Raw genomic sequence first — 53,884 nt, 5'->3', positions numbered from 1 at the left:
GCCCCCTCCCAGTCCCGACCTCCTCTGAGCTGGCCCAGCCCCTCCCCGTGCCAACCCCGCCCCTCTCCCATGCCGGCCCCTCCCCCTGCCAGCCCTGCCCCCCTCTCCGCTGGCCCAGCCCCTCCCCGTGCCAACCCCGCCCCCTCCCAGCCCCTCTCCCATGCCGGCCCCTCCCCCTGCCAGCCCTGACGCCCTCTGAGCTGGCCCAGCGCCTCCCGCGAGCCGAGGGGGCCGGCAGGGGGCGGGCGAGCCGGGGCCGGGGCCGGAGCAGGGGCTGGGCGAGCCGGGGGCGGGGCCGGAGCAGGGGCCGGGCGAGCCGGGGGCGGGCTGGGCCGGAGCAGGGGCCGGGCGAGCCAGGGGCCGGAGCAGGGGCTGGGCGAGCCGGGGGCGGGCCGGGCCGGGCCGGAGCGTGCGGGGCCGGCGGCGGGGCCAGGCGGCGGCATGGGGCCCTGGCTGCGCGCGGCCGGGCTGGTGCTGGGCTCCACGCTGCTCTTCAAGGCGCTGCAGCGGGGGCTGCGCCGCCTGCCCCTGCCCGCCCACGTGCGCCGGGACCCGACCCGCGCCTGGCGCTGGCGGAACCTGCTCGTCTCCTTCGTGCACTCGGTGGTGACGGGGCTCTGGGCCGTGCTGTGGTGAGTGAGCCCCGGGCGTGGGGTGCCCCCCCCCCCCCCCCGGCGCGCGGGGCTCCCCTCCCGCCCCCCCCCGGCGCGCGGGGCCCCGGGCGTGGGGGGCCTCCCCTCCTACCCCCCCCGGCGCGCGGGGCTCCCCTCCCCCCCCCCGGGCGCGCGGGGCCCCGGGCGTGGGGTGCCCCCCCCCTCCTCCTCCTCCTGCCCCCGGCGCGCGGGGCCCCGGGCAGCTCAGCCTGGCCTCCCCCGCCCGCCAAGGCCTCCCCTTTGCTCCCCATTAGACGTGTTTGCCCAGAGCCCTGCCGGCCCCCGGGAGCCTGGCAGGCGGGTGCTGATCAGCGCTGAGCCTGCAGCACGTGCACCCGGCCCCGGGCTCCTCCCTGCAGCTAGTGGTCCCGGGGCCTCTGGAGAGCCGGGCTGGGTACCAGGAGCCCACGGGCTGGGTACCAGGAGCCCACGGGCTGGGGCTGCTGCTGTGCCGGGGTTAGGCTGGGGTGCCCCCAAAGGCCTGAGGCCCGACTGTGCTGCACACTGTATATGGGACATGGGGGTCCGTTCGGTGCTGAGCACCCCCCTTCCCCGCGGTGGCCTATCAGAGCCGCCTCCTCCCTGCCCCAGAGGAGAGCAGCGGGCAAGCAGGACAACCAGCGCATAGCACCCTGCACCAAACCGCGGAGGGGGCCAGGAGAGCAGGGGACATTCCTGGTCTGCAGGGCGTCCCTGAGGCCCCTGAGGTGCACACCTGGCAAGGGGCGCTCTGTTGCTAAGGAGACCTCCACCCAGTGTATCCGCCTAGCAGAGGGGGGAAGGGCGGAGCTGATCATGTGCCAAGTCTCAAAGCCTGGTCCCAGGGACTCCAGGCCCTTCCAAGCGAGGCTTGGAGCGTTCACTGATTCCCTGCAGCATGAGCAATGAGCCACTAAGCACAGGAGAAAGAACAAAGGCCCCAGCTGACTCTGACTGTATCCAGTGTTGTGGACATGTTCTAAATCGGGCAATTACTGATCACAACCTAGGCCTGTTCCTGGGCTCTGGGAAGGTGATGGGGCCTGGGACACGCAGCCCTGGAAGGAGCCGAATGGCTGACTGAGGGCCCAGCTGTTTCTCTTTGCTTCTGCTACTGGGGGAGTTACTCTGGGTGAGAAGCGGTAACTCGGGAAGAGGAACTGTGCCCAGGCCCCTCCGCACCATGATACTTGGGAGGTGAGGAGGGCTGCTATGATCAGACTATACGAAACCACACACCCCTCTGCATGTCTCTCCCCTCCCCAGCGTATGGCAGGTTCCTGAGATGCTGGTGGACATTGAAAACACCTCGTCCACTTCAGGATACCTGCTTCTCTGCTTCTCTGCAGGTAGGGTTTCTGCCCCTTCCTCCCCCAGCGCAGGGGTCTGGTGTGCTGCATTTCCGCTAGAGGTGCTGAAATTGGAGCTGGAAGAGCCTTCCCCAGATTGCTGCCCCAGCCAGCTCCAGGCAGGATTGATTCAGCAGCATCCCCTCCGGGGCTTTGTGCAGCCCACTCTGGAACGTCCCAAGTGCGGGGTCGTCTCCTGTGTCCCGGGGGAGAGTATGTTACCGCCCAGTACCTCTCCCCGAAGTTCTCTCGAAGCCGGGTGGCCGTGCAGCAGCCTAGTGAGCGCTGTGCAGGGGCTCAGGGCTGCAGTGGGCGGAGAGGCCCCTCCCCCAGCCCCAGACCTGCCACTGCCAGCCCCTCCCCTCGGTGCTAAAAACCTTTCATGGTGTTCAGCCTTAAGCTCACCTGTGCTTTAATTCCATCCTGTTGTTCCTGTAACACGCCCTGGTCCTGCCCACAACAGTGCCCCTCCTTAAGCGTTGGTGTCTTCAGAGCCACAGGGCTGTCTAGCCTGTTCCCCCACAGATTTGAATCTGTGGCTCGGCTCAGCAGCCGTTTCTCCAGTTCCCGGTCGCGTCGCTTGCTCTTTGCTGCGCTGCCTGGAGCTTTTCAGTACCTCGGTGGTGCCCAGCCACAGCGAGCCCTGTGCACGGGGCGCTCGCCTCCCTGCTCCATGACACGAGGCTGCAGCGCCTACTGTGCGGCACGGTCATTGAGCCGTTCCAGACGGAGCTACTCCTGCTCCCAGCGTCCTGTTCCAGACCGTTTTCCCCGTGTGCCCAACCTCGCTGACAGGCTCATTCTTGTTTCCTTTCCACCCTGCTTGCTGCTGCTGTGCGCAAACTAGTCTTGGTGATAACGCATGCAGTTGGAGAGGCATGAATCTGCCTTCCTGAGAGTGTCCATCAGGACACCAGCTGTTCCTCCCAACGTTCGTTACCAATGGCGGCGGCGGGGGGGGACGGTTTAATGCAGCCCCATCTCACTAGCCTTGGCACTGGGTCACACCTGAAAGGTCTCGATGAAGGCTCTGTTATAGACGCACAGGGGGTGATTGTAACTCCCCCCACACCAGGACTGACGGACTGTGCTCTCTGCCTCTCTTCCATAGGCTACTTCATCCACGACACACTCGACATCATTCTGAGCCACCAGTCCCGAGCATCCTGGGAGTACCTGGTTCACCATGCCATGGCAAGTACAGGCCCATGCAATGAGCCCGGCTGGCACATACAGCACTGAGCGAGACCAGCTGAGTTGACTCTCCTCTTTCCAGATACACCCACAGCTGAGTGAAACTGACCAGTGACCCTGGGGAGGCAGGACAGGTGCCCCACAGGAGGCTAGGGCTGGGAGTCCCTGAGGTTGGGGATGTCTGACCTGTGCTGGCCTTGTTGCCTGTTAGCTGAGCAGATCATGGCCCAGGGCTGAAGGTCAGGTGCATGGAGCTACACAGGCTTTGTGAGGCCAGCTTCGGAACGGCTCCCTGCCCGAGTTTCACCTGCAGCTTTCCTCAGCAGGGTGGGCATGCAGAAGCCAGCACCTGCCAAATGGGGCAGTCAGCCAGGTCATGGGTGATTTCCTGGGGAGTAAAGCAGGAGGTGGAGAAAAGAGCCCAAGGGACCTGCCCAGCTCCCGTGCACAGAAAGATTGGTTAGTACATCCTGGCTGGGACACCGGCTGGGTTAGACTAACCTTGTGAGAGTGGGGTGGCCACGCAACTGTGGCCAGAGCCCCGGGAAGCTGAACCAATCTGCTCACTCCTGAGAGATGGCTCCCCACTACCCAGGGCCCTGCAGGCTGAGCTGGAGGGGCTCCCCCCCCCCTCCCCCTTTACTGCCTGCCCTCTAATCTCCTTCCTCTGGAGTGAGCCTGGTATCCGGCACTCAGCTCCATGCCTGGGCTTGGCAGGAGGATGGAGGGGAAGTCAGCTGGCCTCACTCCTGTGTCTGGGTCCCCCCTGCCAGGCAATCTCAGCCTTCTTCTCCGGGATCTTCCTGGACCGCTTCGTGGCAGCGGGGATGCTGTCGCTCTTCGTGGAGGTGAGCAACATCTTCCTGACCATCCGCATGCTGCTGAAGCTGAGCAACATGCCAGCTCCCACCCTCTACAGGGTCAACAAGTATGTCAACCTGGTGATGTATTTCCTCTTCCGCCTGGTGCCTCAGACCTACCTGACCTGGTACTTTGTGTGCTACGTGGAGGTGCGGGGTCAGGGAGCCTTCCTGATAGTCAACCTCTTCCTGCTGGATGCCATGATCCTGACGTACTTCTCTCGTCTGCTGCGCTCCGACTTCTTCCCAGACTCCTGCAGGCGGCGCGCCGGGAAGGATGCGGACGGGGAGAAGTTCTTAGTGGACTGAGTGAAGGGGCATCGTCTGTGGGGTTCTGCAAACCCCCCCTGCAGTGGAGGGCTTGGACATGGGGCGCTTTGCACCTCCTCAGCTCTGCACCACACGTGCCTTACAGCTGAGCTCAACCGGCAAAGGGCTCTGCAGTCACTTAACAAAGCCTGTGCTTTGTCACAGGATGGCCTGACCTGCCCCCTGCAAAAACCCAACCCCCCTCCCCCCCCCCCCCCCCCCCCCCCCCGCCATGCTGCTCCCAGGGTCAGGTCAATGCCAATGGGGCAGGGGTCACAGCAGGCAAATCAGGAGGGGAAGGGTGGAGCTGGTTGGGAAAGAGGGTTTATCTTCCATGTTGTGATGGGATGTTACATGCATTAAATACGTGTCTGTTTCCAAGCTTCTGCAGCACATCTGGGCCGTTCTTTCCCGGGGCAGAGCATGCAGTGACCTGGGGAAGGAAGCAGCTTCTTTCAGAGGCTGATGGGGAGGCGTCTTCGAGGCAGAGACAGCCAATGGCAGGTCCGGCACTGAAAACAGTGCAATGGCCCATGCACGTAGGCAGGGTTTCAGCTGGGATTGTACCCAGGGCTGCTAGCCCATCCCGCTGCTTGGGCAGCCACAGCTACACTGCTGCTTGCAGCATGCTAGCTGGATCAGTCTGCCCCCACCGGAGATCACACGTGCAGCTCAGTGTCACATACCCTGTGGCTGCAGATGGGGCAGGAGGGAGGGAGCTGGCCAGTGGCTGCAGAGGCAGGTGGGATGGGGACGGGCGGGGAGCTTTTCTGGAAGTGGAAGAGGGGAGGAGTAAGGTGGTCAAGGGGCAGGTGAGGGAAATGGCTGCTCGGTGGTGAATTTTGCTGGAAAAGATTTGTCAGGATTCTGGGCAGAGCAGGAGGGGCCGAGGGCTTGAGAAGGGACAGTGGGGGCTGGGGTGGGAGAGATGCAGCGTTCTATCAGTGAGCCAGGGGAGGGGGCCAAGCTCCAGGTGAAGCCAGAAGGGAGGAAGTCAGCAGGATTCCAGGGGTGGAGGCGGTTAGAAGAGTGGGCAGAGCATTTGCCAATGAAGGCGGCAGAGAAAGGGAAGACGTGGACTGACAGGAGCAAAGGGGCAGAGGAGAGGGGTAAAACATAGTCTTTAATGTCACCCAGTTGCTGCTTTGGCCAGAGCTGGTGTTGGGGCAATCTAGGAATAGGCCAGACAGGGACGATCAAGGCTCTGGAATGCAAGAACTCTGCTGAAGAGGGGACCCGGCAGGGCACAGAGCTCTCACTGGTCCTAGGTGATGGTCTCTTCAAAAGCCTTAATTCCTGGTTTGGTATGAAGCAGGGGTAACTGGCTCTTCCTGTGGAGAACCCAGTCAGAACAAAGGCTAGCCCAGCAACCAGAGCAGCCATGCACCAAGCTGCAGAGCTGAGAAATTGGCCTGGCAGCTCCATTCATGCTATTGTGACTACACCCAAAGCAATGAGGCAGGTGCCCTAGGCTGGGCTCCATGGCTTACCTAAAAATAATCCAGTGACCCCTTAGTGTTCTTGGGTCAGGGGTGGGGTGTGTGCAGCTGACCCCTTTCCAGTGGTCTAATCCAGGGGTGGTGAGCCTGGGACCTGCCTTTATCCAGAGGCCTCGTGCACAGTTGGGTACATTCCCTCGTCTTACCTGTGTCCATCCAGGACAGGTGCATGCTGCTGTGTCTTGCTTTGCAGCTGGCTGCTGCTGCAGCAGCTTTAACACAGGGCAGGGTAGGAGCTGTGTATAGTGGTCAGGTGTCATGCTGGTGGGCAGGGGGTAAGAACTTGGCTGGAGAGAGCCAGGGCTGCTTGCAGACAGGCTGCTGGGGTCTGTCCAGTACCAATGCTAACTGAGTGAATGGCCTTGGACGTGCAGCTTGTGTGAAAGGCCATCGCTCTGGGAGTTCCTGTGCAGTATTTGGGAGGCAAACTGGTGCTGGCACGTGCAGAAAGAGTCTGTGCGCTTGGCTCCCAGAATAAAGCTTTGGCCTGGTCGCTCAGCGTGTTGCTGTGCAAACAGGGACGGAGGGGGTCCCAAGGGCAGCCCCAAGGCGAGCAGCCCTGCTGGAAATGAAGCTTGGATTCTCCCATCAGCTCCCTGGGCCTTTAGCTAGAGGGTCTCTGTTATCCTCCATGACCCCTGCACTCAAGGCCAAGGTTAACCAGGGGGGTCAGCAATCAAGCTGCAGGGAGCTCGCTGCTCTGCCAGAGTGGCCCTGGCCCATGGGCTGAATAGGGCACTGGGCTCTGGATGATTCCATGAAAGGGCAGCTGCCTCCCCTCTGCCCCAAAGGCATGGCAGTTTCTACGCTGCTGTCGGAAAAGGCATGGCCCCGTCTACATACCTGCTTCTCCTTCGGGAGGGCCCTCCTTGGGTTACAGAAACTTTGCTCAAATGAAGGCCCCCGGCTGACTGTTTCAAGCTTCTTCCTGGGAGACAGGAGAGGCTGGTGCAGCTCAGCTGCTGTGCCTCGTGGAAAAGGTGAAGATGGAGGAAGCCAGCCTGGCTCTCCTGTTCCGCACTTCTCCCCACGGCACCACCCCTCGCTCTCCTCCCTGTGCTGGCCAGCAGTCAAACACACAGCTTGGAAGTCAATAGCAGGAAACTTTTTGGTCACATGCCCTTCTCTGCCCATTGGACTGGGTATAATGAATGAGAGGTCATGTCGAACCTCGCCCTTGTCGCCATCACTGTGCTGTGTGCACAGAGGCAGGGTTCTCAAACTCCATAGCTAAGAGATGGCTCCCGACCAGTCTCTGCCTCAAGAGCCTGAGCCAGTGTTTGCTCAGTGGCTCCTGGTTCTTCCTATACAGTCTGCACTCACCTGGGCTAGTGCAATACAGCAGCCGCCTTGCCCAGCAGGCCCAGCCCTGGGGCGTTAGCAGCAGCAATCATTAACCTCTTCCATGAGACTGAAGAGTTAAAAACCCAGTCATAGTGGAAGTGCCTGCTTGAGGCGAGCAGAAGGGCCAGCAGCTCATCCCAACCACCTCACCCGGCCCACAACAGTCTAGCAGCACTCAGCCCTAAAGGAAAACACAGAGCGAGTCACATGCCTTCTGGCCCAGCTTCCTTAAAACCAGAGTATTCACACCAGCCCTCCTGGCAGAGAATGAGACTTGGGGCATGAAGCAGACTCTGGCTGGCCAGTAGGGCCATTTGTCTTGGCCACCCTTGGAGAGCGGACCTGGTGCTCCAGCTCTAGGAACTCAGTACAGGTGAGTCGGCAAGGCTAGCCACAGGGCTCCCTGTGCATTGGGCTGGATTCTCAAAGCACCCACAGCCTTGGGGAGCTGTCATGACCAGAAGAAAATCTACAACCAAGAAGCTTATGATCCGAGCTCTCCTTCCCAATGCCCAGCTAACACTCCTCTGCCTTAGCTTCCTGTCCGGCCCACATGGAACGCTCTCCCTGGAGTCTGGCACCTGCCTCCCTCATCTCACTGTACCCACCAGAGCTGTGCTATGTTCACTCCTCACCCCAAAAGCTAAGTCCTTTCCCCCCCACTGGTGTATGGCTAGTTCTGCAGAGGGATTCCCAGACGCAGCATGGAGGCAGCCAAGGTGTGTCAGTGCAGAGCCATGCACATACAGCTGGTTTTGAAGCTTCTCCATTGTGCAGAACTTTCCCCCATAGGTCCAGTCAGTCCTCTGTAGAGGGGAATGTTCTGTCTTTCTCACAGCAGAACATGCCTTGCGTAGAACTGTGTTCTCCCCTAGAAATGTCAAATCATTCCTGCCTAAAAAGGGATTAACCATTTCCATACAGTGGTGCTGGAACTAGGGGTGCCACTGCACCCCCTGGCTTGTAGTAAGAACCAACACCAAATAGATGGTTTCCACTGCACCCCGTTTCCATATAACCAACACCACACACCCACACGTCTCTTTGGGGACAACTAAAGTCAAAGGATGTCATTTGCTGAGCCTCAGCCAGAGGCACATTGGGGTGAATTACCCTGAAAATCCCATTCTACTGCCTGAGGCTCACAGCCATCCCCATGCATGAAACCTCCCCTGAAGTGGCAAATCTGCTGAGCCTTAAGTGACAGATCAAAATAGGTTTCACACCACATAAGGCCCTTGGCCCAAAAAAGCCCCCCAACCTTTCCCAAAGGTCCTTTGAGCACGTCTATCCACCCAGCACCTTTTGCGTCAGCATGCACACACACACCATTGCCTAGCTGAAGTGCAGGAGACTCCACAGAGGAATGCAAACCTCCCCATACCCAGCCCTCCAGGGCAGGAAGTGAAGAGCAGCATTCAGCTGCAGAGGGCACTTCACAAGGCAGAATATAATTACTCACATTGGTTTGGCCAAGCCCTTCACAACTGGGGGGCTTGTTAGGCAAGAATATTTCTAGAGTCATCTCTGTTCTTTGCATCCACGTCCTGCCTACCACAGGTAAGCACTCCACATTCTTACCTATTCTTCAAACACTTTGAAGAGCTGGTTTCAACGAAAGATTTTTGTTGATGGCAATCCCTCATTTCCAGTTAGCAACTGCAGCTAGTTTTAAGGCTGCCCTGATTAGCACCTTGAACCTAATTAAGGCCTTCAATGCTAGCACAACACAAAGTGCATTTCAGGGGAGCTAAGACCAGTATTGCAGCAGGGATAATGCACTTCATGCCAGACAAAACCAAATGAACCTTATTTTTAAAGGGCTGGTAATCAAAGGGCATTGTAGCACTCAATACTAAAGTGTTCATGAATCTATCACCGAGTATTTGGAAAGAGCCAACTCAGGCTGGGAGTAGGAATGAAGAAGGGAGGGTGGCCTTAAGATGAAAACATCACATCTGGGACCCACAAGTCTCTGAGCTCTGGTCCTCAGGCACCTGGCTCAAAGGTGGGGTTAAGTTACAACTCTTATAGGCATGTGATGAGATAAACAGGGTTAGATTGTTAGATGCTCACATAATATAGTGATGGCCACACAAACAGCTGGTAGACCATCTGTTTGCCCTGTATTTACAAGTCTCTGTCCTTCAGCCACTGTCAGAGGACAAGCCTTGGCTCTAGTTTGTATGCAATGGCCCCTGTGCAGTAACGCCAATTGGTAGCAGTTCCTCTCTAATACTGAATGTAGAAACTTGGTTCCCCTCATGGCTCCAATCCCCACAGGACATGAGCAGCTGGAATCTCCCAGGAACATCCTTCAATTGACTATTTTTACCACTAGAATACACATGCGTTTGACAGATGAGAAGCCATTATCTAGCTAAGCTAGATAGGGTGAAGGCACTTGTGATCAACCAGATGAACTGAACATGAGAACTTCTCTAAAGGTCTCATTTGAAATCAGTGAAGTGGCTGTACAATGGCAACAGCTGGCAAAAAAATGAAACCAACTTGCAAAAGGATGAAGCCATGATACACAACTTTTTATTCTGTGAAAGGCTCTGCACAGAGCACTTTGAACAGGGTCTGACTACCCCAGGCTTAAACTGAGAACAGCAGCAGCAGAAACCATTGGTGTTTAAACTCCATGTAATTAAAGCAGCATAAAAGTGTTGGACTAGTAGCCAGGGTAAGACAAGAGCAGCGCATTGAACACAACATACTAGTCATTTAAGTCTCCTGCAATGAGAATAATGAGCTGAGGTGGAGTTTTCACTGTGAATGTACCTCTTCCTGTGCTTCAACACCACCAAATTCCTGTAGACTAGAGCTCCGGGGAAGTCTGCCATGCTGCAGCCTAAAGGCAGGTGTTTAGGACAGCATTTCAGTCTCACCTCTGGAATGGCATTTCGAGGGAATTTAATTCTTCCACTTCAGTAATCTTGCATGACACTCAGCTATTGCCTCCATGCAGTATGTACATATGCCTCAAGCCACTGAAATTGTGCTAAGTGCCCCGAAAGTCCCCCAGGTTCCTCGGCTCCGAGAGATCACTCGGTCACAAAACACAAGAGCCCACAAGTGGTTTTACAAAGTTTATTATCTCATCTGCCCAGCTCTTGGTGGATGCACTTTAGATTATTCCAATCTGAAAGGGAACAAAAGGAATGATGTTATAGCCTGTACCCTGACCACATGAAGATGGAGATTCCAAGATGTACAACAGTGGCAACAGATCCATCTCCCCCAGAAAGCTCTAGTCCTACGCAAACATCTTTTCTGCTCCCCGAGGCTTCCAGTCTGCCCTAGCTCAACAAAGCAAACACAATATTCCTGCAGCACCTAATCTTACCTACAACAAAAATGAGTAGATGAGTATTTACCACAGAACAGCCTGGCACAATAAGATGTGCACCAGTCCTATTAAAATGCCTGTTACATCCACTTCTGACCATCCTAAGACTAAATTTGGGGCAGGCCCCGAGGCTGGTTTGAGGCACCATGCTCCTATTCCGCTGTAGAACTAACTGCTCTTCCCCCAGCCCAGAAACAAAATTTCTACCCTGTTCTAGCAAGTGCCTGAAGTATCTGTATAACTTGCGGTGTTTTGGCATGTTCTACACAACAGCTGGCCAGTTATTGGACAGCTTAAGTTGGGTCAGAGAAACTCTTTTAGACTAGCTCAAAGAGATTTATTCCCCCCGTTAAGAGACTGTAAGCAAGATGTATAGAGCAAGTTAAATCCCAAAGTACTTCCCAGACCATCTACATATGATCACTGACCCCTGCTGCAATACAGCCCCTCTCCTTGAAGGAGAGGAACAAACAGACATTCTTTGCCAGAAACCTCTCTGCAGCATTAAGGAAGTGAGGAATTACTCTTCAAGCTGGAAGTGGTGGGTTAAGTTAGGGTGGCAGAATGTTGGGCTGTGACCATGACCAACACCTCCATTCTTAAGAGTGCCACTGAACGTTTCATAATCACAAGTGGTCAACAAGGTCTGACACCTCAGCTAAGAGATAGCGATGAGCTTGTAAAGCTTATGAATTTGCTTCAGAGCCATTTGTTCTTAGTTGCTGATCAATATCCCAGAGTCCCTGCAGGAGTACATTTCTGATGTAAGCCAATGATAACATTACTGATTATGATACTTCTTCCCCTTCATGTCTTATATGAGGTCAAGGTCAAGAGCCACTTTAGTAAAAAGCCTTTAGGACATCTCATAAGTCTAAAAACTCTAGCCCAGTGACACTTGGCTACTAAGAATTTGTGAGAAATTCAATTTCACATGGAGTGCAGGGCTTTCATTTCTTGCAGGAATTACTGCCCTACTTCAGCACAGCACCCTTCCCAGAACAGCCGCCCTGATCTCAGCTGTATGTCAAAACAGGGTCCAGCTGGGGCAGAGTGGAGAGGGCAGATGAAAGTGAGAAAATTCAAGAGTCTCCATTCTCACCTTGTTGGCTACATCCAACGCATCATAGTCTGGAGCAAGACGGACATAAGCCTTCTTCTCACCATCGGGCCTACAATGAAGCACGAGGTATTAGTACCCACAACTCCCTATTTATTTTCCAGTTGCGTAGTATCACATTGTGCATCAGTGGTTCCTTTGAGAACATCACTGTACTCAGTTGAAGTAGTTTTCCATCATTTGCACAAAGAAATCCCCTTTGCTGCTCCCAGAAGAGCTGCTCAGATCAACTGGCTGGTACTTCAGTACTGCAGGTTACTCCTTTAAGCCAGTAATTACAATTTACATTCCACCATGACATGCTCAGATTCAAAGCCAAGATTGTACAACAAAATCATGACAGATCTTGAACTCTGCAACTCACACACATATTGTAACCTACCAACCAAGAAACTCAGCTATAAATGTCTTTCTATACAGCATTGAGGAAGCATATGAATCAATCAGAAAACTGTATCATTAGAACCTTTCCCCCTGCCACACACAGCTAGTCTTCTGGGTTCCAATTCCACATACCTGCTAGCCTCATTCAAGCCAGGTACATTTTCTATTAAGCTTTTTAATCAATTATCTGCTTAAACACCATCCAGGGCACTTCGAAACACTTACACCTACAAGTGCTCCATTTCCCTCCCACTTAACCCAGTGTCACTTACCGGATCAATGTGTTCACCTTGGCCACATCAATATCATACAGCTTCTTGACAGCCTGTTTGATCTGATGTTTGTTGGCCTTGACATCTACAATGAAGACCAGGGTGTTGTTATCCTCTATCTTCTTCATGGCGGACTCTGTGGTCAGAGGGAACTTGATAATGGCATAGTGGTCAAGCCTGAGTGTGAGAAGCATTTGAGTTACATAACACTGGAAGCAGTGAGGTACGCTAGAGAAAGCTCCTTCACACAGCAGATTGTCACTATAGCTCTAGGAACCTTCAGGGTACATCAGTCACTAGTAAGATTGTAATCACAAGCTCTCAGGCTTTGGTCGCATGGAATCATCATTTGCACCCCAAACACCCATTACAAAAGCTAAGTAACTAAGACAGCTGCCAAGACGTTATTTCAGTTTCCAGAACACAGTCTTCCATTCACTGAGGCCAGATCTACACTCGAAATCTGTTTGAAATGTTGCTTCAAGATGTAATTTTCTGCAACATCTTTACACCAGCAAAAGCCCTAGCGTAGATGCAGTTATACCAGTTAAAAAAGTGCTTTTGTCAGCATAGCTTAACTCACTTTTTTCCCCACTATAAACAGCATCTGCAATAGGAGGGGTTGCTGGTTCTGCAACAAATCAACCTTTTCCAGTGTAGGCTTGACCTAAAACTACTAGCTTGTATTTTACTTCTGATTCTCCAGTATAAACGTTCACTTGTTAAATGTAAGTATTTTTAAAAGAAAAACTTGATAAGATTATGACTTAAAGCAAGCTGGCTTTAGATCAAGAAACTCAAGTCTGATGGAGATGGGGGGAAGGTGTCCAGACCTTTGACTGGATATACTGAAACAGATTTTAAAGGAAATGGACCACACAGACGTACTTGTTCCTCCGAGGAGCACTCTTCCTAGGATATTTGGGCTGTCTCCGTAATCGTAAAGTTTTGGGCCTTCTGAAGGTGGGAGATGTCCTGATTTTCTTCTTCTTGTGACTGTGGACTCCTTTCAAGACAGCCTTTTTAGCTTTCAGAGCCTTGGATTTTGCCTCTGTCTTAGCGGGGACAGCTACAAAGAAAAGACTGGTTAGAAGAAGCTGGCAGCAGCAGCAGGTCTGTTGGCCTCGACAACAAGGGACTCCACGCTCCCTCCATACCCCACAGGTCCTGAAGATACATTCTGCACGTTGGCAGCCTACGAGGCTGCCCCCTCAGGGTTGGGAACACTTGCCTCGGAACCCTTTCGAGCGCCTAAGAGTGGAAATGAGACCCCCCTCGATCCAGGAGCTCTGATTCACTGAGCGATCAAAACTGCACTAAACCGCATGGCCAGCTAGCCACGATAAAGCCATCCCGCGGTCTGAAGGGAGAGCGTACGCTAACTGAAGAGCTGGAAAGAGAGGCGAAAAGGCCACCCTGGGAATGACAAGACGGAGGTGGGGGGACCCCCGGAGGGGTGGGGGGGACCCCCCCATTCTGGATTTCAGCTTCACCCATTCTGGATTTCAGCTTCACCGGAGTTTTCAAAAGTGCCTCATTCGCACCTCAGATCTGAACGGCTCCCTCACGCCACCCGCCCGGCCCCGGGCCCTGGTACCGGCCCCGGGCCCTGGTACCGGCCCCGGGCCCTGGTACCGGCCCCGGGCCCTGGTACCGGCCCCGGGCCCTGGTACCGGCCCCGGGCCCTGGTACCGGCCCCGGGCCCTGGTACCGGCCCCGGGCCCTGGTACCGGCCCCGGGCCCTGGTACCGGCCCCGGGCCCTGGTACCGGCCCCGCCCGGCGGGGAGCGCGCGTGGGCTCTGCCAGAGGCCGCTCAGCCTCGCCACGTGGGGTGCCCGGGCCGCCCCCACCCCCCTCCCCGGCCTCGGCCCACGCCGCACCCCCGCCGGAGCGGGGCCCGGGACCGGCCAGGCCGCCAAGGGACCCCCCGGGGGGCCGCAGCTGGCCTACCCCGCTACCAGGCCTAGCCGGGGGGTCCCCGCCCTGCGCCCGGCCCCGCGGGTCCCCGGCCCGCCGCACGTGGGGCGCAGGCCCCGCAACGGGGAGCGGGCCCAGCCTGCAGCCCTCGCCCCTCTCCCACTCGGCCGGCCTCCTCCCCGCGCCCCCCAGCGCGGCGGCCGCGGGCTCCCTCACACGCACCCTCCTTCTTCGCCTTCGGCGCCATCTTGGGAGAAGGGAAGCGAAAGGGGCCTGCTGGGCCGCCTCACACGGGCTTATAGGGCCAACTCTCACGAGAGCAGGCACAAGCAACGCGAGATCGCGCACGGCATGCCGGGAGTGGTAGTTCTCGTTCCAGACAGCTGGACGGAAGGTGCGTAGGCACGAGAGCATGCGCAGAAAAGTACCTGTGGGTGGTGCATATTGGGAGTTGTAGTTTTTTATTACCTCAGAATTTGTAATTTTGTATTAATTTTATTAATTAGTAGTAGGGCTGTCGATTAATCACAGCTAACTCATGCGATTAACTCCAAAAAATTAATCTCGATCAAAGAAATTAATCGCAATGAATCGCACTGTTAAACAATAGAATACCAATTGAAATTTATTAAATATTTTGGATGTTTTCTACATTTTCAAATATATTGATTTCTACTGCAACACAGAATACAAAGTATACAGTGATCCCTTTATATTATTTTTATTACAAATATTTGCACTGTAAAAATGATAAACAAAAGAAATAGTTTTCAGAGTAGCATCCGTGTTAGTCTGTATCAGCAAAAAGAACGAGGAGTACTTGTGGCATCTTAGAGACTAACAAATTTATGAGGGCAGAAGCTTTCATGGGCTAGAACCCACTCATACTAGTACTGTAGCGTAACTTGCAAATGTAGATTTTTTCTGTTACATAACTGCACTCCAAAACAAAACAATGTACAACTTTTGTGCCTACAAGCCCACTCAGTCCTAGTTCTTGTTCAGCCAATCGCTAAAACAAACAAGTTTGCTTACATTTACAGGAGATAATGCTGCCTGCTTCTTATTTACAGTGTCACCTGAAAGTGAGAACAGGCGTTCGCATGGCACTTTTATACGGAGCATTGCAAAGTATTTACATGCCAGATATGCTAAACATTCGTATGCTCCTTCATACTTTGGCCACCATTCCAGAGGACATGCTTTCATGCTGATGATGCTCATTAAAAAAATAATCCATTAATTAAATTTGTGACTGAACTCCTTGGGGGAGAATTGTATGTCTCCTGTTCTGTTTTACCCGCATTCTGCATATATTTCATGTTATAGCCATCTCAGATGATGACCGAGTATGTTGTTCATTTTAAGAACACTTTCACTGCAGATTTCACAAAATGCAAAGAAGGTACCAATGTGAGATTTCTAAAAATAGCTACAGCACTCGACCCAAGGTTTAAGAATCTGAAGTGCCTTCCAAAATCTGAGAGGGATGAGGTGTGGAGCTCGCTTTCAGAAGTCTTAAAAGAGCAACACTCTGATGCGGAAACTACATAACCCAAACCACCAAAAAAAAGAAAATCAACCTTCCGCTGGTGACATCTGACTCAGATCATGAAAACGAGCATGTGTCAGTCTACATTGCTTTGGATGGTTATCAAGCAGAACCTGTCATCGGCATGGATGCATGTCCCCTGGAATGGTGGTTGAAGCATGAAGAGACATATGAATCTTTACCACATCTGACACGTAAATATCTTGCAACGCCAGCCACGACAGTGCCATGCGAATGCCTGTTCTCACTTTCAGGTGACATTGTAAACAAGAAGTGGGTACCAGTATCTCCTTCAAATTGTAATCCAACTTGTTTGTCTTTAGTGATTGGCTGAACAAGAAGTAGGACTGAGTGGACTTGTAGGCGCTAAAGTTTTACATTGTTTTATATTTGAATGCAGTTATTTTTTGTACATAATTCTATATTTGTAAGTTCAACTTTCATGATAAAGAGATTGCACAGTACTTGTATGAGGTGAATTGAAAAATACTATTTCTTTTGTTTTTTACAGTTCAAATATTTGTAATAAAAATAAATATAAAGTGAGCACTATACAGTTTGTATTCTGTGTTGTAATTGAAATCAATACATTTGAAAATGTAGAAAACATCCAAAAATATTTAAATAAATGGTATTCTATTATTGTTTAACAGCAAGATTAATCATGATTAAGTTTTTTAATCGCTTGACAGCCCTAAGTAATAGTTTAATATTTTTGATCTTATTAAAAACCTTCCATCCAGGAGTCCCAAAACACGTTACAAATGAATGGTACATGGGGTAGTGACAGTTCTAATCACATATTGAAATTCAGTACCTCTAATAATAATGAGAAGTGTTAATATAAATATTTTTTAAATATAACAAGACACAAGCTAACATTGCTTCAGAGAGAGTGAACAGAACATGGCAATTTATTGAGTGATTCATCCCCTGTCATCCAAGGGATGAATCACTCAATAAAGGAGGAGAGGCTGAGGGAACTGGGTTTATTTAGTCTGCAGAAGAGAAAAGTGAGGGGGGATTTGATAGAAGCCTTCAACTACCTGAAGGGGGGTTCCAAAGAGGATGGAGCTCAGCTGTTCTCAGTGGTGGCAGATGACAGGACAAGGAGTAATGGGGGAGGTTGTCAAGTTGCAGTGGGGGAGGTCTAGGTTGGATATTAGGAAACACTATTTCACTAGGAGGGTGGTGAAGCACTGGAATGGGTTACCTAGGGTGGTTGAATCTCCTTCCTTAGAGGTTTTTAAGGCCCAACTTGACAAAGCCCTGGCTGGGATGATTTAGTTGGGGTTGGTCCTGCTTTGAGCAGGGGGTTGGACTAGATGATCTCCTGAGGTCTCTTCCAACCCTAATCTTCTATGATTCTATGATCCAGCACTTCTAGCAGGCAAGGTTTAGGGACACCCAGAGCATGGGGTTGTATCCCTGATCATCTTGGCTAACAGCCATTGATGGACCTATCCTCCATGAACTTATCTAATTCTTCTTTGAACCCTGTTATACTTTTGGCCTTCACAATATCACCTGGCAACAAGCTTAACAGGTTGATAGTGCATTGTGTGAAGAAGTACTTCCTTTTGTTTGTGCTAAACCAACTGTCTATTAATTGCATTGGGTGACCCCTGCTTGTGTGTTATATTAAGGGGTAAATAGCACTTCCCTACTCACTTTCTCTGCACCAGTCATGATGTATAGACCTCTGCCACATCCCCCTCCATTGTCTGTTTCCAAGCTGAACATTCCCCGTTTTTAAAATCTCTCCTTGTACAGAAGCTGTTCCATGCCCCTAATAATTTTTATGCTTTCTCTGTAATTTTTCCAATTCTAATATATCCCTCCTCATATGGAAGCTTTTCCATACCCCTAACCATTTTTGTACCCCTTCTCTGTACCTTTTCAAATTCTAAGATATCTTTTTTTTTTTTTTTTAGAGGGAGTGACCAGCAGTGCAGACAATATTCGTGGTGTGGACGTACCGTGGATGGATTTATACAGTGGCATTATGATATCTTCTGTCTTATCATTTACCCCTTTCCTAATGGTTCCTAATATTCTGTTAACTTTTTTGACTACTGCTGCACATTGAACAAATGTTTTCAGAGAACAATCCACAATTTGACTCCAAGATCTCTTTCCTGAGTGGTAACAGCTAATTTAGACCCCAGCATTGTATATGTATAGTTGGGATGATGTTTTTCAATGTGCGTTACTTTACACTTATCAACACTGAATTTCATTTGCTGTTTTGTTGCCCAGTTTTGTGAGGTCCATTAGTAACTTTTTGCAGTCAGTTTTGAACTTAACTATCTTGAGTAATTTTATATTGCCTGCAAACTTTGCCACCTCATTGTTCACTCCCTTTTCCAGATCATTTATGGATATGTTGAACAGCAGTGGTCCCAGTATAGAACCTTGGGGGTTCCCCCATTTACCTCCCTTCACTGTGAAAACTGATAGTTTATTCCTACCCTTTGTTTCCCATCTTTTAGACAGTTACTGATCCATGAGAGGACCTGCCCTCTTATCCCATGAGAGCTTACTTCACTTAAGAGCCTTTGGTGAGGAACCTTGTCAAAGGCTTTTGGAAAGTCCAAGTGCACTATATCCACTGGCTCACCCTTCTCCACACTTTTCACACCCTCAAAGAATTTGAATAGATTGGTGAGGCACGATTTCCCATTACAATGATGAGGCACGATAGGCCCGTTATGCGTGAACAAAGGCCACTGCCCAATAGAACACTGATGTTTATCCCTCTTCTACCACTACAGAGCAAACCTCAGGCTGCTGGACTGTTAATGCAGCATTTTTCACCAAAAGCCAAGAATAATCCTCTCACCCATTTCCTGGCAGAATCAATCCCACGCAGGCATTCCCTCAACTCCTGCTACTGCCTGAAAAGCAGGAAGCTGTCCTGCCTTCTTAGCAGGAAAGAGGATCCACGGAGGAGCGGCCCTTTCCTAGGGCCATGGTGGGCTTTACACTCTGAAAGCCATCCGTGCAGGTGCAAATAGCATCCTGTGAGACACAAAGGATAATAGGATGGAAACAAGGAGAGCGGGAGGCATTTTGTTTGCTCCGCGGAGGCTGATGGAGAGAGGCGAGGACATGTCCTGGGTGCAGCGTGATGTTTACAGAGGGGGACGATGCAATCGGAGCTCTTTCTTTGCTCTTTTTTGCCAGGACAGTTTAACTCTGCCAGGGTGAAATTCACCCGTGTGTGGAGAGCCAGCACCAGGGCGACACTGGGCTCAAAGCCACGGTTCCACCGCCAGCCAGGTGTTCGAGAGTGCGCATGACTGGGACCAGATCTGTAAAAGAGTGCAGCGTGGGACACAGATGTCCCAGAGCTCACCAATGCGCCGGGCTCTTCCAGAAAACCCAGACACTCCTTTAGGGGCCTGGCTGGAAAGCGAACTGAGCCCACTAGCCAGATGCCAGGGATGGACAGGGCTTGCGGCTGAGCACAGGCCTGGATGGCTGCTGCCCCTGGAGAGCAGCATTGGCTCTGTGCTTCCCAAGCCACCGGCCCCCCACCAGCCTGGGAGCCTTTCCCATCCCAGGCGGGCTGTGTGGGGCACCACGCTCCTCCCCTTCCAGGGCTGCCTGGGGGGCGGGATAGCTCAGTGGTTTGAGCACTGGCCTGCTAACCCCAGGGTTATGAGTTCAATCCTTGAAGGGGCCATTTGGGGATCTGGGGCAAAAATTGGGGATTGGGCAGGGGGTTGGACTAGATGATCTCCTGAGGGCGCTTCCAACCCTGATATTCTATGATTCCTCGCTGGGCCGGGCCTGGGCTGGCGCCCCCCGACCCAGCCTCCCCCCAGCTCTGGCCTGCCCTGCTCCGTCCCGCCTGTTCTGCAGGTCGCGGAGAGCCGGACCGGGCGGCTCGCCGGCCACGCCGGGCGGAGAACAGACGGGACTGGCGCACCGGGACGCGGGAGGGGAGCGGTGGGGCCGGATGCTCTGCGGGGGGCTCTGCCTGCCCCTGCCCCCGCCCCCGGCTCCGCTGGAGCCTCAGCCTGTGAGTCATTAACCAGGAGCAGCTGTCCTGGGCAGGAGCCCAGCCGCCTCCCAGCCCCGCCGGAGCCCCCCATGCGGAAGGTACGGAGGGGCCGGGGCGCCCCCGCCGCAACACGAGCTAGAGCCAGAAATCTGCAAGTGGGGACCGGGCGGGAGGAGCCAGCCCACGGCATCCCGGGGGGACAGGGAGAGGGGGGCTGCCCAGGCGCGGGGAGAGGGGACATCCCGGGGGGCGGCCGGGCCGCGGGGGGCTGCCCGGGCCCGGTGGGGGGAAGAGGGGGCGGCCCGGGCGCGGCGGGGTATCTGCGTAGGGCCCGGGGGGCATTTTGTCCACGTTGGCCGGGGGTCTCTCCCCGGCCCCTCTCCCATCTCGGAGTGCGGAGCCCGGCCCGGCTCCTGCCGGCGCAGCCCCTGGAATTTCCGGGGATCAGGTTACCGTCCCCTCCCCCGAAATGCAGCTCATCGCCCGAGCCGCCCCCCGAGCTCCCCGCAGCCCGAAGGCGCCGCTGGTGCGGGTGAGTGTGGGCAGGGGCGTCGGGAGGGCTTCCTGGGCCGGGTGTCCCCCCCGCGAGAGCCCCTTGGGGAGCCTTGCCAGATGCATCCCTCCCACTCCCATGGCAGGGCCCCAGGAGTCCCCTAGTTACTGCAGGGTCGCTGAGTCCCTGCAGGCTCCGGCCCCTGAGGCCCCTTCCCCAGCTGGGTGGCCTGCAGGACCCCCTGTGGTAGTCAGTGTAGACTAGACAGGCCCCGCGGGGCTAGGGGTAGCCCAGGCCCTGCCAAGTCGTGCCCACAGCAGTGGGTGCCTAGCTCCGTCTGGCCCTGAGGACGGGGCCGGCCCAGCGGGGTCAGAGGTGGAGCCCCGCACGCCAGCTTGTCTGCAGCCCACTCAGGGAGCCAACGCCGTTCTAGCTTGTGGGGCTTCCCTGGTAAGGCCTTGGGTCAGCTGCACCTCTCCCGAGCGCGCCCGTCAACGCGGATCGGAGACCACAGAAAGCAGCTGCTGTGATTACAACCCTGACTGGCTTCTTGGTGGCCCCAGCCAGCCATTTATCCTGGCCTCTCTCCAGGCAGCGCTGCGCAGCCAGGAGTGAAATAGCAAGTGATTGTCATGCTCCAGAAAGCGGACAAGAAGCGTTGGCTGGAGGGCAAACTCCCAGGATGGAGCTGCCTTGGGTGCTGTCCAACAAGCCTCGTGGTCAGCAACCCGCTGCGCTCGCCCAGGGACCCTGCAGTAGCCGCAGAGCCCAGAGTAGGAGCTGTGTCCGTGGAACCAGGGCAATGGCTTTGAAGTCCTTCTCTGTACCACCTGGCGCTCTAGAAAGCTGCAGCTCAGGCCGAGGCCCAGATGAAATCTCCCCAGGTGCTAGCCAGCTGCTGGGCCAACAGCAAACCCCAGATGTAACACAGAGTGCTAGGAAAGGCCCTTCAATCCCAGAGGCACAGGCAGGAATGCAGTGTCCATGCAGAGGCTCTGGGAGCCACTCCTGGTATGGCCCTTTCTCCCCAGCCTGATGTCTCACCGTGGCTCCTTAGGTCAGCCAGGACCCCCCTGGAAGATTTTCTTCAACAGAGCCTTGGCATAAGCCAGGCTCCCTGCCCTGCCCCAGCCGCTCCCCGCCCTTCAGGCCAAGGTTCTGATAAAGAGACGGCCCCTCTAGGAGCGCAGCTGTCACCTGCCACGGGCTCAGGAACTCCCCCCCCCCTCACCGGTGGACATCCCCATAGCCTGGCACGGATTGGCTGGGACTGGCCAGTGCTGCCCAGTGACCCCCAGACACACCGTGGTGCTCTAGGGTCTCCACACTGAATAGCAAAGAAACCCATAGCTCTCAGGGCGGCGGCCCAGGGCCAGGGCTTCCATTTCTTATAAATGCAGGGTGGCCAGCGTGCTGCCGGAGACCACGTGCGAGCCATGGATCTGGGCCATGCAGCCTGCAGCCGACCTCAGAGATCACGTGTGCATTGCACCAGCGATCCCCAAGTGCCACGCTGCTCTCCATTGCTCCCCCTCTGCAGGAAATAGAAAGGCAGCTGCGATCTGCTCCGCTTTGTGCTGTGCTTCTGGCAGGTTGGCTGCGGTTGGGCGAAGGTCGGGCTGCCCTGAATGTGTTGGCTCTGCCCATGGCGAGCAGAAGGGCCAGAATGCCAGCCCCAGCAGTGCCAGGCTTGGGGGACTTGCTGCCCGCCGCAAAGCAGAGAGTGCAGCCCCCCTTGCCCTCCCCCCCCCCGTTGTGCTGTAACCCTGCAGGACATGCTTCAAATCTGTAGTCAGCAAATGGGGCGGAAACCTCCCTCAAACCTTCTCCCCCACTAGGTTTGGGTGCCTGGGTTCTCCCCAGCCAAGTTGGGCTCCAGATGATGAGCATGCTAGCGCCAGTCCGGAGGGACCGGATCATCGCAGAGCTGCCTCAGGTGAGCATGGCAGTGCTCCAGGCAGGCCCTTGCACTGCGTCCAGGGGAGGGTGATGGATACCCACGGGGGCCCAAGGGAAGAAGAGTATCAGAGCCGGGGAAGGAGCCACGCTCTCTGGGTTCTGCTGCACCCTGCACCCCAGTTGCACCTGTGCAGCACTAGAGCTGGGGGGATTGTTGGGGGTGTGGAGCAGATTCTCCCTGGCTTGGCCTCGGTCTGGCTGCTGTGGTGCTCCCGAGAGCTGCTGGCATTTCCTCTGCCAGCTCCCCACCCCTCCCCCTCAGTGGGGCTGCTCTGTGGGTGGTCCCTGCCGCAGGCCATCCGTCCCCTCAGCAAGCTGAGCTAGGGAGAGTCACAGCGTGCCCTGGTTTCTCTGCTGGCCCCCTGCGCTGGGCGTGTGGCTGGCCGTTCCGGTCGGGCTCCAGGGCATTCCCCCTTGGGCTGTCTTTGGGGGAGGCGTTAGCGGGCACTGCCGACTCCCTGGCTCGCTTCCCGGGAGCTGCCAGCTCACTGTCTGTGCTCCCATTTCAGTGTTTTCACAAAGAGGCTGCCCTCCATTCGCGCGCCAGCTTTCATCCCCAAGTAACCGGTGCCTGCCAGGAGCAGCGAACGGGGACAGTGGGGTAAGCCGTGCTGGGCCGTGGGGCACACAGAACCCTCACCCCGGGGAACTCCCGCCTCCCACGGGAAGGAACAGAGCCCTTTAAGGAGCGAGAGGGAGGCAGAAATGAGCTCCCAGCAGGCAGCAGCATGCTCTGGATCCCGGGGACACTGGTTCCAGGAGCTCATCACGACTGCCCTGAGCCAGCACAGGCCCGAGCCCCGTTTGGTGCCAGTGACAGCCCTGCGTGGGGGGAGTTTTCTGAATGGAATGGAACCGAACCAGGCCGCTTTGGCTTTTCCCAGCAGCTGGGGAGGGCTGAGCAGTGTCTCTTTAAGAGCCCTGCGTGCTGGAGCATGGCTGTGGCTTACTCACATTGCAGGAATGTGCTGGGGAGGGAGGGGAGAGGAGGTGGGGCCTGATTCCCAGAGCAGCGAGGCAGAGGGAGCTCAGTGCATCCTTGCCTCCCTCTGGCTCAGCAGCAGAGGGTAACCCCAGCCCTGGCCCAGCTCAGAGCTGCATGCTGGGAGGGAGCAGGAAGGCCTGTGCCCAAGCACGTGGCAGTGAGCAGCTGGGAGGAGGGGCCCAGAGCAGAGCAGCCGCCTTGCCTGTAATTTGGACTTGCTGCGCGAGGTGGCCCGGGGTATCAGTGAGCAACTGGGGAGATGCCGTGCAATGGCTCCCCAGCACAGTGGTCAGTGCAACCGGCACCCAGTCTGAGCCTGAGGGCTAATTGCCCTGCCAGCTCTCAAGCATTGTGGTGCTGGTCCCAACTCTGTGACCAGGGGCTGCTGCCCCGAGACTCGACCTGGAGTCTCCTAAAGTCCCCTTGCAAAGTGCACACCCTGCCTTGCCATGGGCGAGAGGGTCTGGAGCCTGGAAAGCCTGCCTGCCCTTCATCCAGCATCGTCTGGCCTTCCTGCTGGATGGACAGTCTGTGGGAAGCTGCTGCCAGGCCCGATGCCCAGACCTGGAAAAGCAAAGGGGCTAGGAGCAGCGGGGTGGGGTGAATTGGGGGGAAGGTGAGGTTCAGGTTTCTCAGCAGGCCGCATTTGACAAGCACCTGGAGGAGGCTAATTGCCTGGGCTCGTTAGCTTCCTGAGCAGATGGAGGAGCCTGCCTGGGCATCTGAGGTTACCAGGAGACAGTTGCCCCGGCGATTACTAATTACCCCAATGGAAGCTGGCATGCACTGGGAACCGGCAGGGAGCCCTGGGAGCACCAGCCCAGCATGATGGGGGGGTGCAAGTCACTGGAGACACCAAACGGTCCCATGGGCCCTGGGGGCGGAGGATGCTGGCCTGGCCCCCAGGCAGACTAAGCTGTGGGAGCTGGCGTTGCCTGGTGCAGTGAGCCGGGGCCCGTCCTGGGTGGGGGACGGGAGCTCACAGCTGACGTGCCCGGCACTTCCCAGCAGGTTTAAAATCTCCAAGATCATCGTGGTGGGAGACCTGTCAGTGGGCAAGACCTGCTTAATCAACCGGTAGGTGGGGCAAACTGGGGGTGGGCAGGACTGCGCTGCCAGGGCCCCAGGAAGGGGCCCTCTCTGGGAGGGGGGAAGCATAGTTTATTATTTCAGGGCCAGGCCCCACCGTGCAGGGCACTGCACAGACACATAGGAGATGCGGTCCCTGCTCCCTGGGGCAATGGGGAGTCACCCAGTGGCCAAGACTGTTCCAGATGACTGATCCCCAGGCTGGCCCCCCAGCCCCTGAGTTGGTGCTATGGGTTGGCCCCACTTCCCCTTTGTTCCTGGCGCTGCTTTAGGGTGGGTTTTCGGGGAGGTTTGGCTGGGAACGTGTCGACTTGTCCAAGCTTGGCTGTGTTCCAGAGCAGGGTCCGGGTCTGGCCCCCGGGGCTCTGTGCTTGTCAGATCTGTAGAGCTCGGCCGGTTTACTGCTTGGATGGGAGATGTCTCGCGAATCAGGTGAGTCAGGGAGATGTCAGGTGAGTCAGCTGAGCAGTTTTCCCTCCGTCAGTACAGAACTAATACCCCATCGTGGGCTGCTCGGGGCACTGGCTCCCCGAATCCTCCCTCTGCATTTAGCTAGACACAGACTGTTCCTTCACTTCCTCTCCCAAACTGGTATCTCACTGCAGTACCTGGCTGCTGTGTCCCACCCAAGAGGGGGTTGCATTCAGTGGGGGGTCCCTGGCTCTCTGGCAGGAAGCTCCAGGGGGCCGGCCCTTTGTAGCAGGAGGGGCTGTGTATGCTGAACCCCCAGCTCCACTGACTGGGTCTCCCCCGCAGGTTCTGCAAGGACACATTCGATAAGAACTACAAGGCGACCATCGGGGTGGACTTCGAGATGGAGCGCTTTGAGGTGCTCGGCGTCCCCTTCAGCTTACAGCTGTGAGTACCGGCTCATCCCAGCCCGCTCGGCCCTCCTGCCGCAGCCCCAGCTAACCCGCTGTCCCCCTCTCGCCCAGGTGGGACACGGCTGGCCAGGAGAGGTTCAAGTGCATCGCATCCACCTACTACCGCGGAGCACAAGGTGAGGGGCCAGGGGTGTGCAGGGGCTTGTACCCCGGCCCTGCCATAACAATTTGGCACCTGCAGGCCCAGTGCTAACTGTCGGCCCGACACCAAGCACAGCCTGGTGCTCTCAATACCAAGCGCACGGGGTTTGTGGGGTCCCTCTCAGCCCTGTGTTGGCCCCCCCCGTCCCCCCATCTCTCACCTCCTCTCGCTCTCTCCCCAGCGATAGTGATTGTGTTTGACGTGAACGACGTGGCATCTCTAGCGCACACCAGGTACGGTAACGCCGCCTCGGTGGGCGAAGGGATTCTTCTTGCAGGGAGCGGGGTGGGCTGCCGGGGGAGGGGTGATGGCAGGATGGCAGCCAAGGGGGCCAGGGCGGAGGGGAGGGAGGATGGCAGCCGGCAGAGCCAGAGGGCAGGGTGGGGAGTGGGGTTTGTAACTGACAAATGGGGATTTCTAGAGGTCTGCCTGGGGGAGGCACAGGGGGCTGGGGCCGGCACAGAGGGCCTGGGAATTCAAGGCATGAGGGGACCAGGCTGTAGATCAAGGTGTGGGTGTGGGGGTTGGGTGCAGGCTCTGCGCCATGTGGGGCTTGAAGGTGGGGGGCCGGAGGGCTGTTTGCTGCCATCTCGGGCCGGGCTGAGTGGGCATCTGGCTCTGTGGAAGTCTACAGGCCAGGGCCTCGCCTGCCTCCCCAGCTAATGGCCTCTCTCGCCCTTCAGGCAGTGGCTGGCTGATGCCCTGAAGGAGAATGACCCCTCCAATGTGATCCTCTTCCTGGTGGGCTCGAAGAAGGATCTGAGCGTGAGTGTGGGTCCCAGCCCCTCCTGAGCCCAATAAGTGCTGGCCGGGAAGAGCCTGGGGCCACCCCTCATTGCCCTGGGGGGCTTGACTCGGCAAACTCCCCAGGACAGAGTCCTGGGGTCGACCTAGGCCATGGAGCTGCCTTCCATCCCCGTCTGTCTCAGCCAGCCCCCTGGAGCCATTCCCCCAGCACCCCATGGGCCCCTGCCATGGGGCCGGTCCCAGGGCTCAGGCGGTGACCTCCCGTCTCCTCCCGCAGCCGCCCGCGCAGTACAGCCTCATCGAGAGAGATGCCATCAAGGTGGCCAAGGAGATGCATGCGGAGTACTGGGCTGTCTCCTCGCTCACCGGTGAGTGCCCTGGCCCTGGCTCCCATGGGGCAGGCTGTGATGGGCAGGGGTCAGAGGGGAGAGGTGCCCCCAGCTGCTGCCTCTCGGCCCCTAGAGTGGAGGGCTGGTGCCCCCAAGGCTGAAGCATAGCCCAGGACTCCCACCTGGCAGCACTGTTGAGGGGTCTGATCACCCTTCCCCCCGTCCCCCCAGCTGTGCATTCCTGCCCCCAGGCCCCCCCTCAGCACACTTGTGCCTGTCCCAGCCTCAGACACCGATCGCACTCTGCCCCGCTGTGGGCATCTCCCCGGCGTGGCTCACTGCTGGCTGTGCCCACGCAGCTGCTCACGGCCGGTGTACCCCAGAGTACGGTCCCAGCACTGGCCCACCCTCGGGGCTGGGAGCCAGGGATGGAGGGTCACTGTCTGCTCTCCGGGCAGGGGAGAACGTGAGGGAGTTTTTCTTCCGCGTGGCCTCGCTGACCTTCGAGAGCAGCGTGCTGGCCGAGCTGGAGAAGAGCAGCGCCAGGAAGATCGGGGATGTCGTGCGTGAGTATCCTCCTCACGGCCGCCGGGATCCAAGCCAGCGCCACCCCTCTGCTGTGATCTGACGCCCGGGGGCATCTAGCACTGGGCTGGCTCCGCTGGGTAACCACAGAGCTGGGGAGGGGCAGGGCTCCTCCACCTCGCCCCACAACCCGCCTGGCACTGCCCTAGGGGACCCTCTGGCTCTGGGGGAGAGAGTGGAGCCCTGGCCTCCTGCAGCAAGGGCCAGTGGATCCTCCCCTAGGCCTGAGCAGAGAGCCGCAGCCAGCTTCCCACGGGAGCCCTGAGTGGGCGGCTGGGAACCGCTTGGTGGCACTCCCGACCCTGGCAGGCTTGCAGCTGGCAGCCCATGCAAAGGGCTCTGTGGGCACTGGAGGGGCTGGGGCAGGGGCGCTCACTGTAGTTCCCGGGATCCCACGTGTGCTGCTTTCCTAGGGATTCGCAGCGCTGACGGCGACCTGTACCTGACGGCGCAGAGGAGGAAATCCAAGTGTTGCCGCTGACGGGGGACGCCAGCCCCGCCCCGCTCTTTGCACGGAACTCTCTTCGCTACCAAAGAGCTGCCGGCAGATCCCAGCCGTGGGCCTGCGGGGGCTGGGGCTGGCTCAGTGGCGATACCTCCCCCCGGCTCAGCTCCTGCCCCTACCTCTCACCTTGCTCAACCAGAACTCGTCCTTCCCTCTGTGCCTGGTGCAGGGGCAGCCTGGAGCGGGGCTGGGCAGCTGGGGACCACGGCCTGGCTCCGGCTCCGGCTCCTGGGGCTGGGATGAGGCGTTTGACCGCTCCTTGCCCTGACCCACCCCGGGGGCGATGGAGGTAGCTGAGCATCTCTCTGTTCTGTGCCCTGCAGGGCCCCCTCCCAGCTGGGACAGGAATCCCCCCTCCCTTCCTTGTGGGCTAGGGCAGAGCGTGGTCTCTGCGTGCCCCTGCCCTGGCCCCAGGGCTGGTGCTGGCTGGGCAGGGCATTGCCCTGGTTTTGCCCCTGTGGGGTTAATGCTGCCAGGAGCCTGCGGGGCTGACTCAGGCCAGCCGCAGAGCCAGGCAGCGCCCTGCCCACCCACTGCAACAAGAGCCGGGAAGCAGATGGAGCAGCAGCCTGGGACTTGCCCCACTTCCGCCCCCAGAGACCCTGCTGCCTGCAGGGAAAGGGAAGAGACCGCACAAGCTCCTTAACTATGCAAATCAGTGTGTAATTAGCAAGGGGGGAGATCTCCTGGCGCTGACGCTATGTAATAAACCCTGATTTCTATGCTTTTTTTAAAAAAAAGAAAATACCCAGTGATGGCGGGGGGACCAGTGCTGGCCAGATTTCCTCTGGGAGCGAGGGGCTGAAGTGTTCTGGCAGGGTGGGAGCCGCTCAGGGAGGGCCCGTGAGTCTTGCCCGATCTGAGGGGCATTAGAACAAGGAGGAAGCAGCTCGGGCCTGCAGCCCCCGCCCCCTCTGCACACTGACCGCACCGCCAGAGGGAGGAGCAGCATGCCGGATTTCAGACGGACGCTGGGGGGCACCGCCAGCAGGGAGCTGGGCCATGCCCAGACAAAGATTTCCTTCTGCTCTCCGGGAGTAACAAACTTCAGGGAGGCCACCCAGGGCTCCCCAGCTCGTGCTCCCAGCAGCAGCTGGGTGGGGGGGTTGGCAGAGGTGCGCCAGTGGCCAGGCAGATCAAGGGGGTTACAGTGGGGCAGATTTGATACACAGCAGCAAGGGGTGAGATTCCTCCCCAGAGGCAGGGGTGCAGCTGGTGTCTGAGCACTGTCCCTGCCCACGTGATGCAGCTATGCTGGAGGGTGCAGTAGGGCATCTGTGATTAGTAAGGGTTACGTTAGTTAATTGGATTAGACTGGGGTGGGGGAGGGGAAGCTGCTCTTCTGGGAGCTGTGACCCCTCCCTTCCGGCCTCTGGGAGCAGGGACGACCCACCGGCCATGGAGCAGGTGGCCCCGGGCACCTTGGTGCCAGGCTCGGCTGCAGAGCAGGAGATCCCATTAATTATGCCTGGCCGGGTGTGGCCCCAAAGGCCTGGAAGGACTCCAGCTGGTGCCCGTTGAACTGGGGCATCAGGTGCGGGGGGACGCACTGCGAACACTTGTAATGCTCCTGGATCCACTTGCCACCGTCGCTGTCCTCGATGCAGATGGCAGCGATGCCTGCGCGACATGGAGCAGAGCGGGGGCGTTACGGGGGGGGCCCGGAGAACAAGAGACCACCGATCTCGGCGCTGGCTGAGTGGGGCAGTGCCCTAGGGAGGGGCCATGGCGGGAAGGCTGCATCGCTGCCTGCAGAGCGGTATCCACGCTCCCCGTGCCAGTCGCTGTGGGGGGTGCCACCCTCTGCTGGGCACTGTCAAGGACGGGCAGCAGCTCACACAGGGCAAGAACTAACCAGCGCCGTCAAGGACGCCCGCATCTGCCCTCGCCCCAGGGGACAGCCCAGGCCCAACACTGCATGGGTGACCAGGTGTGTTCTGGGGGAGTTCACCTTGCTCAGGAACCTCTGGCTGGGGACAGGCCTGATCCTGTCTGGCAAATCCTACCGTCTCCTGCCCTGTCAGGCCTGCGGAGCCCGGGGCAACACCAGGCAGCACCCGGCTCCCCGAGGTCACGGTGCTGCCTCGCACTGAGGGGGTAGCGCTCCACCAGCAAAGGGGGGTGTTTCAGGCCAAACTGGGGAGGGGAGAGATTGTGCCCCCCGACACCCTACCAGGACTCCAGCCAGTCATGCCTGTCCATTTCTCATAATTTCGAGCACTTAAATGGAGCTGCTCCTTCCCTTGGAGCAGGAGCATCCTAGGGTCATCCACCTGGAGCACCCCCTGGTGGCCTGCTGTCGTTCTGCTATTGCGTTTCTGCCTCAGTTTCCCCTAGTGGGCTTCAGTAAGTCCAATGAGGCTTCTATATATTGAACAGCACCCTTTCAGGGGTTTGGTTATTTAACCTTCAGGTGGAACAATGTGCAACTAGGCCTCCCTCAGGGCCTCCAGCTGGGGTGGGGGGGAAGGGGGAAAGAGATTTAAAACGTTTCAGTCAAACGTTCTGCAGTTTGGGTCGGAAACTTTTCAAGGAAAGTTTTGGCTCAGGAAAAACCTGAGAATCTTTCAACATTTCCCACGCCCAGCGATCGCCGTGTCCAGGTGGCTCCGTTTCCTGCCCCGCCAGGCTCCAGGCTGGAGCGAGGCCAAAGCTCTGGGCCAGCCACACAGAGGAGATCGCAGCCCTTTGGCCAGCCCCCTGCCCCGTGCCTCATGCTGCCCCCTACCTGCAATCACTCCCCCTTGCTGCTCCACCAGCTGGATGGCAGCGCGCATGGTTCCCCCCGTTTCAATCCACTGATCCACCAGTAAGACACGCAGACCTGGGGTGCAAGGACGCGGTTAGGTGGGCTTCTGCCCACAGTCTGGGGCTGTTACCACCCGCCAGTCCTTCCTGGCACTGCAGCCCGGCAGGCAGGCTAGGGCTGGGGCAGAGCCCTCAGACAGGCAGGCTGTGGCCCAGGGGCACGTTGCTGTAACGGTGCCTGTGGGATGCCAGGGAGGTGCTCTGCTGCTCCCTGGGAGCTCTGCCACGGAGCTGGGCATCTGGAGCAGGTGAGGCGTAGCTGAGGTGCTGGGCCCATGGTTAGGTGAGTTCGAGGGGAGGGGAGGGCCCTTCCCACAGGACAGAAGATGGGTGGCAGCGCCCCGAGGGCAGTGAGCCAGGCACAAGAGCCCAGGGGCTGCTGGCTGTGCCTGCCGCAGCTCTCACCTGGCTGGATGGTGTCCATCCTCATCTCCAGCCGCTTCTGGCGGGCAGTGTAGTCGGTGTAGGGCTGCGTGCAGGTCTCCACACAGAGGTGCCCGGCTTTGCGGATGGCCAGGAAGCCTTTCTGCAGGGTGTTGGCTATGGCAGCGCCTGGCAGGAGGGCAAGCAGAGGAGTGAGCAGGCACCAGTGCCCTGGCGGGGCAGAGCTCAGGGGTTGCAATTTAGCTTGTAACCAGCTAGCACAGGGAAAAGACTGCCCCGAGCGCCCCAGCAAGGGGAGGGCAGGCCAGAGCCCAGGTTAAGCCTTTGTTCACTGGAGGTCAGGTGGTGCCCTCACCCCAGCACACACTCCCATCCCTAGCCCCGAGGGAGGAGACACCCGGGAGCGGACAAGGGCTTACCCAAGATGAAGCCCATGGCGTCGATTCCAGCGACCAGGTCGATGGGGTCTTCGCAGAAGGGCTGGAGCAGGTCTGCAATGCAGTCCTGCAGGCCCTGGGGAGACGGCAGAGCGGCTCAGGGTGCTGCGGGCTGGTGAGTGCTGCCACCCGCCTGCCCAGTCTGGAGCAGAGATGCCTGCGCTCACTGGCTGGTGCTCACTTCATCTCCAGGTGGCCGGGCATGTACCCAGGCCCTCCGAAGGGAGCCCGCTGGCCCCTGCAATGGCACTGGAGGCCTTCAGGCAGGATGTGGTGGAGCGGCAGGGCCAGGAGAGCTAGGCAGCCAGGTGCCTGGCTCCACGTTTCCCCTCCTGCTCCGCTCCGTGGGAGCCAGTCTGCCAGGCAGTTCCCAGGTACTGGCTGTGTCCCCCTGACCTGGCTCAGAGCCAGCAGATGCCCGGCCAGCGACGCCCCTGGGAGCAGGATCAGCAAGGCAGAGCCCTTGGCTTCTTTCTGTGCCCAGGTGGCCGAGGCTGCAGCCCTGTGCTGGCCCAGGCCCCCGGCCCAGCAGAGCCTTTGTGTCCCAGGTCTGCATGCCCAGGGCTCGGGGCCCATCCTCCCCCTCACTAACCCACCAGCCCAGCATCATGGGACACCTGGCAGAGGCTGATGCCACAGCAGGCCCTGCTCACTCGTCTGGCCAGCTGTGCCCATCACCACGGGGTTGGGCCACGGCTAGCTAGGGCGGGTGACCCTCCTGGCAGGTCCCTTTAACCCTTTCCCCCCTGCTACACACGAATGGACACCCCTGGGCCCAGCAACCCTGTAGCTAGACTGCCCGCCACGTGCAGCCCCCTTACTGGGGCGGGGGGCGTACCTGCCGGTGACAATACAGCCTGGAGGGGTCGAGCCAAGGATAACTGGGGCCCTTGACATTCGGGGCTATGAGCGCTAAATACCATCCCGTCTCTCGGCTGGTGGGAACACGCCACAGGTCCATGAGCACAGGGCAGCGCAGGGCACGGCTGGAACCAGCTGCACGGGAAGAAGAGTCAGCCCTAAATGCGCTGGCACGGCTGGCACAGCGCCTCAGGAGGGATGCTCAGTGGGCACCTTACCCACCTCCTGCCCCCCAGCACAGCCGCGCATCACGTGAGCAGAGAGCAGCTCTGCTCCTCCTGGCCCCCTGCCGCAGGAGCCCACCCCGACCCCCTGGGGCAAGGCCTGCGGCTCACAGGCATCCCAGGAACCACAGAGCAGCCTGTGGCCCCCAGGAAAGGAGCCGGGAGGAGCTGAGTCAGGGCCGAGCTGGCTTCTCATGGGAAGCACCTGCTAGGCCCTCACTTCTGGAGCAGAGTCCAGCCGCCCAACTGCTCTATTTACCAGCGGGGCTGCTCTCTCAGCCGCTCGAAACGAGCAAAGACTGGACAACCCGGCGTCCTGGGGCCTGAGTCCTAGGTGCTGTAGGTGGGCTCAGTGCTCCAGTGTCTGAAATAAACAAGCCCATGGTCAGGGGCTACCCTCCAAAAACAACCCAGCACCAACCAGTGCCCGTCAACAACTGTCACAGAGTACCCAGGCGATGCTCTGGAACTGCTCCCTACGAAGCCAGGAAGGACTCTGGGGAAGTCTCCTCTCTGTGAGCAGCCTGTCTGCAGGACACACAGCTCACCCGGCTTCCACCTTCCTGGGTCTGACCTCGGAGCATTCAGCATCCTCTGCCCCTCCGTGCGCTTCCCACAGCCAGTCCACCCACCTGCACCCCAACTTCGCAGTCAGACGTGACTCTCAGCCAGGCAGTAAAACAGAGGTTTATTAAACGACAGGAACATGGTCTAAAACAGAGCTTGTAGGTGCAGAGAACAGGACCCCTCAGCTGGGTCCATTTTGGGGGGCAGAGAGCCAGACAACCACGTCTGCACTTCACTCCATGTCCCCAGCCAGCCCCAAACTGAACCTCCTTCCAGCCCCTCCTCCACTGGGCTTTGTTCCTTTCTGGAGCCAGGTGGGCACCTGATTCCTTTGTTCTCCAACCCTTTAGCTCTCACCTGGCAGGGGGGAAGGGCCCAGGCCATCAGTGGCCAGGAAACAGGGTGTCAGCCATTCTCTGTGTCCAGACCCCTGCACACACCTGCCCTCTAAGGCTCTGCAAGGATCATACACCCTTATCCCATCACCTAGATACTTAAGAACTGCATAGGGAAACTGAGGCACCCCCACAATATTCAGAGGAAACATTAAGAACAGTCCTGCTTCGTCACATCTCTCCCCCCTTCGAGACCGAACTGAGCGGGGTCACTTTAGGTGGTGACCTGGGGAAGTTCAAAGCCACCAACATTCCCATGGATGCCCCAGCATCTCTCCCATTCCTTGCTGGGAGTTACACCAGGCCCTTCCAGTTTCACACCCTCCCTTAGGTCAGGGGTGGTCGATAGCACTTGCAGGCCGCATGTGGGAAGGTTTATGCGGCCCGTGCCCTTTTGCCACCCCAAAACCCCCGGGGGTCAAACTGGGATCGGGTCTTCTCCCAGCGCTCCAGTCTGGAGGCCTGCAATTCAGGCTCTCTTGGTTAAGAGCCCCCATCTTGACCTGGGCCACATACTGTTCACTTACAGAATCAGCACGGAGACATCCCTTTCTCAACAACCTTGTCTCCCCAACAAGCTGGCCAAACACAGCCACTTGGTTATAGGACTGTTTAACTTTCTTAACAGCTTTCACTCCATCTGAGACCTTCTCAAAGCTATCCATGCTGGATCCTTCAACAGGAAAGTCAGTGGATCCATTCACAACAGAAAATTTCTGGTTGTTAAGAACTGAAACTTTCTGGATTAAATCACTTTCACACCCTTCAGTTGCAGTAAACTGTTTGCAAAGACGACCATGAGGATTCCTTTCTCCAGGGGCTTTTCTATGCAACAATTCACCCTTCACAGAAATTCTGCTCTTACCCTCTTCACCTAGGGCTTGCTCTAGAGGAACACTTTCCTGAGCAACAACAGACTCTTTCTGGGTCTCACTTACATCCAGAATCACCTCTGGCCCATCCGGCGGATTCCTACACCATCCCCTTTCCAGCAAACTTACAGACTTCCTAGATTAAAGGTCAGAAGCATTCTCCTTCCCTTTGCCACATACAAGTTCAGGAATCTTTTCCTTCTTGCTACAGGTTTCCACACCCTCAGTAGGTAACGCAATCACATCACCTTCATGCTCTCCTTGTGCCCTGGCTAGGATCTCACCCTGACCAGACAGAGTTGCTACACCCTTTCCCAACAACACACTAGCAACAGGCAAAATACAAGCACCAGAATTGTTTGGTCTCTGGGATTTTACGTAGACCCTAACTGGATGCGACCGAGTTACAGGGCCATTCTCCCGAGCAGACACAAACTTAGGGCCATTCCCGTCCTGGGCTTTAGCTGAATCCAGAACCAGCTCTGAGACACCTGCACGGCCCTCAACCATCACAGGCTGAAAGGCCCCTTCTGTCTGCTCCACAGACAAAGAAAAGCTGGACACACTTTCTCCTTTCCCAGACACACAGCTTGGGATCTCATTCCCCTTGTCCCAGCACACAGGACTGGTCACATACAACTGCTTGGAGATCAGGGTAGCTCCCTCCATAGGCAAGTCAATACCCCCGACAGACACAGGCACGTTTCCTTCACTTTCCCAATTCTCCACCCAGCTAACAGGTAAGGGCCAGGGACACTCATCTGCCACTCTCCTCGCCTTCCCACCCTGCTGACTAGACAAAGCCATCAGCTCACAAGACTGCCTAGGCTCATCCAAACCTTCCTTACCCAGCACCTTGCCACTCCCAACAGATCCCCTGCCCTGCCTGTGTCTCCCCCGCCTCAGCTGGGGTCTCAGCTCCCCCTGTGCTCAGCGCTGCCCTTGCTGTCCCAGTGGGGTAGGCAGCGAGCTCCCTGCTTTCCTCACTGCATCAGAGCCAGTGTGAGCCCCCTCTCCAGTGTGCAAGGGGGGCGGGGAGCATCTCTCTGTCCCACCCAGCCCCAGGGGTCTGGTTACAGGCAGGCAGGTAGCCTGAGCCTAGCAGCTCCTCCCTGCTGCCAGCCAGGTCATCTGCATTTTCACTGACCATTTCCCTCTCCGCTGATTGGTTCCCTGGATTCAAATCCAAATCCTCGGCGTTACAAGGAGCAGGGCCTGGATCTTGCCCCAAAGAGACACAGTCACCCCACAACAGGGTCTCACAGCTGGTATCCTGGAGAACCCCAACGGCCAGCCAGCCCCACCCCTCCTGGGTCTGCACAGAGATCTGGGCCATAGGCAGGGCGAGGGGCTTCATCCCTGGGACCCTCACCCAGCTCACACAGCCCCTCCGCATCTGAGGCTGCACCACCCGGGGCCTGACAACAGTTCTCTCTGTTCCAGGATCTCGCCACCCCATGAATGTCTCCCCATTGACCATCACCTTCTGCTCCCACTGGAGGTCCGAGTGTCCTGGCCCCAGGAAACTCCACACAGACATATAGGTTGGGGTCAGGAGTGGGAGCCCGTCCACCTCCCCACCCATCTGACTGACGGAGTCTATGGCCTTGGGACCCAGCAAGGGAGCTAGACACCAGGGCTTTTCCGCAGGGTCCCCCTGGTTCAAATCGCCAGCCTGCTCAAAGGCAGTGAGGTGGGCATCCACATCCCCCCCTCCTTAACCAGGGGCAGCAATTTAGTCTCGAGTTTCCCTACGGAATTGGCCCCCCGGGGTCTATCCCCACTCACCCCTGGGAGGTCCCCTAGGCCTCTCCGCTCCCCCACCACCAGTTCATGCTGCTGCTGCTTCTGCAGCTCTTTCTCGGGGTCTTGCTGTCTCTCACAGGCCTCTTGCTCTCTCGGACTCAGCTCCAACCCCGTCCGTCTCCGATCCCCGGACGGGGAACCCGATCATGAAGACCCTCGTCTGGTCGGGGACAGGGGTCTTGGGGATGCCTGGCTACCACTCCAGCTGCTCCCAGATCCTGCTATAACCCCATTTGGGGTCAGGAATCTGCTCCTTAGAGTGGTCATCCTCCTCCAGCTGCACGATGAACTGTGCTTCGGTGAACTTTCCAATGTGTAACCGTCTCTTTCTGCACAGGGTTACAATGTCCTTCTTAAGGAGACAGTGACAGACCATCACTCCGCTCTTCCCAAGTTGTTGTGGACTCACAGGCCTGTGTGCTCTCAGCTCCCCATGGTTTCCAGGGAGAACCCCTAGTGTGCCAGCCCTTCTCGAGGTCACCCCCTCTTTGCCAGGGTCGAGCTGCAGACTCCTCCGCCCCTTGGACTGCTCGCTGCAATCCCCAGGGGAACCCTGTTACTGCAAAAGTCCTTCTCTCTCCCATGGCCAAGCCACAGGCTCCTCAACCCCTGAGACTGCTCACCGCAGTCCCCAGGGGGACCCCAGTACTGCACAGTCCTTCTCGCTGGTCACACACTCCCGGGGTTAACCGCCCCCCGAAACTGCTCCTCTCTGAGCCTTCAGCACACCTGGTCCTCGTCAATCCCCCTTCGTTTTACTGCTCCCCAGTCACTTACTGCAGGAAGCGCCATCCACAGGGTGCCATACATCCCACGGCTGCCACCAATTGTCATGGAGTCCCCAGGCGCTGCTCCCTACGAAGCCAAGCAGGACTCTGGGGAAGTCGCCTTTCTGGGAGCAGCCTGTCTGCAGGACACACAGCTCACCCAGCTTCCACCTTCCTGGGTCTGACCTCGGAGCATTCAGCATCCTCTGCCCCTCCATGCGCTTCCCACAGCGAGTCCGCCCAGGCGGGGTCCTGGGGAAGCCAGAGGGTCCTGCACCCCAACTCCGCAGTCAGACGGGACTCGCAGCCAGCCAGTAAAACAGAGGTTTATTAGATGACAGGAACATGGTCTAAAACAGAGCTTGTAGGTGCAGGGAACAGGACTCCTCCGCTGGGTCCCTTTTGGGGGGCAGTGAGCCGGACAACCACGTCTGTACTTCACTCCACGTCCCCAGCCAGCCTCAGACTGGAACTCCCTCCAGCCCCTCCTCCTCTGGGTTTTGTCCCTTTCCCGAGCCAGGAGGTCACCTGATTCCTTTGTTCTCCAACCCTTTAGCTCTCACCTGGCGGGGGGGGGGGGAAGGTCCCAGGCCATCAGTTGCCCAGAAACAGGGTGTCGGCCATTCTCTGTGTCCAGACCCCTGCACACACCTGCCCTCTAGGGCTCTGCAATGATCATACACCTTACCCCACCCCCTAGACACTTAAGAACTGCCTAGGGGAAACTGAGGCACCCCCACACTATTCAGAGGAAACATTAAGAACAGTCCCGCTTCATCACAACAATCCTCCAAAAACAACCCAACACCAACCAGTGCCTGTAAACAACCCTCGAAAAACAACCCAACACCAACCAGTGCTCGTAAACAACCCTCGAAAAACAACCCAACAACAACCAGTGCTCGTAAACAACCCTCGAAAAACAACCCAACAACAACCAGTGCTCGTAAACAACCCTCGAAAAACAACCCAACAACAACCAGTGCTCGTAAACAACCCTCGAAAAACAACCCAACAACAACCAGTGCTCGTAAACAACCCTCGAAAAACAACCCAACAACAACCAGTGCTCGTAAACAACCCTACAAAAACAAATCTGCATGCTACAGCGCACACAAAATTCAGCAAGGCAACTGCTTTCATTGTCAAGTTTCCTAGTGGTTAGTACAAAGCGAGGAGGAGTAAGGCTGGGAGGGGCCTGGCCTCCCAGTAAACCCCCCAGCCCCTTTCATCCATGCAGCGCTGCCGAGTCCCTGGAGACCAGTCGGGATTCTGTTGTGCCCGTTGCTCCATGGGCCCCGGCTGTGCCAGCCCGTAGCTCCTTCAGCCTGAGCCCTGGTGCGTTTCACACACCTTTCTGCCCCATACCCCTCGCTTTCCGTTTGCTGCTGCAGCTCATTCCCACTAACGCGCCCCAAGCAGGAGCCATTTAAATGCCCCCTGAGCAGGGGCCACGCTGGCTCAGTACCTGCAGGAGGGTCTCTGCTGTGGAGCCTTGTCCCAGTGCTTCAGAGCCCGGGAGGGCGGGCAGCAGGCAGGCCTCACCCACGTCCCTGCAGAGCCAAAGTGCAACTGGACACGGATGAAGCTCCCGTCACAAACAACAACAGCTGGGGAAAGCTCGGGCCGGGGCCGAGGGCTGGTGAGCTCAGAGAGAGTTGTTCACCATTCAGTCTCTGGGCAAGCCCCTGAGGACACGGCCTGGGGGGAGGGAGGGGATGCCAAAGGGAGGGAGAGCCAGGGGACACACGAGCCTTTGGAGCCTCAATGGGAGAACGCTGCAGGAGTGGCCCAGGTGCCCAGGGCAAGCCCAGCATCCCCGGGGCCTGAGACCTGTTCACACAGGGCCTGTCCGTCCTGCAGTCAGGCAGAGCGACTGCCGCACATCGCCAGCCCCTAGCGAGTGTCAAAGCGAGCCGAGTGACCACAGCAGGGTGGCTACGTCAGGCAGCCCAGGCAACGCAGGGGCTCACCCCGGGGGTAGCGCCCGGGCTCCCGGGTGGGTGAGACCAGCCCATACGCCCCTGTGCTGCACTGGCTCCCTGCTGCTGTCCCGCAGGCAGATCTGTTCCCGCACAGTGTGTCTGCATGTGGGGCAATCCCAGCTCCTGACTGCGGTGGAGACAGACCCTGCGTCGCCTGGAGTCCAGCAGCTGCAGGGACCACGACTGCAAGACTGCAAAGGCAGCTGGTTTCCTGCTACCCCTGCTCAGGCCTGAGTGGTCTACTCACCGGGCCCTCCGGCAGCTCCACGATGCTGCACAAGGCTGCTCCTCTGCTGGGGCGGCATTTGGCACCGGAGCCCACTGCGAGTCAGGGAGGAGATCTTCCCCCAGTCTGTCCCCAAGCCTCCCGCACCTGCAGGCTGGAGCAGGCCCCAGGGACTCACAGCAGAGGGAGCAGGGAGCCTCCCTAGTGACCCTGCAGGGTGGAGAGCTCCCCAGAGCCCTGATATTGCAGGGGATCCCAGCAAAGCTCCTTATCAGCATCCTGACCACTCCCTCCCCCAGCAATACTGAGCCACGGAGCCCCCTGCCACCACTGCTTGGGCCAAGGCCTGAGAGCCAGGGCAATGAAATAGCCCCTGGGGCTCTCTCATGCCAGGCCCCAGGGTGGAGCCCAGAGCAGGAGCCTTGGAAGCACGGGGTGGAACCAAGCCAAGCCAGCACTGAGGAGGAGTATCTGGGGCCCACGGCCGGCTCCTGGGTGACCTTTTGCCCAGCACAGTCCTGCCCCGGTTGGGGAGCAGCCTCCCCGTGCTGGGCCGCCCAGTTCCACACCCTCCATTGGCACTGCCCTCTGGGCTACGTGCCCACCATCTGACCCCTCCTGGGGCCTTCGCTTTGCCCCAGCGGTGATCCCCGCGCCTGGCCAGGTCTCCTGGCCCTGTGGAAGGGGCAAGGGGCCACACTGCTGCTTTCTTGCTTTGCTGGGCCCACGTTTGCACAAGAAGAACCTTGTCCCAAGTGCTAATTCATTCTCCAGAGACCCCGTCCCTCGTGCACGTCGTCGCCGCTCGCTCGGGGGCCGGGGGCCTGGCAGCATAAGGCACCATCGGCCCAGGCCCTCCCCCGCACCTCTCTCCCCGGGGTGGGGGAAGCAGCAGGTATCAGGCAGGGACTCCCTGGGTCAGCAGAAGGCACGGCCTGTCGCTCACGCCCGCTGGGCACTCTCCCCCCGTGCCCGCTGCAGGGCTGGCTCATCCGCAGGCTGGTGCCTTCACCTGCAGTTTCACTGGAACAAATGTGGAGAGAACCCCATCGCCCTATGGGGGGGGGCTGGGCGTCAGCTGGGGGCACAGAGTCCAGGGTCCCTCTCCCCCTGCCCTGTGGAGCGGGGGGGGCCTGTCTGGTGGGGAGCAGGTGCCTGCACTGGCAGGGCTCTGCCGCCTGAGCGGCAGGGTTTGTGCGACGGTCAGTCCCCCCCACCCCTTTACAGGGACCCCCATCGAGCGGTGACCCGGGCATGGAGCCCCTGGGCAGAGACTAGAGCGGGGTCCCTTATAGCCACACAGGGCTCGCAGGCCCCGTGCCCCCTCTGCAGCCACCAGGGGGAGCAGTGGGTAAGCAGGTGGGGACGGTCTCACGCGACTGGGGATGCCAGTGCTCAGCTGGCACCTGGTGCCCGGAAAGCCCAGCATCCTCTCTGCTGCTGCACTGGGGCTGTGTCCGGGTCGCGGTCCGGGCTGGGGCTCGGGGAGATGGGCAGGGAGCACGCCCAGAGCTGAGCCCAGAGGCAGGTGATATTCAAAACCAGAGAGCGAAGGGGAAATGAGTTATCCACTCAGCTTCCTGGCATCAAACTGGCTGGTTACAGGCTGCACCCAAGTCAGGCCCTGCCCTCTTCCCCCCACCATGGCAGCCGAGACATCTGGCCCCACCCCAGCCTGCATCACAGACATGGCCTTGTGGGCACAGCCCTGCCCCAGCAGCATGGGGTGCTGTCCCAGTGGGGGATTTCCTTGTTTTTTCCTTGTTTTTCCAATGGGTTGCATGCAGGGGGCGGGGGCGGGGGAGGGATTCAGTTTCCCTGGGTGTTACTGGTTTAACGGGGGGGATGGGAGAGGGAGTTTGTTGGTACAAAGAACCAGGGACGGAACATGGGACCCCGGCCACTGGCCTGGAGAATGGAGACCCCAGCGACAGGTGACCTGGCGACCCAGAGGCCCAGCTCAGGAGTCGCAGCCAGTTCTGGCCAGTGGGAGGACAATGGGCTGCGAAGGGAGGACCCTGGTGACCTGACCAGCTGGTTCCAGCCAGTGGGGGCCAGAGCACAGAAGAGAGGAGAGGGGGGGCCAAGCGACCCTGTTCACCTGCGGAGAAGACAATGGACAGAGGCGGGGCTTGGAGCCGGTGCTATCAGATGCCCAGCTGGGAAGCAGGGGGGCTCTGGGCTGGAGGGAGGGAGCAGGCAGAGCCCACCTGGATGCAGGGGAGACTTGGATATGCTGTGCTGGGGGAGGCCAGGCCTAAGGCCCTGAGAGTTTCCTGTGCTGTGTTCAGTGCTCAGTAAACCCTCCTGTTTTACACTGGCTGAGAGTCCCTCCGGTCTAGAGAGCAGGGTTGAATCACCCGCTTAGGGGGGGCGGGGAGTGGAGGCCCTGAGGGTCTAGAGTGAGTGGACTCCCTGAGGGGGCCCATGGTGAGAGACAGGTGTGCTAAGGCTCAGAGAGGTGCGGCTCCAGGAGGTGGAGGGGCTTAACCCCCGAGAGAGAGTGGACCCCCGAGAAGGGCTGTTGCACTGAAGGGGGTTCCCCCCAGGGACCGCACGGAGCCAAGAGTGGGCATGACCTGTGAGTCTGTGACAGGTGGCATGGAGGAAACAACAAACACCTGGCAAAGCAGCTTGGCACCGTCACTGGGCTCCACGTGGGCAGCACACCTGGGACCGGCTCACCTGCTGCCAGGGGAGGGCTGCGGCTGTTTCCGTGCCGCAGGTCGGTGCTCCTCTGGCTGGCAATCAGCCACTTGCTGCCCTGCCGGCGCACAAAGCCAGAGACCTGAGCGGATGTACAAAGTCAGGCCACTCGCTAGCTGGATGGAAGCGACTGCCCCTGTCCCTGCCCAGTGCTCCGGGCCCCGGCCTGGCCCTGCACCCCGAGCAGCAGCTGGGCTGGGGTGACCAGATACCTACACACGCGGGGAACCCTGCTGCTCCAGGGGGGAGTTTGTAATGTGAAAACAGGCTGAACATGGCTGAGAAGGTAAAACCCAGCTGGTACCAGGCTGTGCGTGCCAGGGCTCCATGACCCCGGGGGTGACTGAACAAACGTGTGCTCAGCCGCGTGCGGACATGCCCATCGCTTCACGCTGCCCCACGGACGCGCTCGGCGGCAGAGCGCCCAGCCTGGGCTCCTATCGGACAGCCAGCGGGGCTGGTGCTGGGGCCTGCCAAGTGCCAAGGGGCTCCCACATGGCTCATGAGATGAGTGGTTGGCGATGATAGAGATGGAAGGAAGAGGGAGCTGAGGGCCCAAAAACTCATTGCACTGGTCACCGAACCTGCATTCATACCTATGTCCCCACAGATAAAGGCTAGTGCCCCCCCCACTATCCTCCCCTCTGGGTCTCGGCCCCACCTGCCCCCCACGACCCTCCCCACTGAGACTCAGCACCACCTGCCCCCCCCCCCCCACGAGCCTCCCCTCTGGGTCTCGGTCCCACCTGCTCCCTATGACCCTCCCCACTGAGTCTCAGCCCCACCTGCCCCCCATGACCCTCCCCACTGAGTCTCATCCCCTCGTCCCCCACGACCCTCCCCACTGAGTCTCAGCCCCACCTGCCCCCCCCATGACCCTCCCCTCTGGGTCTCGGCCCCACCTGCCCCAGCCTCTCCCGGGGACGCGCTGGGGCCTGGGTGAAGGACAGAGCACGGCTGCGTTGTGCTGGGGAAAGGCCAAGGGGTTCCTGGCCGACTGGTGGCTGAGACCTTTGTCCGGGCTCTTGGCTCCCAGGTCCCTGCACATTCCACAAGGGCTTTGGTGGGGCCGGGAGAGGTGGTGATGCTGCGGTGCCAGGAGGAGCCTGGGACGGGAGCCGATTGGCAAGGGGGCCGAGCCGCCCTCAGACCAGCCAGGGCTCGGGTGGAGCTGGCTGCACTCCCGTGGGCTGGCCCAGCGGGGCCGGGGAGGTCAGTGGCCAGGCCCTGGGGGTCAGGCTGGCTGGTTGCCAGAGTGCCCCACAGAGGCCAGTGCGAACCCTGCAATGTCTGTCATGCGTCCATGGGGCTGGGGTCCGGGCCCTTGTCCTCCCAGCCCCCCCCCGTGTTTGCAGCCCCATGGCCTAGGGCAGTGTCGGGAAGGGCTGAGGTCAGAGATGCTCCCTAATCCTGCTGGTCCCGGAGCCCTGGAGCAGCAGGCTGGGGGTGGGCAGGGCTGGAGTCCCACAGGGACGGCTCTTCACTCCTGGGTAGGAAAAGCGTGTAGCCCCCCCCTTCCAACCAGCCTCCCCTCCCCTTCCCTTGCCCCTACCCCACAATGCACAGCCCAGCCCACCTCGCAGAACCGGGCCGGAGAGAGGGAACTCAGAACATTGTCTTTTAATAGCTCCCCCTCTGAACCCGCCAGTCCCTCGGCACCCACCAGGCACATGTCGCTAGGAAGGTGGGCCAAGCGCCAGGGCCTCGGCCGGGCCCCTGGCAAAGCTGGGATCCCCAGGAGCTGCGCTGGGGCCTGAGTCTGACGCACAGTCCTCATCAGGGTGCTCGACGATGGGCTCATGGGGTGGGACCTGGTGAGGGAAGCGTTAAAGGAATGTAACCATTAATGGAGCAGGGCAGAAACAATGCCAGGAACATGGGCCAGGGAGCACACGGCTCGGGCACCGCCCCCACGCACTGCAGGACCCCCCCATACCGGGGGGCACACGGCTCGGACACCGCCCCCACGCACTGCAGGACCCCCCCATACTGGGGGGGCACACGGCTCGGGCACCGCCCCCACGCACTGCAGGACCCCCCCATACCGGGGGGCACACGGCTCGGGCACCGCCCCCACGCACTGCAAGACCCCCCCATACCGGGGGGCACACGGCTCGGGCACCACCCCCACGCACTGCAGGACCCCCCATACCGGGGGGCACATGGTACAGGCACTGTCCCCATGCACTGCAGGACCCCCCCATACCAGGGGGCACACGGCTTGGGTACTGGTCCCCACGCACTGCAGGACCCCTCTCCCTCAGGCACGGGCGAACCCCCAAGGAACTCTGGGAAGAGTCCGGCACAAGTACACCCCACAGTGCACTGCAAAGCACCCCCCATGCTAAGAAGTATGAGCTGCAGTATCCGCCCCCACCCCGCCTGGACCTGCAGCCTGGGCACATGTTGTCCCCCGTGGAGGAGTGCCATAGGCAAGGACTTAGCAACAGCTTGGTGGCAGATTTCTCCCTCCCCGGGAGAGAAGAGGCCTGGTCCCCCTGCCTGTGCCTTGGATGCATCACCCCTGTGCAGAGCAAGGGCCAAGCAGGTGTGAACGCCACCCCCATGGGCGTGGCAGAGAGTTCTGATTGGGTGGCACGTCCCTCTCCCCACCCCCCCCCGGCCCGCAAATGTTCTGCCCTGGGGTGCGGCCCAGTGAGGCTCCCCCTCCCTCCCGATAGGGTGGGGGGACTGCAGGGTTTCCCCTGGCTTACAGAGCCGTGGGCGGGTGGGTCTCGCCAGCCCGTGCCCCCAGTGACGCCTGCCGTTTGCTGTCTCTGCTGCCTGCTGTCCTGCCCAGCCTGTGAGGGAAGCGGAGTCCCAAGGGCCAGGTTCCCCACAGCCGCGTCTCAGGGAGAGCAGCCCCTTGGGGACTTACCAGCGAGGATCTCCTCCTCGGCCGGGAGGGACAGTCCCTGATCAGCCGCAGCTGCTGCTCCCGACTGTGCAGCTGGAAGCTGCTTGAACATCTCGGCTTCTGGCTCACGGGGCTCCCCATAAGCCCCGCAGTCTTCAGTACCGTGTGCATGGATTGTGCCTGGAGAGCCAACGCCAGGGGAATAGGCTCCCAGCTGCCTAGATCCTCGTCCAGCCAGCAACCCCCAAGAGCGCACGTCCCTGGATCCGGGCTGCGAGGCGAGCGCTGGGGCCGAGTGCTCCAGAGAGGGACTGGCCCTGGCCCTGGCCCATGTGCCTGGAATGAGCCAGGGCCGAGGTTCCATTCCACCAGGTCACAGAGCCGCCGAGAATGGCCAGAGAGTGCCATGGAAATGCACGGGCCACCGGCGTGCTTGGGGCAGGGGCTGGGTGGGCCGGCTGCAGGGCGCATCGCCCGTTGCTGGGCTTTTTAAGAAACAAAGCTTTAGTTTAGATGCCATATTTCCCCCCAACAAACCCTGTGAGCGAGGGAGGTAGGCATGAGATCAAATAAATCTAAGTTCACAGTATTTACCCCTGACATTAATTGGTAAAAAACGTTACTATCAAAGAAGACTTGCCAGGCTGGCTCACACCAAGATACCAGGGAAGTTACTGGTTTTACTCTTTTCAAATCAAGCTCATTTGGACTTTCTCAGGCGGACACTACTGCCAGGCCCCCGAGTGAGGTCAGGCCCTGGCCAGGCTCCCGCAGCCCCTTGGCTCAGGTATTACACCCCCCCATGCACACACTCAGCCCCTCCCCTAGCTCAGGCATGGGGCTCCTCTCCCAGACCCTGCCTCTGGCTCCGGAGCCGTGGGGGCCTGACGGAGTGGTGTGCTGTTCTCCCTGCCGGGGGTGGTGCTGCTGGGTCTCCAGGGGGCTGTCCTGCATCTGGAAGGTGCAGCGTGCACCTTGCTCCAGGGCCAGCCATTGCCCGCACATTTGGTGGGAAGGGACAGACAGACAGACAGGAGTGGAAGGCTGGCTGGGGGCCGGGGGGTGGAAAGGGATGGACAGACATGAGTGAAAAGCTGTCTGGAGCGGGTGGGAAGGGACAGACAGACAGATAGACCAGTGGAAGGCTGGCTGGAGGGGGTGGGAAGGGACGGACAGACAGACAGACCAGTGGAAGGCTGGCTGGAGGGGGTGGGACGGGACGGACGGACGGACAGACAGACCCTGCATCTTTCCACAGGTATCCTGGGCACTTTACATTCTGCGGCCCAGCTCTGGCGGCCTCGGCCTTGGCCCTGGCCCAGCGACACAAAGCTCCGCTCTGAGCCGGGTTGTGACTGTGAATTGTCAGTGGGCTCCTTGACAGGGGTTGTGTGAAGCCAGCGAAGAAGGGTAACGAGCCCTGGCAACTGTTCCCAGGAGCTGTCAGCCAAGTCTGGCACCCTGGAGGCTGAGCAGGGCCTGGATCCACCTCGAGCCAGGCTCCCAGGGAGCCCTGCACAGGCCAGCTCCCGTCTCAGTGCAGAGGGAGTGGGCCCGAGGGCTGCCAGCTTGTTGGCCATGGAGGCAACCCAGCTGCCCCCCAACCTGCTGTCTCCCAACAGCAGGAGCTGGCACAGGAGCGCTGGCTCTGGGGCAGCTCACAGACACCCAGAAACTGAGGCACCCCCACACTATTCAGAGGAAACATTAAGAACAGTCCCGCTTTGTCACATCTCTCCCCCCTTCGAGACTGAACTGAGAGGGGTCACTTTGGCCAGTGACCTGAGGAACTTCGAAGCCACCAGCGTTCCCATGGATGCCCCAGCATCTCTCCCATTCCTTGCTGGGAGTTACACCAGGCCCTTCCAGTTTCACGTCCTCCCTTAGGTCGGGGGTGGTTGATAGCACTTGCAGGCCGCATGTGGGAAGGTTTATGCGGCCTGTGACTTTTGCCACCCAAAACCCCCAGGGGTCAAACTGGGATCGGGTCTTCTCCCAGCGCTCCAGTCTGGCGGGCTGCAATTCGGGCTCTCTTGGTTAAGAGCCCCCATCTTGACCTGGGCCACATACTGTTCACTTACAGACTCAGCATGGAGACATCCCTTTCTCAACAACCTTGTCTCCCCAACAAGCTGGCCAAACACAGCCACTTGGTTATCGGACCGTTTAACTTTCTTAACAGCTTTCACTCCATCTGAGACCCTCTCAAAGCTATCCACACTGGGTCTTTCAACAGGAAAGTCAGTGGATCCATTCAAAACAGAAAATTTCTGGCTGTTAGGAACTGAAACTTTCTGGATTAAATCACTTTCACACCCTTCAGTTGCAGTAAACTGCTTGCAAAGACTCCATGAGGATTCCTTTCTCCAGGGGCTTTTCTATGCAACAATTCACCCCTCACAGAAATTCTGCTCTTACCCACTTTAACGAGGGCTTGCTCTAGAGGAACACTTTCCTGAGCAACAACAGACTCTTTCTGGGTCTCCCTTACATCCAGAATTACCTCTGGCCCATCAGGCGGATTCCTACACAATCGCCTTTCAGGCAAACTGACAGGCTTCCTAGATAAAAGGTCAGAAGCATTCTCCTTCCCTTTGCCACATACAAGTTCAGGAATCTTTTCCTTCTTGCTACAGGTTTCCACACCCTCAGTAGGTAACACAATCACATCACCTTCACGCTCTCCTTGTGCCCTGGCTAGGATCTCACCCTGATCAGACAGAGTTGCTCCACCCTTTCCCAACAACACACTAGCAACAGGCAAAATACAAGCACCAGGAATTGTCTGGTCTCTGGGATTTTACATAGACACTAACTGGATGCGACCTAGTTACAGGGCCATTCTCCCGAGCAGACACAAACTTAGGGCCATTCCCGTCCTGGGCTTTAGCTGAATCCAGAACCAGCTCTGAGACAACTGCACTACCCTCAACCATCACAGGCTGAAAGGCCCCTTCTGTCTGCTCCACAGACAAAGAAGAGCCGGACACACTTTCTCCTTTCCCAGACACACAGCTTGGGATCTCATTCCCCTTGTCCCAGCACACAAGGCTGGTCACAGACAACTGCTTGGAGATCAGGGTAGCTCCCTCCATAGGCAAGTCAATACCCCTGACAGACACAGGCACGTTTCCTTCACTGTCCCAGTTCTCCACACTGCTAACAGGTAAGGGCCAGGGACACTCATCTTCCACTCTCCTGGCCTCCCCACACTGCTGACTAGACAAAGCCATCAGCTCACAAGGCTGCCTAGGCCCATCCAAACCTTCCTTACCCAGCACCTTGCCACTCCCAACAGATCCCCTGCCCTGCCTGTGTCTCCCCCACTCAGCTGGGGTCTCAGCTCCCACTGTGCTCAGCGCTGCCCTGGCTGTCCTAGTGGGGGTAGGCAGCGAGCTCGCTGCTTTCCTCACTGCATCAGAGCCAGTGTGAGCCCCCTGAGTCCCCCTCTCCTGTGTGCGAGGGGGCGGGGAGCATCTCTCAGTCCCACCCAGCCCCAGGGGTCTGGTTACAGGCAGGCAGGTAGCCTGAGCCTAGCAGCTCCTCCCTGCTGCCAGCCAGGTCATCTGCATTTTCACTGACCATTTCCCTCTCCACTGATTGGTTCCCTGGATTCAAATCCAAATCCTCGGCGTTACAAGGAGCAGGGCCTGGATCCTGTCCCAAAGAGACACAGTCACCCCACAACAGGGTCTCGCAGCTGGTATCCTGGAGAACCCCAACGACCGGCCAGCCTGGCCTCTCCTGGGTCTGCACAGAGATCTGGGCCATAGGCAGGGCGAGGGGCTTCATCCCTGGGACCCTCACCCAGCTCACACAGCCCCTCCGCATCTGAGGCTGCAAAACCCAGGGCCTGACAACAGTTCTCTCTGTCCCAGGACCTCGCCGTCCCAGGAACGTCTCCCCATTGACCCTCACCTTCCGCTCCCACTGGAGGTCCGAGGGGCCTGGCCCCAGGGAACTCCACACAGACATATAGGTTGGGGTCAGGAGTGGGAGCCTGTCCACCTCCCCACCCATCTGGCTGATGGAGTCTATGGCCTTGGGACCCAGCAAGGGAGCTAGACACCGGGACTTTTCCGCAGGGTCCCCCTGGTTCAAATCGCCAGCCTGCTCAAAGGCAGTGAGGCGGGCATCCACATCCCCGCCCTCCTTAACCAGGGGCAGCAATTTAGTCTCGAGCTTCCCTGCGGAACTGGCAACCGGGGTCTATCCCCACTGACCCCAGGGAAGTCCCCTATGCCTCTCCGCTCCACCACCGCCAGTTCATGCTGCTGCTGCTTCTGCAGCTCTTTCTCGGGCTCTCGATGTCTCTCACAGTCCTCTTGCTCTCTCAGACTCAGCTCCAATCCCATCCATCTCCGATCCCCCAATGGGGAACCCTATCGTGAAGACCCCCGTCTGGTCGGGGACAGGAGTCTTGGGGATGCCTGGCTACCACTCCAGCTGCTCCTTAAAGCGGTCATCCTCCTCCAGCTGCACGATTAACTCTCCTTTGGTGAACTTCCCAATGCTCAACCCTCTCTTTCTGCACAGGGTTACGATGTCCTTCTTAAGGAGACGGTGACAGGCCATCACTCCGCTCTTCCCAAGTTGTTGTGGATTCACAGGTCTGTGTGCTCTCAGCTCCCCACGGTTTCCAGGAAGAACCCCTAGTGTGCCAGCCCTTCTCGAGGTCACCACCTCTTTGCCAGGGTCAAGCTGCAGGCTCCTCCGCCCCTGGCACAGCTCGCTACAATCCCCAGGGGAACCCTGTTACTGCAAAAGTCCTTCTCTCTGGTCACACACTCCCAGGGGTTACCGCCCCATGAAACTGTCTCTCTCTGAATCTTCAGCACACCTGGTCTCCGTCAATCCCCCTTCGTTTTACTGCTCCCCAGTCACTTACTGCAGGAAGCGCCGTTCACGGGGTGCAGTACATCCCACCGCTGCCACCAGTTGTCACGGAGTCCCCGACGATGCTCTGGAACTGCTCCCTATGAAGCCAGGCAGGACTCTGGGGAAGTCTCCTTTCTGTGAGCAGACTGTCTGCAGGACACACAGCTCACACGGCTTCTACCTTCCTGGGTCTGACCTCGGAGCATTCAGCATCCTCTCTGCCCCTCCTTGCGCTTACCACTGCCAGTCCGCCCAGGCGGGGTCCTGGGGAAACCAGAGGGTCCTGCCCCCCAACTCTGCAGTCAGACGTGATTCTCAGCCAGCCAGTAAAACAGAAGGTTTAATAGACAACAGGAACATGGTCTAACACAGAGCTTGTAGGTGCAGAGAACAGGACCCCTCAGCTGGGTCCATTTTGGGGGACAGTGAGCCAGACACTCCATGTCTCCAGCCAGCCCCAAACTGAAACACTCTCCAGCCCCTCCTCCTCTCGGCTTTGTCCCTTTCCGGGGCCAGGAGGTCACCTGATCCCTTTGTTCTCCAACCCTTTAGCTCTCACCTGGCAGGGGGGAAGGGCCCAGGCCATCAGTTGCCAGGAAACAGGGTGTCGGCCATTCTCTGTGTCCAGACCCCTGCACACACCTGCCCTCTAGGGCTCTGCAAGGATCATACACCCTTATCCCACCATCTAGATACTTAAGAACTGCCTAGGGGAAACTAAGGCACCCCCACACTATTCAGAGGAAACATTAAGAACAGTCCCACTTCGTCACACCACTACCTGGGCCATGGGTTACAGAGAGCAGCCCTGAATCTGGCACCATTTCCCCTTTAAATTCCCTGCAGTCCCATGGTCCCCTATTGCCTGCCATGTGGTGCCACCAATCTCACCTCCTTGGCTGCCAGGGTCAGGCTGTGCCCAAGCTTCACAGCCAGAGGAAAGACATGAGACAGAGGCAGTGCCAGGGCTGGAATCCCTCCACATCCTCCAGGCCGGGATGGGGATCCTCCAGCCAGAACCGAATTCCTCCCGCGTACGCTAGGCCCCAGTGTGCTGCTCACGCACAAGCCGGGCTGCTCAGCGCAAGGCCAAGCGCTGCATGCCGGAGCCTGTGGCCTCTGCCAGCTGCATCACGGGAGTGGGAGGTAGCCCTGAGCCGCGCCATCAACCCCCGGGTACCTTTGGGGCCCCCGGCGGCTGCCAGGCCAGACAACTTCTGCAGCCCATAGCCGGGCAGGGTGGGTGCAGAGCCTGGCCTGTGTGAGAACAGGGTGTGTTGCCTTGGGAGGTGCAGGTGGAAGCCCAGCCAGCGGGAGCCCATGGCACAGGGGCTGCCAGCCCCATGTTAAAGGCCCCAGCAGATCGTGTGGCTTTTCCATAATCCAGCCCCGGTCTCTAGGCTCCTTAATGCAACTTTTATTAATATGCTCGAAGAAAGAGGTGTTCTTGGCATGAATTCCTGTGGCCCATGGTGTGAGAGTGGGTGACTCCCCCTGCTCCGGCCTGGCTGCTGCATCACAAAGGGCCCTGTTCCGGGCCCAGGAACATGAAAGAGCCGATGGCGTGTTCAGGGGGAGGCAAAATCTGAAAGGAGCCTGAGTCCTATGGGCCCTGCAACATCACCCCATTGCAGGCTGCCAGGCAACCAGGCTCAGCCCGCCCCTTGGAAGCCATGAATTCAGGAGAGGGGGCTTGGGGGTAACTCTCGGTCAGAGGCCTGGGAAGGGAAGAAGGCAGATTAAGCGCTAACCCTTTCCTTGCCAGGCTGAGGCCTGGGAATGCAGCTGAACAGAGCCTGGCCTGGGAGGGTCTGAGCTGCCCGCTGACGGGGTGCTTGGAACCTCACGCGACTGGGTCTCTTGCTTGAGCCAAACCCACGCGGAGGGTATTGGGGCAGGTTGGCTGAGACCAGGAAGAGCCGGTCTTGGTCCCAGAGGCCACGGAGCCATTCCCGGCTGCGCACAGAGAGCAGGGCCCCCAGGGCTGAGGATGGGAGAGATTCACCCACCCATGTGGAATCCTGGTCCCAGCCAAGTGGCTGGGCTCAGCACAGGCTGGTCTACAATCTCACAGCTGGAGGGGGCCTCTGGAAACCGCCCCAGGGCTCCCATCAAAGGCCAGCAATGGGATGCACACAGCTCCCGGAAGATGCTCTTCAGGCATCAGCCAGGGAGGGCCTGCTCCCTCTCCCCTCACCCAGCAGCCCTCGTAGCCCCTTGCAGAGCCCCGGGAGCCCCCGAGGGGCAGGACGAGCTCATTGTTCTAGGGGCACAACCCGAGCTCCTGCGAGAACAGACCCGGCAGCCCCAGGGCAGAGCCCAGCAGTGTGGTGCGGTGCCAGGCTGCCACAGAGCAGTGGCTTGGGGGTCTGAGCCCCAGGGCTGACAGCCCCTTTCACCCCCTGGCAGGGTTGTCCCAACCCTTCAGACCCATCAGATACATCCAGCATCATGCCGATTCCTCTGTGAGCCTTGTTTTGCTGGCACCGAGAACTCAAGGGGCTTTTCCTGATGCCCTTGGCCAAACCTCTCCCTCCCCACACACAGTGTGCTGGGTGGTGGCTCCCACCTTCACCCCAGAGGTGGCTGCATCCTTGGTGCCGGAGGGACGGAGCTCAGCTGAGAGCAATGTGAGAGCTGAGTGCGTTCAGCCACTATTCAGCTAGCAGGGGGTGGGGGGCTGCAGATGCTCACGGAGGCGTCATGGCTGTCGTTACAGATTCGGGCTCCAGAGGGAGGCCCAGCCTGCCCTGCCTGACAGCCCTGGGTCTGGGCGAGGGCTGCCACCTCTGGGGCACCAAACACCAGGGCACGTGGGATGATCCCGGGGCCCGGGCAGCTTTCAGCTAGCTCAGAAAAGGGACATTCCTAGGGAAACCTGACCAAGCTGCAGCCCTGGACTGGGTTTGTCGCCTCCCTGCCCCCCAGCATGCTCTGGGCCTGCACTGGGAGCAGGTGTCTTTCCACCCCCCACCCCAAGTGAAGACAGGCCCCGTCTGCCCTCCGTGCGGGGTTAAAGCCCAGCATCCCACCCAGTCTTTGGGAACCCCTAGTGCAAATAAATGCCCCCCCCCCCGCATCCCCTCTCCGCCCATGGCTGCCTCATGCCTCAGGAGGGTCCCTGGATTCCCCTCCCCAGCCTGCCATCTGGGGTGAGATCAACTGGGGACTCCCTAGACAGAGGAGGGAGGGGGAACAAAGGGGGAGGTGGGGGAAAGGGGAGGAGAGAGAGATGGGGAGTGGGCATGGGGAGAGGAGATGGGGGAGGGGATGCGGGCAGGATAGAAGGGTTGGGGAGGGGGCAGGGGGCTCGTGGGGCAGTATATGGGGAGGGGGAAGGGCAGAGAGGGAGTTGCAGTGGGGAGAGGGTCTGGGGGTAGATGAGGAGGGTGAGGGAGTCACGGGGAGACAGAGGGAAGGGGCGGTCCCGGGGGGAGAGGGGGCAGTGGGGGGGGGGAGGGAGGGGGCAGGGAAGGGGCGGTCCCGGGGGCAGGAGGGGGGGTGGGGGGAGGGAAGGCGCAGGTAAGGGGGTGGTCCCGGGGGCGGGGGGGGCGGGGGGAGGGAAGGGGCAGGTAAGGGGGCGTTCCCGGGGCAGGGGGGGCGGGGGGCGAAGGGGCAGGGAAGGGGCCGTCCCAGGGGCGGGGGGGAGCGGGGGGCGAAGGGGCAGGTAAGGGGCGGTCCCGGGGGCAGGAGGGGGGGTGGGGGCGAAGGGGCAGGGAAGGGGCGGTCCCGGGGCAGGGGGGGGGCCGGGGGCGAAGGGGCAGGGAAGGGGCGGTCCCGGGGCAGGGGGGGCGGGGGGCGAAGGGGCAGGGAAGGGGCAGTCCCGGGGCACGAGGGGGGGCGGGGGGCGAAGGGGCAGGGAAGGGGCGGTCCCGGGGCAGGAGGGGGGGCGGGGGGCGAAGGGGCAGGGAAGGGGTGATCGGGGGGGGGGAGAGGGGGCAGGAGGGGGAGTGGGGGGCCGGGGGGCGAAGGGGCAGGGAAGGGGCGGTCCCGGGGCACGAGGGGGGGCGGGGGGCGAAGGGGCAGGGAAGGGGTGGTCCCGGGGCACGAGGGGGGGCGGGGGGCGAAGGGGCAGGGAAGGGGCGGTCCCGGGGCAGGGGGGGGCCGGGGGGTGAAGGGGCAGGGAAGGGGCGGTCCCGGGGGCAGGGGGGGGGCGAAGGGGCAGGGAAGGGGCGGTCCCGGGGCAGGGGGGGGCCGGGGGGCGAAGGGGCAGGGAAGGGGCGGTACCGGGGCAGGGGGGGCCGGGGGCGAAGGGGCAGGGAAGGGGCGGTCCCGGGGGCACGAGGGGGGGCGGGGGGCGAAGGGGCAGGGAAGGGGCGGTCCCGGGGGCAGGAGGGGGGCCGGGGGCGAAGGGGCAGGGAAGGGGCGGTCCCGGGGGCAGGGGAGGGCGAAGGGGCAGGGAAGGGGCGGTCCCGGGGCAGGGGGGGGGCCGGGGGCGAAGGGGCAGGGAAGGGGCGGTCCCGGGGGCACGAGGGGGGGCGGGGGGCGAAGGGGCAGGGAAGGGGCGGTCCCGGGGGCAGGAGGGGGGCCGGGGGCGAAGGGGCAGGGAAGGTGCGGTCCCGGGGGCACGAGGGGGGGCGGGGGGCGAAGGGGCAG

At 59.2% G+C, this 53,884-nt stretch overlaps 4 protein-coding genes and 2 non-coding genes across 12 annotated transcripts; 2 read left to right on the top strand and 4 right to left on the bottom strand.

Annotated features, from left to right (window-relative positions):
* Positions 1-385: 385 nt before the first annotated feature.
* Positions 386-4,725, top strand: TLCD1 (TLC domain containing 1). 2 transcript variants are annotated; one of them, XM_043530998.1, is made up of 5 exons: positions 386-632; positions 1,899-1,981; positions 3,093-3,175; positions 3,949-4,023; positions 4,150-4,725. In XM_043530998.1, exons 1-5 carry the CDS (start codon positions 442-444, stop codon positions 4,342-4,344), a joined length of 627 nt encoding a protein of 208 aa, XP_043386933.1. In that variant the 5' UTR covers positions 386-441; the 3' UTR covers positions 4,345-4,725. The 2 variants fall into 2 exon arrangements, with proteins under 2 accessions (XP_043386933.1, XP_037736423.1); XM_037880495.2 differs by having other exon boundaries at positions 389-632; positions 3,949-4,725.
* Positions 4,726-10,269: 5,544 nt separating this feature from the next.
* RPL23A (ribosomal protein L23a) lies at positions 10,270-14,615 on the bottom strand. Its single transcript, XM_007057689.4, has 5 exons — positions 14,459-14,615; positions 13,207-13,387; positions 12,319-12,495; positions 11,645-11,714; positions 10,270-10,335 (listed from the first exon to the last, which is right to left on the bottom strand). Exons 1-5 carry the CDS (start codon positions 14,481-14,483, stop codon positions 10,321-10,323), a joined length of 468 nt encoding a protein of 155 aa, XP_007057751.1. The 5' UTR covers positions 14,484-14,615; the 3' UTR covers positions 10,270-10,320.
* On the bottom strand, positions 11,784-11,848 carry LOC114018993. Its single transcript, XR_003564160.1, has one exon. It is a non-coding gene; the product is annotated as a small nucleolar RNA SNORD42 (small nucleolar RNA).
* LOC114018994 lies at positions 12,602-12,674 on the bottom strand. Its single transcript, XR_003564161.1, has one exon. It is a non-coding gene; the product is annotated as a small nucleolar RNA Z17 (small nucleolar RNA).
* Positions 14,616-19,718: 5,103 nt separating the features above from the next.
* On the top strand, positions 19,719-28,506 carry RAB34 (RAB34, member RAS oncogene family). 5 transcript variants are annotated; one of them, XM_037880717.2, is made up of 11 exons: positions 19,719-19,895; positions 22,129-22,226; positions 22,759-22,850; positions 24,243-24,311; positions 25,080-25,181; positions 25,259-25,323; positions 25,531-25,582; positions 26,033-26,114; positions 26,374-26,464; positions 26,884-26,991; positions 27,424-28,506. In XM_037880717.2, the coding sequence occupies exons 2-11, from the start codon at positions 22,170-22,172 to the stop codon at positions 27,489-27,491; spliced, it is 786 nt and encodes a 261-aa protein (XP_037736645.1). In that variant the 5' UTR covers positions 19,719-19,895; positions 22,129-22,169; the 3' UTR covers positions 27,492-28,506. The 5 variants fall into 5 exon arrangements, with proteins under 5 accessions (XP_037736645.1, XP_037736647.1, XP_037736646.1 ...); XM_037880719.2 differs by having other exon boundaries at positions 19,723-19,895; positions 24,246-24,311; XM_037880718.2 differs by lacking the exon at positions 19,719-19,895 and adding an exon at positions 20,135-20,329.
* Positions 28,507-28,793: 287 nt separating this feature from the next.
* On the bottom strand, positions 28,794-38,238 carry LOC102941255 (adenine phosphoribosyltransferase). 2 transcript variants are annotated; one of them, XM_007057691.3, is made up of 6 exons: positions 38,105-38,238; positions 31,983-32,140; positions 31,127-31,220; positions 30,729-30,875; positions 30,244-30,339; positions 28,794-29,135 (listed from the first exon to the last, which is right to left on the bottom strand). In XM_007057691.3, the coding sequence occupies exons 2-6, from the start codon at positions 32,103-32,105 to the stop codon at positions 28,978-28,980; spliced, it is 618 nt and encodes a 205-aa protein (XP_007057753.1). In that variant the 5' UTR covers positions 32,106-32,140; positions 38,105-38,238; the 3' UTR covers positions 28,794-28,977. The 2 variants fall into 2 exon arrangements, with proteins under 2 accessions (XP_007057753.1, XP_037736648.1); XM_037880720.2 differs by lacking the exon at positions 38,105-38,238 and adding an exon at positions 37,990-38,050.
* Between the last annotated feature and the right edge of the window lie 15,646 nt (positions 38,239-53,884).

This window comes from Chelonia mydas, chromosome 17 (genome assembly GCF_015237465.2).
Source record: "Chelonia mydas isolate rCheMyd1 chromosome 17, rCheMyd1.pri.v2, whole genome shotgun sequence".
Lineage (NCBI taxonomy): Eukaryota > Metazoa > Chordata > Testudines > Cheloniidae > Chelonia > Chelonia mydas.
Note: the sequence above shows the minus strand (reverse complement) of the source record. Positions and strands in the feature narration are given on the sequence as shown.

Excerpts from the sequence above, each read along its gene's own strand:
- RPL23A (XM_007057689.4), bottom strand. The coding sequence starts at position 14,483 with ATGGCGCCGAAGGCGAAGAAGGAGG. Across the intron at positions 12,496-13,206 it reads AGTGCTCCTCGGAGGAACAA|GCTTGACCACTATGCCATTA; the intron begins GTACGTCTGTGT and ends TCTCACACTCAG. Across the intron at positions 11,715-12,318 it reads AAGGTGAACACATTGATCCG|GCCCGATGGTGAGAAGAAGG; the intron begins GTAAGTGACACT and ends GCTTCATTGTAG.
- RAB34 (XM_037880717.2), top strand. The coding sequence starts at position 22,170 with ATGATGAGCATGCTAGCGCCAGTCCGGAGGGACCGGATCATCGCAGAG. Across the intron at positions 22,851-24,242 it reads CAGCGAACGGGGACAGTGGG|CAGGTTTAAAATCTCCAAGA; the intron begins GTAAGCCGTGCT and ends GGCACTTCCCAG. Across the intron at positions 25,324-25,530 it reads CTACTACCGCGGAGCACAAG|CGATAGTGATTGTGTTTGAC; the intron begins GTGAGGGGCCAG and ends CTCTCTCCCCAG.
- LOC102941255 (XM_037880720.2), bottom strand. The coding sequence starts at position 38,035 with ATGAGCTGCAGCAGCAAACGGAAAGCGAGGGGTATGGGGCAGAAAG. Across the intron at positions 30,876-31,126 it reads CGCCATGGGCTTCATCTTGG|GCGCTGCCATAGCCAACACC; the intron begins GTAAGCCCTTGT and ends CCCTCCTGCCAG. Across the intron at positions 30,340-30,728 it reads GATGGACACCATCCAGCCAG|GTCTGCGTGTCTTACTGGTG; the intron begins GTGAGAGCTGCG and ends CTTGCACCCCAG.
- TLCD1 (XM_037880495.2), top strand. The coding sequence starts at position 442 with ATGGGGCCCTGGCTGCGCGCGGCCGGGCTGGTGCTGGGCTCCACGCTG. Across the intron at positions 1,982-3,092 it reads GCTTCTCTGCTTCTCTGCAG|GCTACTTCATCCACGACACA; the intron begins GTAGGGTTTCTG and ends TCTCTTCCATAG. Across the intron at positions 3,176-3,948 it reads ACCTGGTTCACCATGCCATG|GCAATCTCAGCCTTCTTCTC; the intron begins GCAAGTACAGGC and ends CCCCCCTGCCAG.